Raw genomic sequence first — 72,089 nt, 5'->3', positions numbered from 1 at the left:
ATCAGTTCCAAGTAAATTTACATGTGACATCTCTAAATCTTCAAATAAACATTTGTTTTGTGTGCCCCAAAGCTCATGGTGCGGTTCCCTCACACAATTGATTGTTGGCAGGCATCCGTGGATTTGGCTAGCGATGGTTTGTGTTAGTATGGTGGAAGGGGGTAAAACTTTCTTCATGGGAACCGCCATTAATGTGTTTAGCAGGGAAGATATTGGAAGCTCTGTCGTAAACTACGAACTAAAAGGTACACCTCTCAATATGATTTATTCCCGTTTTAAAGAAATGAGCATGATGACCCACAAGTATAGGGCATCAATCATAGTCCTCTCGATAAGTAAGAGTGTCAAACCCAACGAGGAGGAGAAGGAAATGATAAGCGATTTTCAGCAAGGTATTTTCTGCAGGCACTGAAATTATCGGTAACAGATAGTTTGATAGCAAGGTAGTTCTTTTCCTCTCGGGCTCACTACTAGAAACCCTAGCCACCGCAGGAGAGTTCCTCCACCTCGTTCCTCCGGCGGCTCCCCTCCGTCGGCGACCTCGGTCGTCGGTGTTGAGGGGGGGGGGGGGGTCATCGGATCTACGCGTGTGGATCGTGTAGCTTTAGGTTAGGTCCTAGTAGCTTTAGTTTTTCGGCTGTTCATCGTCTTCACTTCGGAGGCGGCGATGGCAGCGCTGACTAAAGAAGGTTCAGATCTGTCCCCAACGAGACAACCGGTCCTATGGTTGGGTATGGATTTGGAAATCAGTCTGTTCAAGCAAGGGTGGTGTGGCGATGGCATCATCCTCGTCGAGTACTGGTGTCCTCGGGCTCCATCGTTGCGACGGCGTTTGCTCGAACGCCGGTGTGGAGCTTGGGAGGTATTCCAGGAGCGGATGTAAATTGTGGTCTGCATCGATGACATCTGGAAGACGGAACTGTGCTGGATTCGTGATTGATGGATGGCAGGTATGGTTTCCTCCTTTGACATCTTAGTCGTGGTGGGGTGTCAGATCTGGAGTTCGACGGCGTGTCCGAGGTGTTGCTCTGGTCTGATTCGTTCAACGGTAATGCCTTTACTTTTGGTGAGCCACCTTGGAGGTCGGCAAAGCTGCTTATCAGCAATGGAGCCGCGTCGAGCTTGGGTGAGGAGGTGATCCGTCATTTATTCCTTTGGTGGCTGTTGTGGTGGTGCCGGAGGCAGGTGATGGGAGTTGGTGTTAAGTTCAGCGACGATTTGCTATCTTTTCAGTTTTGTCATGTCGGTCTTTACGTGACTTGTACCTTGTTTTTCATGATTTGAATGAGACACGTATTACAATGCAAAAAAAAGTAACAGTAGTAACAAAAGTGCAACAAGGTAGCCCAATCCTTTTTGTAGCAAAGGACAGGCCGGAACAGTCTCTTATAATAAGCAAAGCGTTCTTGAGGGCACATGGGAATTTCATCTAGTCACTTTCATCATGTTTTTTTATTCGCGTTCGCTACTTCGATATGTGGGTGGACCGGTGCTTGGGTGCTGTTCTTACTTGAGGAAGCCTCCCACTTATGATTAACCCCTCTTGCAAGCATCCGCAACTACGAAAGAAGAATTAAGATAACCTAACCATAGCATGAAATGTATGGATCCAAATCAGCCCCTTACGGAATAGCGCATAAACTAGGGTTTAAGATTCTAGCAACCCATCATCTAATTACTACTCCACAATGCCTTCCCTTAGGTCCAAAGATGGTGAAGTGTCATGTAGTCGACGTTCACATGACACCACTAAAGGAAGCAACAACATGCATATCATCAAAATATCGAACGGATACCAAATTCACATGATTACTTATGACAAGACTTCTCCCATGTCCTCAAGAACAAAAGTAACTACTCACCATATTCATGTTCAAGATCAAAGGGGTATTGAATAGCATCAAGGATCTGAACATTTAATCTTCCACCAAATAAACCAACTAGCATCAACTACAAGATGTAATCAACACTACTAGCAACCCACAGGTACCAATCTGATGTTTTGAGACAAAGATTGAATACAAGAGATGAACTAGGGTTTGAAATGAGATGGTGCTGATGAACGTGTTGATGAAGATTGGTCCTCCCATAATGAGAGGGTTGTTGGTGATGCTGATGGCTTTGGTTTCCCCCTTCCGGAGGGAAGTTTCCCCGACGGAATCGCTCCACCGGAGAGCAAAAGTGCTTCTGCCCAGATTCCGCCTCGAGATGGTGGCGCTTCATCCCGAAAGTCCTCTCTTCATTTTTTCTAGGGAAAATGGGATTATATACCTGAAGATGGGCCACGGAGGATGGCCAGGGCCCCACAATCCACCAGGGCGCATCCAGGGGGCACCCTGGTGCCTTGTAGGCACCCGGTGGGCCCCCTCTGGTATTTATTTATTCCAGTATTTTTATATATTCGAAATAATTCTCCGTGAAATTTCAGCTCATTTGGAGTTTTGCATAATAGGTATCTCTGACATAGCTTTTTCAGGTCCGGAAATCCAGCTGCCTGCAATCTCCCTCTTCATATAAATCTTGTAAATTAAGAGAGAAAAGACATTAGAATTGCACCACAAAGTATTATATTGATCAAAAGCATCATAGATAACAGTAGGAAAACATAATGCAAATGGAGTATCAACTCCCAAAAGCTTAGACCTCGCTTGTCCTCAAGCGAAAGTTGATATCGATAATCATGACCACATGTTTAGAGACAGAGGTGTCGATAAAAACAAAATACAGACATAGAAGCATCATGATCATGATTATAGCAACAATAAACACTATCATAACACCTCTCATGAGCAACTAACAATTGATCACAACAACAAAGCATAAGGCATAAACTTTCTTGAAAACTAACAAACTATGTTCTCAGTCAACAAGGAAATTGCAATTCATCATATTTTCAGGAAGGTTCTAATGTCTACTACACAACTTGTTCTTGTAGACTCGTGTTGGGCTTCCAAGCATAGAGTTTTGTAGGACAGTCGCAAATTTCTCCCAAGTGGATGACCTAAGGTTTATCAATCCATGGGGGGCATAGGATGAAGATGGTGTCTCTCAAACAACCCTGCAACTAAATAACAAAGAGTCTCTTGTGTCAACAACACACCAAATACAGTTGCAAATTGTATAGGTGCACTAGTTCGGCGAAGAGATGGTGATACAAGTGTAGTAATGATAGTAGATATTGGTTTTTGTAATAGGAACAATAAAATACAGCAAGGTAGCAACTAACAAAAGTGTGCACAAACGGTATTGCAATGCTTGAAAATGTGGCATAGAGTTCATACTTTCACTAGTGCAATCTCCGAACAATGCTAATATAATTGGATCATATAACCATCCCTCAATGTGCGATGAAGAATCACTCCAAAGTTCTTATCTAACAGAGAACATAAGACAAAATTGTTTGTAGGGTACGAAACCACCTCAAGGTTATCCTTTTCGGTCGATCTATCGAGCTATTCCTATAAGTGTCACAAACAACCCAAGAGTTCGTACTGAAATAACACCATATGATACACACGAACCAACTCTAATGTCACCTAGATACTCCAATGTCACCACGAGTACCCGTGAGTTGGTTATATGATATGATCAAACAACTTCAGATTCATAATACTCAATCAAACACAAAGAACTTCAAAGAGTGCCCCAAGATTTCTACCGGAGAAACAATTACGAAAATGTGCATCAACCCCTATGCATAGATTACCCCAATGTCACTTCGGAAATCCATGAGTTGAGTGCCAAGACATACATCAAGTGCTCTCAAATCCATAAAAATATTCAATCCGATAATAATGAAATATCAAAGGTAAAACTCAATTCATCACAACAAGATAGAGAGGGGAAAACACCATATGATCCAACTATATTAACAAAGCTCGCAACACATCAAGATCATGCCAAATCAAGAACACGAGAGAGAGAGATCAAACACGTAGCTACTAGTACAAACCCTCAGCCCCGAGGGTGGACTACTCCCTCCTCAGCATGGAGACAGTCGGGATGATGAAGATGGCCTCCGGTGATGATTTCCCCTCTAGCAGAGTGCCGGAACAGGGTCCAGATTGGTTTTTGTGGCTAGAGAGGCTTGCGGTGGTGAAACTTTTGATTTAGGGTTATTTCTGGGGGTTTCATTATTTGTATGAATTCTGGCGTTTGAATCATTCGAAGATGGGCCACGAGGTGCCCACTGCCCACAAACCCACCACTTTGGCCCCTAGTGTGCCCTGATGGGTAGTGGCCACCTCGTAGCTCTTCTGGCCCTCCCACAAAGCTTCGGGGTCTCTTTTGTTCCAAAAAAATCCTCAAAAAGTTTCGCTGCATTTGGACTTCATTTGATATGGATTTTCTGGAAACCAAAAACAAGCAGAAAACAACAACTCGCATTGGGCACTAGGTCAATATGTTAGTCCATAAAAACCATATAAAAGCCATATAAAAGTGCACCAAAATCATACAAAACTATAATAAGGGATAATTAGATTTATGCCCCTAGTTGTGTCCCACTCATTTGTTTTACCCCTAATTCCCAAAAGTCACCGGTTCTGTCCAAATCACTTTGCTCCTCTTATGCTTTTGCCCTTTGACCGTTTGACCGTCAGTTTGAAAACTTCATAACTAATTCATACTAAATCAGAAAAATGCAAATAAGATACCAAAATGTTCAGAAAAACATCACCTATATGTCAGTGTCATTTGCATTCATGAAAAAAGTGTTGGAAAGTGCCCATCCGAGTTTTAGCTCTTATGCTACCACCATGAATAGTAAAATCTAAAAAAGTTCAAAAAAAAAATCAAAAATAATTTGGTGGCAAAGAATGACAAATGTTTTAAGTGCCTGCCAAGTTTCATCAGGGAATAACATTCGTGGGTGCCGTAGCAAAAAAAACAACCAGCACTCCAAAATAGATTATTTTTTTGCCACGACTTCCACGAATGTCGTTCCATAATGAAACTTGGCAAGCACTAAGAACACTTGTCGTTCTTTGCCACCATATTTTTTTTGAATTTCTTTTATTTTTTTAGAAGTTTACTATTCATGGTGGTATCAAAAGAGCTAAAACTCTGATGTGCACTTTCCAACACTTTTTTCATTAATGCAAATGACACTGACATATAGGTGATGTTTTTCTGAACATTTTGGTATCTTATTTGCATTTTTTTGATTTTGTATGAATTAGTTATGAAGTTTTCAAACTGACGGTCAAACAGTCAAAGGGCAAAAGCATAAGAGGATCAAAGTGACTTGGACAGAACCGGTGACTTTTGGGAATTAGGGGTAAAACAGATGAGTGGGACACAACTAGGGGCATAAATCTAATTATCCCCTATAATAAACATGGCATGAATACTTCATAAATTATAGATACGTTGGAGACATGTGAGCATCTCCAAGCTTAATTCCTACTCATCCTCGAGTAGATAAATGATAAAAGATATAATTTATGGAGTGTGAATGCTAGCATAGTGCATAAGTTTGATCAATAATAATTTCATTCACTTTTCCTAGCATCATAACAACAACTCTTTCTCATAAAACTCATCATGATAAAGTAGAAATCAATTCACATGTTATGGTTCAAACAATGCCTTCTCTTGAAACTTAACAACCTATGTTATTAGTCACTAAACAATTGCAATTCAACTTATTCTCAACAAAGTCTTAAGTAAGAGCTTCACATACTCAATCATCATATAGTGTTCTATGATTGCTAGTACTCAAAGCATATTTTTAGAAAAAATGGCATCCATCGAACACAGAGAAAGATAGGGACTTAATGTTTCGTCTCCCAACTCATTTATCATAGAGATAATTGTCAACAATAATAATTCATGATCAAATATATTTGACTGGTCATATGTGCCTAGATCTTTCTCCACTAGATGATGCTTGCCAACTAGAGAATAATTGAGTTTGAAATGAGAATGCATACTATTGACTCTTGCATAAAAGTAAATACTGAAAAGTAAAAGATGGGCCCTTCGCAGAGGGAAGCAGAGGTTGTCATGCGCTTCTTATTTATGGATGCACACGCTCTTAATGCAAAGGAACTTCACGTTATATTGCCCCTTATGATATCAACCTTTATTATGCAGTACATCACTTTTATTTCTTTGCCATCACTAGTTCGTACAACACTTATTTTCCCTTGCAATAAAAGATCACTTATATCTTAGGAGCAATTTTCATTGCTTTTGCACCGATGACAACTTACTTGAAGGATCTTATTCAATCCATAGGTAGATATGGTCGACACTCATGGCAAGAAACTGGGTTTAAGGGTTTTTGGATGCTCAAGTAGTATCTCTATTTAGTAAGAATTTTTGGGCTAGCAAAAGATCCTAAGCAAACACCACATGTTGGAGGATCCATAACAATATAACTTCTATGCAAATATACACAACCATAACTCATTACGTTCTCTTCCTTGTCCAACTTCAACTAATTTGCTCAAGTTTGAAAATAATTAATGGGTATTCACAATCATAAAAGATGTCCAAGATAATATATTTGTATGTGGAAGTTCTCTTTCTTATACTAATAATTCATGAATTGCTTATATGACCAATATTGTGATTTTCAAGCTTCGATAGATTTCAGTTTCTAAACACAATGTGAAGCTACTACTATGTATGATATGAACATATAATTTGAACTTCGTGATATTCAATTGATTCAACACTTTACTCATAGGAAATAAGTGAAGCACAAGAGTAAATGACAAACTACTCCAAAAATATATAAGTGAAGATCAAGTGAGTACACTGCTGCAGGATGCTGCTAATGCGACACTACAATCAGAGACCCTTCGAGGAAACTGTGTGTGAAGCATTAATCGCAAAGGGTGATGTAAAAAAGCGGTAAAAAATGATACGGAACATTTGCGACGGTGGAGACATCAAACACGACTCAGATTAGACTTGCGTGTGCGATACGGGCATACGGTTCAGGCCAATGAAGTGTTTGCGATGAGGCAGAACAACAGAAACGGGCAACCAGATGAAGGTGTGTGCGATATACGGCATACAATTCACTCGGATGAACTGTTTTCCATTAGGGAACGCAACAGAAACAGTCACCCAGTTTAAGGTGTGTGGGATGTACGTCATATATTTCACTCAGATGATCTGTTTTCGATTAGGCAATACAACATAAATGGTTCAACTTAACAAGATGTGTGTGACATGCGGCAAACAGGTTCCTAATCATAAATGTGTGCGAAGACCCATAATAACATAGATAATTTATGCTAATAAGCCGTGTGTGTTGTGGGCAAACACTTGCTGGTCTACAATTTTCATTGATTGATGAAATTCATCACCGACGGTTTCCCTAGTATGGTCTGTGTGCGATGTCATTGCATATAGAACAACAATATATGTACTTATAACTAACAAGGACTTGATTCCATAACCAAATTGAACATCCAATTGCATAGGTGGCTAGTACACACATGACGTTTGCACACACCAAAGTATGTACCAAAATGCCTAGAAAACTCAAATAATATATAAAAAAGCAAAATGAACGCTAAATAATTTCATATTTTTTAGGACGAAACTCCTATAGTTGCATGTTGCCTCTGTAAAATAAATCAAGGCGGGAAGAGACAACGTATGTTGTTGTGTGCAATGAGGGTAAGTCAACACCACCTTGGATAAGCTTTTTCCTCATGGGTCCCAAATGTCAGAATCCAAATCGTCACGGCCATGCAGCCTTTCTTTTGAAGAATTATAGCCTATTTGGTGTGCTAGCTCAAAATTAGTTTGTGGGTGCCGGCGGGTGCTAAGCACTTGGGTTCTATAATTCACAATGAGCTCAAGCAGCCGGCGAGAGTGATGTTATTTCTCTGGGATTTGTTATAATATTTCTCTCTTAATTAAGGAAATGGCAAGCCAGTTGCCTTGTTTCAAATAAAAAATGACAGTCACAGCCGAGTTGAAAAGGGCAACAACATCTAAGTCAAGCCTACAAACGGTACAAAAGCACAAGGATTAATTGTTCATCAGGTTTAGACAAAACCCAGACTTAAAAGGACAACAACATCTAACTCCAACACTGTTTTCGGCAGTCAAAATCAAATGGATTGGTCAGGTCCAAACAATGAATATCCTGGGTCGTAAAATTTACTAGATCATGACCACAAGATGTTGTAAATAGAAGCACGGCACATTCATAAGCCCTTTTGTCCACCTGAAACTCCTTTTTTGCTCTTAGACATACCCATCCGTCAAAGCCATGCTGCTGATAAACTTAAGCCTGATGGACAATAGTAACCTCGCATTCAGTAGGAAGAAATTGACAAATCTAGTGCTTCCATGGCTGGCTACATATCGTTCCAGCGTTATTGTTTTTAATCGAATGTCATGAGAACTAAGAAAATCCATGTGCTTACGAAACCACTGATTGGTTATAACTTTCTCACCCCGCCCTGTTGCCTAAATAGAGATGAAGATTGAAAACGGTTAAGGTCTAAAAAAATAGTGTCGAAAGAGCAACAACTGAATGGTCAATTCTAATACACTATCTTTATATACAACTTCTCCAGACATGGAAAGCATTGCAGCAAGCTAATAATCTTGTTCAGATCAAAAGTATTCATACTGATATATAAGATCTTGACAGAATCCAGCACCATTGATACATGAAAAAACTCTTCATTGAGCAGAGAACATAATATTAGTACAAAAAGTGTACTCCAAGATGATATAGAACTTATGCGCACAAATGAAAAATGCAGCTTATGATTACAAGTGTAGATGATAATATCCAGTACCTAAAGAACTATGGAGCTGAACACCATCTTGAAATGAGCACAGAGATCATGTATTTCACCCAAGGTCTCCAGTTTGGGTCCAGAGATGAAAGTTATTTACGAAGGTGAATAATGAGAATCAAGTATCAACATTTGAAGTGAAGGGGCATCTTCGATGATGAGCTCCCTTCCATTAAAAGAAATTCCAAGTCTTACATGGTTAGGCGACTTTATTTGGAGATAACCGATTGTAACTGTCAAAACAAGCACCAAGCAATCCAGGGCAGGGCAACTGGAGTTGATGATGCTGTGCAATGAGGCCTCCGATATACGAACCAGCACAAGTGAAAGTTTTTTGACAAGTGGGAGTCGAGGCTTTTGTACCAGATTGTCTGGTAGTCTGCACAATGCAAAGGTGGCAGTGTGGAGAGAGGAGGAAAACCGCGAGATGGACATTGGTGCCGAGGGCACAAGTACAAGGGTGTTTATATACATTAATATGCTATTATATTATCCATCTTGAATGTTTTATATACATTAATATGCTATTTTATATCATTTTTAGGACTAACCCATTAACCTAGTGCCCATTGCCAGTTGCTATTTTTTTCCTTGTTTTTGTCTTTTACAGAAAATCAATACCAAACCGAGTCCAAACGAAACGAAACTTTTTGAGGATTTTTCTTGGACCAGAAGACAACCACGAAGCTTCGGGAAGAGGCCAGAAGACCCATGAGGGGGGCCACAAGCCCTAGGGGCGCCCCTAGGTTTGTGGCCCCCCCGTGGCTCTCCTAACACTAAGTCCGGCTCTATAAATTCCCAAATATTCCACTTATGTCAGAGGGCACACCAAAATACTTTTCCACTGCCGCAAGCTTCTGTTCTCGTGAGATCCCATCTTGGGGCCTTTTTCGGCACACCGCCAAAGGGGGATTCGATCGTGGAGGGCCTATACACCAACCTTGTTGCCCTTCCGATGATGTGTAGTAGTTTACCACAGACCTACGGGTCCATAGCTAGTAGCTAGATGACTTCTTCTGTCTCTCTCTCTCTCTTTGATCTTCAATACAATGTTCTCATCGATGTTCTTGGAGATCTATTTGTAAGTGCATCTAGTGCCCCTTAGTGATTTTGGTGTATTGAAGATTTATAGGTTAAGGGACTAATGCGTTTGTGAGTGTACATAGGTCTATAAGTCTATGAGGAGTTTGATATTTACAGGGAAAGTCGACCCCTAAAAATGAATGTCTTCAACTGAAGACTTTGGCTTTCTGAAGACTTTGAAAGTGAAGAAATTGGTGTGACCGTCAAGACTTAATATTCATGCGAGGAATATGAAGCGTGAAGACTTTTGTTTTCGTAGTTTCGTTTTCTCTTTCTTGAGTCATAGGAAACACCGTACTGTTAAAGGGGGTCAAGGTAAAACTAAGGAAAAGTTTCCAAGTGATGCTCATCTCAAAATCCTACACCTACCCAATCCTTTCGAGTGAAGCCGTTGGAAATCTCATACAGTTCAGTCAATTTCTTAAGTGACAGAGACGAGGATCTTCTGGTCTCTAAGGAATTTGTCCTGACTGAGGAGTTAGGAATTCGCCAGTGCGGATTGCCTACAAGTGAGGAACATGATAGCCCTGAGGAATTTGATACTCAAATTCCGACCGTTGCTTGTGCTATGCGCCAGCTGTCCCAAAATATCTACCCACCAAAGGTCAAATCATTGAAGGGCATTTATGTCTTATCATGTCGGGCTGCTCCCTAGGCTATAAATAGCCGCCCCCTACAATCACTAGCTGGTTGGCTGCTCCGAGAGAAACTGACACATGTCAATTGAGAGCATCCCATCCTCCGAGAAATTTGAGCAAAAATCATCAAGTGAGGAAAACCCAAACCCAAACACCTACAAACCCAAAGTGATTGAGCATCACTGAAGAGATTGTTCCTGTGTGGAACCGACGCTTGTTACCTTTGAGGACTGTGCATCCTCCCAACAGTTAGGTGTCATGGTCTAGAGCATCCAAGAGGAAATTGTGGATCGCTGAGTGACCGAGTCTATGAAGGTTTGGAAGTCACCTGAAGACTTACCACGAGTGATTGGGCGAGGTCTGTGTGACCTTAGCTCAAGGAGAATACAGTGAGGACTGTATGTCCTCAGGTTTAAATACCTAGCCGCTCCAACCAGACATACGACTGTCATATCAGTTGGAACTGGTCTACCAAATCATTGTCTTCACCGAGCTACTGGTTCTATTTCCTCAACCCTTCCATTTCCTCATTCGTATACTGTTGTACTTGATTGTTACTGTTTAAAGACTTTGACTGAAGACCTTCTCAATTTCCTCAATCCTATTTCTTCAGTCAGTTTGTCTTCAGCCTGCTTATCTTGTGTTTACGCTACTTGTACTATGTGCTTGTTTTCATTTCATCATGATGACTGTGTTGCTGCTTCTTGATGCTTGCATCTGAGTACTTATTCCACTGCTAAGTAGTTCTTTGCTTAGGAATTTCCTCACCTTGAAATTCCTAAGTGAAGAATTTGTAAAAATCGCCTATTCACCCCCCTCTAGTCGATATAACGCACTTTCAATTGGTATCAGAGCAAGGTACTCCCTTGTTCTGTGTGATTTTGGTTTAACCGCCTGGAGTTTTAGTTTTGTTGACCGCAGGAATGAAGACAGTGACATGCCCCATCTTTGACGGTCATGATTATCCCAAGTGGAAGGCCATGATGAAGAAGCGCCTCATGGCGATGAACAGCGAACTGTGGACCGTCACTAAGATTGGTCTTACCAATCTATGCAAGATGGCGGAGGCTTATGATATTCACAAGTACACTCTACTTAACCTCACGGCGAAGGACATCATCTGCTCTTGTTTGTCCCAAAATCATTTTAGAAACATTATGCATCTCCGCCATGCGAAGCTTATCTGGGACCGACTCTCTGAGGTCTATGAAGGTCATCGAACTCGTCATGATCCCTGGTTTGAGGATTTCAAGGAATCTCACAAGGCGATGACTTTCGATCCGGAATCATCATCCTCTGCACCATGCCTTATGGCAAAAGGTGCCAAGGTAACTGAATGCTACCTATCTGAGTCTAGTGATGATGAATCTGGTGATGAATTTGAACCCAGCTATACCAAACTTGCTTCCCTTTCCACTAAACAACAAAGAGCTTTGGAAAAAGTTCAAAACATGCTTAATGAAAGCGATGATATGTTGGGTGAAGAAATGGATCGAACTCAAACTCTGACTGATAATCTTCAGAGACTTCAGTCTAAGTTTGACAACCTTCAAAGTCATCATAACACTCTCTTATCTGATCATGAGAAGCTTTCTTATGAATTTCTTCAAAGAAAGCAAGATCTTGAAAAGCTAAGGGAGAGTTATGAAGATCTTCAGAAGGAAAGTGATTCATTGCTTGCTCAATAGATCAGTGCCGCTCAGGAAGAATTCATTCCACCATGTGTGAAATGCATTGAACGTGAACCTGCTAATTCTTCACCTAAAAGTTCAAATGCTTCTATTGCTGCAAATTCTTCAACTGTCTCTGCTATCAAAAAATCCCTCATCTGAGGATGCTACTAGTATCACTGACAATGCAGGGCTGAAGGAATTGTATGTGACAGGCATGTACAAAAGCCTCAAAGGGCATCAGGCTCTTTGTGATGTGCTTAAAAAGTAGGTCCTCAACAGGAACCCTAGGAAGGAGGGTATTGCCTTTGAGATGAAACTCAATGCTGATGGGACTTACTGGAAACCTAGGCAGTATCTCAAAACCTCATGGGTTGCTACAAAGGGACCTCCAGTAGATCCATCCACTTTATCTGGCTTTACATGTGAATCTTCATATTCTTCTGATGAGTCATTTGACTCCAACTATAAACTTTTCAAAAATCAGAATGGTGAAGTATTTGCTAGATATGTTGGCACTAACTACGGGAATGGTCCCCCCTATGAAGAAAATCAGGGTTCCCAAAAGGTGCCTTGAAAGTCTTCAGGTGAATGTCATCATGACACCACCTGTGAAGAATAGGAACCCCAGATCAAATTCTTCATATGGACCAAAGTCTTCATATGGATCCAAGTCCTCATACGAACCAAATTCCTCACATGAATCAAAATCCTCATATGAACATCATCGTGCTAACACTTCTGTTTCGCAGGGAAAGACTAAGGGCTATGAATATATGCATTATTCTTCAAATCATTATGTTCATAAGTCCTCGAAGAATTTATCTGCTTATTCATATGCTTACTCTAACCCCTCTTCTGTGAAACAAAGTGGATTGGCTTCTATGTCACCTTTCTATTATGGAGCTCGCAGAATGATGAACTCTTTGCCACCCCTCTAGATGTGGGTGGTGAAGAAAAATAACTAATCTCTTATGCAGGGTCAGGTCTCCAGACGAACTTAATCGTCTGAAGAACTTGCTGGAGACCTGAATACGCTTGAAAGGACGCAAGCTAATCATGAAGAAATGAATTTTCATTTCTCACGTCCTCATACTGCTATATCTGTTCTATTGCTTGATGAAATTGATGTGATGAATTTGATGTCATATTCTTCACTGACGAAGTATATGAGTTCGTAAGATGCACTAATTCATCTTCAGGATGATCGACACAAAGCTACTAAATGGGTCCTCGACAGTGGATGTACAAATCACATGGCTGGTGAGAGGAACTTATTGATGGACACTGCTTTATCTCCATCGCATCTGAAGCATATCACCTACGCTGACAAAGGCAAAAGCAAGGTATTGGGTGTAGGTAGGGTTGCGGTCTCAAAGGATCGACACATGGACAAAGTCATGCTCGTCGAGTCCTTAGGATTCAACCTCATGTCTGTCTTAATGCTTTGTGATCTTGATATGGTTGTTGTCTTTGGCAAGTCTCGTTGTGTTGTGATCATGGAAGCTGACCATTCCAAAGTCTTCGAAGGCTTTAGGAGAGGAAACTTGTATATTGTTGATTTCTCTACAGGACCACAACCTGCTACATGTCTACTTGCAAAAGCTTCAGAAGGCTGGCTATGGCATCGACGACTTGGTCATGTTGGAATGAGGAACTTGCACACGCTCGCGAAGAAGAAGCATGTCATTGGCATCGAGGGCGTCAAATTCCTCAAGGATCACCTATGTGGAGCTTGTGAAGCTGGAAAGATGACCAAGGCCAAGCATCCCTCAAAGACTATCATGACTACCACTCGCCCATTTGAATTGCTTCACATGGATCTCTTTGGCCCTACTCATTATGCCACATTCACCAATGCTGCATCTTTATATGGCTTTGTTATTGTTGATGACTATTCTCGTTACACCTGGGTGCATATCATCACTTACAAAACTGAAGTGCAGGAAGTCTTCAAATATTTTCCTCAAGGGCTTCAACCAACTTTGGTGTGAAGATCAAGCACATCAAAAGTGACAATGGGACCGAGTTCAAGAATACTGGTCTTGATGACTATCTTGATGAACTTGGTATTACTCACGAGTTATCTGCTCCTTATACTCCTTAGAAGAATGGCGTCATGGATCACAAGAACATGACTCTTGTTGAGATGGATCGCACTATGCTTGATGAATACACGACACCTTGTCATTTCTGGCCCGAGGCAATTGATACTGCATGCCACATCATCAACAGGGTATATCTTCACAAATTCTTCAAAAAGACCTCATATGAACTCCTCACTGACAAGAAACCCAATGTGAGTTATTTCAAAGTCTTCGGTGCTAAATGTTGGATTAGAAATCCTCAACACAATTCTAAATTTGCACCGAAAGCACATGAAGGTTTTATGCTTGGCTACGGAAAGGACTCGCACACCTACAGAGTCTTCAACACCGTTCACCACAAGGTTGTTGAAACTGTAGATGTGCGGTTCGATGAAACTAATGGCTCACAAAGAGAGCACCTACCTCCTGTGCTAGATGAAATGTCACCTGAGGAATCCATCAAGTTCAAGGCTACTGAGGATGTCATTCCTACCGAACAATCTGCTGAAGAAGTCATTCCAGAATGTGAAGAACATCATGCTGGTACACCTAAGGAAAATGGCTCTGAAGAAAGTGCTGAGCCAAATGAACGTCGTCAACCCGCTCACCTTCGCGTTGCAAATGAAGTGCAGATCGAGAAAATCATCAGCGACATCAACGCACCAGGTCCTCTCACACGCTCAAAGACTTCACATTTGTCTAACTTTTGTGGGAACTTTGCTTTTGTCTCTATCACAAAGCCCACCAAAGTAGATGATGCATTTCTGGAGCCTAAGTGGATTCAAGCAATGTAAGAGGAATTACATCAATTCGATCTCAACAATGTCTGGGAACTTGTCTAGCGACCAGACCCACGCAAGCACAATATCATCGGCACCAAATGGATCTACCGCAACAAGCAAGATAAAAATGGCCTCGTGGTGAGGACTAAGGCACGACTTGTAGCTCAAGGCTACACACAGGTTGAAGGAATTGATTTTGATGAAACTTTTGCACCTGTTGCTAGACTTGAGGCTATTCGCATATTGCTTGCTTATGCTAACCATCATAATATCATCTTATATCAAATGGATGTGAAAAGTGCATTCCTCAATGGTAAGCTTGAGGAAGAAGTATATGTTGCTCAACCCCCAGGTTTTGAAGATCCAAAGTATCCTGACAAAGTCATCAGACCCAATAAGGCCCTCTATGGCCTCAAGCAGGCCCCTCGGGCGTGGTATGATACTTTGAAGGAATTTCTCATGAAGAAAGGCTTCAAACCCGGTTCACTTGACCCAACTCTTTTCACCAAAACCTATGATGATAAATTATTCGTGTGCCAAATATATGTTGATGATATTATCTTTGGCTGTACTGACCAACGTTACAGTGACGAATTGGCCTATATGATGAGTGAGGAATATCAAATGTCTATGATGGGAGAATTGTAATTCTTCTTAGGTCTTCAAATTCGTCAACAGCGCAACGGCATCTTCATATCTTAGGAGAAATACCTCAAGGATGTGTTGAGGAAATTCTGCATGCAAGATTGCAAAGGTGTCAAAATCCCTATGCCCACAAATGGCCATCTATGCACTGATGAAAATGGTATTGACTTCGATCAAAAGGTATACCGCTCCATGATTGGCTCTTCATTGTATCTATGTGCATCTAGGCCAGATATTATGCTTAGTGTTTGCATGTGTGCCCGTTTTCAAGCTACACCGAAGGAATCACACCATAAGGCTGTGAAGCATATTCTTCGATATCTAGCTCGCACTCCAACACTTGGATATGATATCCCAAGGGCTCGACTTTTGATCTCTTTGGATATTCTAACTCTGACTATGCTGGTGATCATGTGGACCGCAAGTCAACATCAGGCACGTGCCATTTCCTCGGGCGTTCCTTGGTATGTTGGTCCTCGAAGAAGCGGAACTGGGTATCACTTTCTACTGCTGAAGCTGAGTACATTGCTGCTGGTTCGTGATGTGCTCAATTGCTATGGATGAAGCAAACCCTCAAGGACTACGACATCAATGTGAACAATGTGCCACTCTTCTGTGACAATGAGAGTGCCATCAAGATTGCTCATAACCCAGTTCAGCACTCGAAGACAAAGCACATCCAGATTCGTCATCATTTTCTTCGTGATTATGTGTTGAAGGGCGACATCTCTATTGAGCACGTGAAGACTGAAGAACAGCTAGCCAATATCTTCACAAAGCCCTTGGATGAGAAGAGATTTAGCAAGTTGCGATGTGAGCTAAATATCTTAGAATCTTTGAATGTTCTTTGAAAAGGACACACATCCTAACACTTCTGCAAAAATTGATGACTTAGATGTGCAACACACGAAGTAACGTTTTTCTTCAATCAATGAAGACTAACTCTCTAAGTGTGAAGAAATTAACGAAGAATTTGATTCTCAGAGCCCTACGACAATTGTACGCGGTGTTTGAAATCATCATTCTTATTCGGTGGGTCACGCCACCAACAAAAGTTGAAAATCTTCAATTTGAGTTTTTCTTCAGTTTTGAAATTCCTCAGTTGTTCAAATTCTTCAACTTTGCAAGTCTTCACTCTTTCCATCGTTGTTTTTCATTGACTATATATATATATATTTGAGTTTTCAGTCCTCTACAGCATTCACTTATTGCTATTTCTTCAAGTTGACTTTTCGGACCCGTCCCCCTCTATACTAAACTCAACCCAGTCTGTTCACAAATTCTTCATGTGCGTTGTATTTGAAACCTGTTCAAAATCTTCACTGTGTCCTTGTCAGCTGAGGAATTTGCGAACGCAACTTTAAAATATTCTTATCTGAATTTTCGGCTTTTTGCCGCTCAAACCGTTCCACATCCCACGATGAGACTATTATATTCACCCACACACGATCCCCACTTCACAGTACGTGGGTGACACATGTCGCTAGGATGAGAAGGGTCAGGGGCACGTTCATCCATTTTCCTCGGACGAGCGGTTTTTCACCTCGGTTATAAATAACCCTCACCCTCCTCAGACCGCATTTACCCCGCTCGACCTCACTCCCCTTGCTCGAGCTCTCTGACCTAGCGCCGCCGCTACTTCCATCATCACCGGTGAGGAAGAGCTTCACTACCTCGACCTCGTCGCCGTCGTACACGCGCCGGCAAAAGAAATCTTCACTCCGCCGTCGCCGTAGCTATCTTCCGCCGCCAAGTTAGGGCGTGGAAGATCTGAACGGACGAACTTCTCAACTTCTCCCAGTTCGTCGTGTTCTTCGTCAAGGGTAAATAAAAGCTATTTTTACTACCCTTATTGATTCTGATGATTTCCACAAAATCTTCAAAAGGTGTTTATTCTTCAACTTCCACACTCATAAACTCCACACATACATCTGCTCTTGATTTGTTTCTCTAAGCAACGTTTTTCTTCAAGATTCCTCAATTGTGTGGATTTTCAATCTATGCAACTCTGGAACCTAAGTCAAAGACCTCTTAGTGAAATTCCTCAAGTCACTCCTGGTCAAATTCCCCAAACTTGTTCTTTTTACAAAAACTTCTGAGAACCCATATGACCTCTCCAAATTCTTCGCACCTATACTCTGTTCACAGGTACACATGTCTGCTGTTGAATCACTAGGTTCTCATCAACTTAACTCCTTTGCAGCATTCCTCGAAGACAGATCGCATACCTCGTCAAAGTATTCCATTGTTCAAAATCCTCTGCTGAAGAAAATGGCTGATGGCAAGCGCCCTCAGAAGGGAGGCAAGAGCCTAGAAGTGAATACAGATTTTGAGATCCCTGATGACATTTATGAGGAATATTGCACTCCTGATGAAGCCAAACATGGCAAGGAAAACAAAAATCAGCGCAAGGTGCGCATTCGAGGATAGAGAGGAGATGGGCACGGGAATGGAGGGAGTACAAATATGTAACTCCAAAGTACATGAAGAAATTCGCGTTACACCCTCCTTGACCAAGACCTCCGTTGGCACCTGGCCAAGAAGCTGATCCCACTAGCCTCAAGCGCGGTGAGGACTATCCAGATGATTGGGCCAAGCGGCAAGCCAAGTTGGCCAAAATGGCCAAGGAAGCAGTGAGGAAATTTAATGAAGACTCTGCTACTGCCGCCGCTGAGGCCTCTGCAAGCAAGCCCAAGAAGGCTATGCCGAAGAAGCCTGCGCACAAGCCCAGTTCCTCAGCAATGCCCTCACAGCCAAGCTCATCAAAGCCCTCACGACATATTCCTCAAGAAGCTCCAGTCTCCTCTGTTCCAAGACCTTCAGCTGCTGCTACAAAGTCCTTGGCACATGCACATCTCGCCTCTTGCCAAAGGACCACAGGCATCTCAATTGCTTCAGGAGCATCTGCAAGTTCTTTAACTCCTCCACAGTCCTCAACTGGCCCAAGTTTGCTGAGGACAAAGGCCATTGCTGGACGAGGCACAAGGCCAAGTCCTCACAATAAGCAGGTTGCCTTCCAAGTACCGTCGAGTGAAGACGAAGCTGATGATGAGGAATTAGCAGAAATCATTAGAGACAGACAGCAAAGGGCCGCTAGAGCCAAAGGCGGTAATGTGCCATTGATGCTGGATCCCAAGTTGATCCTAGACTTCATCGACCTATGGCATAAGGACCCCAACACTCCTTTGCCTGAGATGAACCTCACTCCTGCTAAAGTCATGTGTTGACGGCGTTCATTGATGAGGAAAAATGGAAATTTGAACAGGGAGGAAGGTGAAGAAAGCTCCAAAGTCAGATTCGTCAAGCTGACCAAGGGATTCTCCTCAAATGTTGCAGCCCCAACGCAACATGAAATTCCTCAGACTGAAGCATCTGCTCAGCCTATTGAAGGACATGCCAGCACCGCTGATGAAGGTCAGGCTACTGCAGAAAATGAGAGCACCAGGGCTGATGAAGATATTCCAGCCGCTGAAGAAACTGCCAGGACAACCACTAGCGTTGCGCCTGAAGACCAAGCCAGGCCAGTTGAAGCATCTGCTACTGCGCCTGAAGAAACTGAACATGCCAGGGCAACTACATCAGTTGTGCCTAAAGAAACTGCACCAATTTCCTCTGGTCGTCCTGCACAAACGGCAAGTCCTACCCTTCCTTCTGCATCAGAAGTGAAGAAAACCAAAGCTACTGAGCGAGCAACTGTGAAGAAAAGGAAAGCATCTGCATCATCAGAGTCTTCATCTCCAAAGAAAGTGAAGACTTTGACAAGCTCCTATGAAAATCCCATAGATGTTGTTCCTGTATCAAGCATGCCATCAAAGGAGATTGTTCCCTTTGGTGAGGAATATGTGATTCCAAGTGAATCTGATGAAGAAGATCCTTCTGCTGCTACGTCAGAGCAGATTGATGAAGAAATTGAAGTGGACAACATCACTTCGACTCCACTGGTATCATCGCCCATGCCTCAGTTCACTGCTGAAGAGGCCGACGTTGAAAAAATTGATGAAGAAGATGAAGATGTGGATATTGGGTCTACAACTCCGATTCTGAATGATGACTACAGGGAAAGTCATCACCCCAATTCACCATTCTACACCCCTCTGCAATAGATTCCTCAGTCCCCGGTTCAAACTGAAGAAATTCATGCAGGCTCTGAAGAACATCAAGCTTCTCTTCTCACTATTCCTGAAGAAGTTCCAGCCACTAGTGCTGATGTAAATGTTGTTGATGAAATGGAGACCTAGGCTGATGCTAATGACATTGCACCTAAAATTCCTCAGGCTGTGGCTCCAGTGGCTATACCTCAAGAGGCTGCGAAGACAACAACTGCGAATCTTCAGCCCAAGCCACAGAATCCTCCCTCCAAGAAACAGAAGTTCAAGGCTGAAGACTTCTTCAATGAGCACATTTTCTTCACTGACTACAATCCTTATGATGCTGCTTGACTTCGTCGCAAGCGCTTCTGGACTGCAAGCCAAATGAACTTCTATTCCTTGCTGCTGTTTGATAAGGACAAGATCTTTGACCATGAGCAAATTCCTCATGTGGACATGGAGTTTCTACCGTGCTTCACCCCAGTCCTCAGTGTTCTTCATGACGCTGGGCTGCTCAACTTCTGCACCGACGTCTGCGACTGGAATGAAGAACACATTCTTCAGTTCTATGCCACGTTGCACATCACTGGCAACGTTGAAGATGTCAATTCATGGGCATTGGACTGGATGACAGAAAATACTCACTACAAAGCACCGGCCTCAGAATTGCTTCATGCCGTCCCATTCAGTCCTCCCGTTGAAGGTTCAAGGCTTATCTATGTTGAACCTGAACTATCGGATCATCTGATGCAAGTGCTGATGAAGCATTTGAAGCCAGGCTAAGCTCCAAGGACCAAATTCCTCATCAAGGAATTGCTCTATGTACCAAGGACTGTGTACAGTATATTGACCAAAACCCTCAGTCCAATCAAGGGCCACAACTCTAATGAAGAAGAGCTTATTGGCATCATGAATAATCTGCTTTTCAACATCATACATGGTATTCCTATCAACACCACGATTTCTTCATGAGGACTTTCGCCAATGTCGCTCTGTCACCGTTTGAATTGAAGCCTTACGCTCCTTGGATTATGAGACTCATCAGATCAAGGTCTTCAATTCATTACAAGGCTGATTTTCAAAATCGCCTCAGCTACTTGCCGCTGATTCAAGTCCTCAAACATACTGTTTCCTCAGCTGACGAGAAGGGCAAGGCTGCTGTAATTGATGAAGGCACTCGTCCATTGGATGGACAGTTTCGCAAAGTTGCATCTTATTCCACCAATGATGACTCTGCCACCCATGATACTGCCGCAAATGCTTCAAAGCAATTTCCTCAAGCCACTGCTCCAAGGGTGATGGCTGATCATGAGCTTCTCCTCAGTCTTTAGCACAAGGTCGATCGCAACCACAAATGGGTCAAGTGCCAGTTTGGTTCAATTCTTTAGAATATGACAATCACGCAAAACACTATGAAGAAGAACCATTACTATCTGCATGCAGTTTTTGATCGCACCTGGGCTGTCTTGTCACACCTCTACGGTGAAGAAGATCTCAAGCAGATGGGATTCAAGCAAGACTTTGACTGGTCTCAGCCACCCTCGAAGAAATTCAAGAAGGTCAAGGTGCCTCACTTGGTGGCCAGCTCATACTCTTCATCGCGCAAGATTAATGAACATGAAGACTTGAACGACATCGCGGCATGCCCTACTCCAACGGACGACCCCAACAACGTTGGCGCTCCTCCATCAACTTCTTTATGATATTCTTCAGGGGCATTAGTCCTCATTTTTCGTCCCTTTTGGTCATTTGATGACAAAGGGGGAGAAATTTGAGTTAGTCTTCAAGTGGGTCTCTATATATGGGCGTTTTTTTGCTAAGTTACAACTCTCGTTCTTTTGATGTTTTTGTTGATCGAGTTGTAAACTTAAGTCTGATGGTGGTTTGATACTTTTGCTCTGTTCTTCTGCATGCTTTTTCCTCGTATATGTTAATGCACACATGCTGAATTACATCAGTCACCATATTTCATCATGCATTTCAAATTCATCATATCATATGTTAAATGCGTGTATGAATTACAAGATATAGGGGGAGATCTCCATGATTCTACACTACAATGTGCGTTTGCTATTCAAAGCAAGTTCCTCACATATGCACATCTTCAGGGGAGTTCTTCTATATCTTGCAATCATATTCCTCAATATCTGTATTAACACTTCATATGTTTATCCCCGTTGAAAACTTAACATATATTGTCATCAATCACCGAAAAGGGGGAGATTGTTAAGTGCATCTAGTGCCCCTTAGTGATTTTGGTGTATTGAAGATTTATAGGTTAAGGGACTAATGTGTTTGCGAGTGTACACAGGTCTATAAGTCTATGAGGAGTTTGATATTTACAGGGAAAGTCGACCCCTAAAAATGAATGTCTTCAACTGAAGACTTTGGCTTTCTGAAGACTTTGAAAGTGAAGAAATTGGTGTGACCGTCAAGACTTAATATTCATGCGAGGAATATGAAGCGTGAAGACTTTTGTTTTCGTAGTTTCGTTTTCTCTTTCTTGAGTCATAGGAAACACCGTACTGTTAAAGGGGGTCAAGGTAAAACTAAGGAAAAGTTTCCAAGTGATGCTCATCTCAAAATCCTACACCTACCCAATCCTTTCGAGTGAAGCCATTGGAAATCTCATACAGTTCAATCAATTTCTTCACTGACAGAGACGAAGATCTTCTGGTCTCTGAGGAATTTGTCCTGACTGTGGAGTTAGGAATTCGCCAGTGCGGATTGCCTACAAGTGAGGAACATGATAGCCCTGAGGAATTTGATCTTCAAAGTTCCGACCGTTGCTGTGCTATGCGCCAGCTGTCCCAAAATATCTACCCACCTAACGGTCATATCATTGAAGGACATTTATGTCTTATCATGTCGGGTTGCTCCCTAGGCTATAAATAGCCGCCCCCTACAATTGCTCCGAGAGAAACTGACACTTGTCAATTGAGAGCATCCCATGCTCCGAGGACTTTGAGCGAAAATCATCAAGTGAGGAAAACCCAAACCCAAACACCTACAAACCCAATGCGATTGAGCATCACTGAAGAGATTGTTCATGTGTGGAACCGATGCTTGTTACCTTTGAGGACTGTGCATCCTCCAGACGGTTAGGCGTCATGGTCTAGAGCATCCAAGAGGAAATTGTCGATCGCCGAGTGACCTAGTCTGTGAAGGTTTGGAAGTCACCTGAAGACTTACCATGAGTGTTTGGGCAAGGTCTTTGTGACCTTAGTTCAAGGAGAATACGGTGAGAACTGTGTGTCCTCAGGTTTAAATACCTAGCCGCTCCAACCAGACGTACGACTGTCACAATAGTTGGAAGTGGTCTAAAAAATCATTGTCTTCACTGAGCTACTGGTTCTATTTCCTCAACCCTTCTATTTCCTCATTCGTATACTATTGTACTTCATTGTTACTGTTTGAAGACTTTGACTGAAGACTTTCTCAGTTTCCTCAATCCTATTTCTTCAGTCTGTTTGTCTTCAGCCTGCCTATCGTGTGTTTAAGCTACTTGTACTCTGTGCTTGTTTTCATTTCATCATGATGACTGTGCTGCTGCTCTGTTATGCTTGCATTTGAGTACTTATTCCGCTGCTAAGTAGTTAGTTGCTTAGGAATTTCCTCACCTTGAAATTCCTCAGTGAGGAATTTGTAAAAACCGCCTATTCACCCCCTAGTCGATATAACGCACTTTCACTATTAGATGTAATGTTCTTTTGCGGTGCATTTGTTGAGATCCGATGAATTGTGGATTTATCATCAGATATCTATGAATATTATTTGAGTCTTCTCTCAACTATTTTATGCATGATTAAGATAGCTTTGTATTTCTCTCCGATCTATCGATTTGGTTTGGCCAACTAGATTGGTTTTTCTTGCAATGGGAGAGGTGCTTTGTGATGGGTTCAATCTTGCGTTGTCCTCACCCAATGATTGTAGGGGTAGCGAGGCACGTATTTGTATTATTGCCAATAAGGATAAAACTATGGGTTTTTTACCATATTGATTGGATCTATCCCTCTACATCATGTCATCTTGCTTAAGGCGTTACTCCGTTCTTGTTAACTTAATACACTTGATTCATGCTGGATAGCGGTCAATGTCTGGAGTAATAGTAGTAGATGCAGGCAGGAGTCGGTCTACTTGTCATGAACGTGATGCCTATATTCATGATCATTGCCTTAGATATTGTCATAACTATGCGCTTTTCTATCAATTGCTCAACAATAATTTGTTTACCCACCGTATGCTTTCTCAAGAGAGAAGACTCTAGTGAAACCTATGTCCCATGGGTCTATTTCCTATAATATTATTTTCAGATCCATAAAATCAAATACCCAAAAATACCTTGCTAGAATTTATTTATATTTACTTTATTTTACACTTTTACTTATCTTTTATACCTATCTCTACAAGATCTCACTCTTGCTAGTGACCGTGAAGGGATTGACAACCCCTTTCTCCCGTTGTGTGCAAGTATTTGTTAGTTTGTGCAGGTGCATCTATTGGGGACTTGCTTGTGCCTCCTACTAGATTGATACCTTGGTTCTTAACTGAGGGAAGTACTTATCTCTACTTTTCTGCGTTAGCCTTTCCTCTTAAGGGAAAAATCAACGCAAGCTCAAGAAGTAGTAGTGTGCGGCAGCCATCCTTGGTGGGGAGAAGGGAGATGATCTCCCCAAGGATGGCGTCCGGTAGATCGTTGATGCGGTCTGCACGAGATTCTATGGGTTCCTCGGATCTAGGGGGCGTGGCCACTTCTGGCCGCACTGCCGGGTGCAGGATCTACAACCGGCGGCGCCACTGACTGGAGCCGCATCTATATACATACCAATTTGAAAAATGGCAGAAATATACATCTAGGACATTCAAAATCAATTCTCAAGATCTGGAAGAATAAAAAGGCACAAACATATATGTAGGGCATTGAAAATCAATTCTCATGATCCAGCCACGAATTATTAGCACGCACGCTAACGCTAGTCGGATTATTAGCAAAAATCATTTGTACAGAACAAACAATTAATCACTAACCCTACATGGCGACCATTCAAACAATCAATACACTACATGCATCTAACGGATCTTAATTACTCTGATTTCGTGGACTTAGTTCCAAAAAAATTAGAGGGGGTGGGGGGAGTAACCAGAGAAAACACATGATATGTTTGCCGCACAAATGGATATAGATGACTAACCGGTTTTCCATCGGAGTCGTAGTCGTTGCCGGAGTTGTTGTGGACCTCCGGCTTCGGCTGGTGGGGGGGGGCACGATGGCGCCGACGAAGTCAATGTCGTGCTGCTGCCCGCGCGAGACCTCGTCGGCGGCGACAACAACCTCTATGCCCAGCTTCATGCGTTGCGCGGGTGCTTCACCAGTCCCGGCGTTGCCACTCCCTTCGATGGTGCGCTTCGGCAGCATCCTCATACACTCCAGACGACTGTGACCACTTCGGACCGGGGGTGCGGCCGCCTATTATGGCCAACGGCTCGGGCGCGCCATTAATATGGAGTAGTGGGAGCGAGGCGGGCGGCGGTCAAAGGCTGTCTCGCCTCCCGGCCTGCTTGCGCGGCGGACTGCTCGCATGCGTCCCATCAACTCACGCCTGCTCGCACGGCACATGGGGCGCGTGGCGGCACGTACATTGTTTTTCTTTTTTGATAATTAATTTCTCCGCTTTATTGCTTAACCGGAGCATGGCACATACACATTGTTGGTCTAACGCACATGGTCTGAATAAATAATCTATATGCGATATTGGTTGCCAATTATTAACAATCTCCCGTTTGTAAGAAGATTATATCAAAACTTGTCTCAAATTTGACTAAAAAATACAATATCATAGTCTTCTAGTCTCCATATGACACCACGATAAGTTTCATGAATTTCAACTAAATTTCGGATTTACTGAATTTTAAAAATCAATATTCTCAATGTTTTGAAATTTCTTGCATGGGGAAACATGCACCCAGGGACACACATATGATTTTACAATCCATTTTGGTGCACACGTAGCTCAAATTTGATTTTTGCACATTAAATCCCTAGGAAATCAATCGATGTATAAAAATGGTTGAACGATCTCTATTTTTTAATTTTCAAACGACAATCCTTTGGTCACATGTTCACTGCAGAAAAAGTTTGACATGCCTCAGAGTGGCGGTGGTGGTGCGGGAAGTGTGTGTCTCTGTGTGTGTGGGGGGGGGGGTCCGGTAGTGCACTACGGGTCGTGAGCCTCCTTGTGTGATTGATCATCTTGTGAGTCATATGTTCCACATCAAAGTCGTAAATTTTTATTTAAAACATTACACAACCCTTTCATACATGCATGTTCGGGCCACATGCATGCATTGGTGGTCCTCTCGGACACTCCCTCGTGCAGTTATCAGCGACATGTCCATTCATTAGCCCGCAAAGGGTTTCAGTTTCCACCGACAACGAGAGGCATTTGACCAAAGGTGGATTCATCTTGGCATGTGTGTTACTGTGTGGATCATGGTGAGATTCCATATCAAAGTTCGGGCACGTGCATACACATGAGTCCCTCCCACCGGTCGAAGTGAGGGGGCTACGCGTCGTGAACCTCTGTGTAGTGCGTTTCCGGTTTGCGAAGCATGTGCCACATCAAAGTTGTGCATTAGGTATTCAAACATCACACAACACACCTCTTTTGGGCACATGCACGCGGTGGTTTTCCTATGACGCTCACTCGCGTGTGACTCTCTCTGTGGGCCCGCGAGGTCATCGTCGATCAGTTGAACCTACAGCGAGAGGGAGGTTAACTTGATCGACAAGGATGGTTAGTTTTTGGTTTGTGTTACGTATATGCACGGTAGGAGTATGTAGTCCATGTCAAAGAGGGGGAAACATGTATACTATATATGCACCATAACCTCACTCCATGTGGGGACTTTCCGGTTCCCGAGGCAGGTGCCACATCAAAGTTGTGCATTGGTATTCAAACATCACGCAATACCATGCAGGCGGTGGTTGCCCTATAGGAACTCACTCGCGTGCAGCGCTTCCATCTCTGGGCCTGCGAGGTTGTCCTCCATCACTTTGACCCAACAAGAGAGAGAGAGGTTAATTTGACCATCAAGGAATGATTCTTTTTGGTTTGTGCTATAGTAGGCCTATATATATATACCACACATCGAATGGGGGGGGGGGTAGAACGTACCACGCATCATGAACCTCGCTCTCTGTGGGGACTTTTCGGTTTCCGAGGTATATATAGGTGCCACATCAAAGTTGTGCATTGTTTATTCAAACATCACACAAACACCTCTTTGGGCCACATGCAGAGTTGTCCTATATAGGACGCTCACTCACGTGCGATGTACGCTTTGCTCCTGTGGGCCCGCGAGGTCGTCGTCCATCACTTTCACCCAACGAGAGAGAGGTATAGTTTGATGAACAAGGAGGATTAATTATTTTAGGGCCGTGTTACGGTAGGCGTATATAGTGCATGTCGAAGGGGGGATGGGACCAGCATATACTAGGTGTCATGAACCTCACTCCGTGTGGGGACTTTTCGGATTTTGAGGTAGATGCCACATCAAAGTTGTGCATTAGGTATTCAAAACATCACAACCACACACCTCTCCATATATATGTTTGGCACACATGAAAGAGATGGTGGTTGTCCTCTGGCACTCACTCACACGATTATCGGCGATGCTTCCATCTGTGGGCCCGCTTGGTCCATCACTTTCACCGACAGCGAGAGAGGTTAATTAATTTGACTTAGGAGGGAATTATTTTTTTGTTTATCTCATGGTATAGGTCACAATAGGGCATGTGTACACATTAATCTATCCCGCTGCATCAAAGTGGGGGGGGGGGGGGCGAGCACACGACACATCATGAACCTCTTGCTTTATCTGGGACCTGTGCGATTTTCAATGCATGCGCCACATCAATGTTGTGCATTGGGTATTCAACACATATGCATGCATCACACACCTCCATAAATATGTTTGGGACACATGCATGCAATGGTTGTCTTTGGACACTCTCACTCGCTTGGTTATCGGCGGCAAGCCTATATATTCATGGGACAGCGTAGACGTCCATCATTTCGACCGATGACGAGAAAGGTTACCAGGGTGGATTCTTCTTCTTTGGTTCGTGTTACCGTATAGTAGGTCGATCATTCCAGGCCTAATTAAGTTTGAGCGCATGCTACGCGTCATGAACCCTTGCTTAGTGTGGGGATTTTACGGTTCCAAAGCATGGTGCCACATCAAATTTGTGCATTGGGTATTCAAACACCACACACCACTTCCATATACATATGTTTGGACACATGCACAGAGTGGGTTTTGTCTTCAAGCACTCCCTCGCGAGGCTATCAGCGACATGCTAGTCCATTTTGCGGGGCCGTGTGGACGTCCATCACTTTGACCAACAACGAGCGAGAGAGGTTATACGACCAAGTTGGATTCTGCTTGGTCCGGGTTACAGTACATCTTGGTGAGATGCCCTCTCCCCCCCGACATGTGTGTGTGGGTGGGTGGGTAGGGGGCTACTTTGCACTACCTGCAACCTCCGTGGGGTCGGGGAAGTTCGGGTAATTTGTGAGGCACATGTGCCACATCAAAGTTGTGAATGGTAGTTAAACATCGCACCACATCCTATTCATACATATAGTAGGGCCACCTGCAGGTGGTTCGTGTGGTCTCACCCATCTCCCGCCACAAGCACACATTTGTGGGCCGGCACACGGTCCACCTTTGTCCAGAAGCAAAAGTGGGTTTGACCATGATGGACTCCTATAGGTTTTGTGTTACGGTAGGTTTAGATTTTAGACCTAGCTATTTGGGGGCATGCATTCATAGCTAGGATTCCCTTACCGCCGACACGATGTGGGGTTTGTAGGGGGTGGCTGACTAGCAATACCGTGCGCTTTGTGCGACAGGTCCCACATCAAACTTGTGCATTTGGTATTTGAACATCAAACCACCCTTTTCATACATATATTTGGTCCACATGCAAGTGTGTTCATGTTCTAACCCTTTCCCGCGTTATTCCTTTTGCCAAATTTATAAATAGCAGACGAGTTGGATGCGACAACCGTGTGATTGGGGACGCAACAGACATCGTTCGCTCAGACTACCCGTGTGCCACACCCGTGCCCCTGGCACTCACATTAGCACAGTACATTGGGCTCCACGAGGCTAGCCTCCCGCTCTCGAAAATATCTACTACCTTGCAATCTCGAAAATATCTACCGCCTGGAAGGTTTTTATGTTGGATAGCACACGATTAGTATGTGTGGACCATGTGCGATGTCTGTTACCCCCGCTCTGCTGGACCGCATGCGATGTCTATTACTCCCGCTCTGCTAGACCGTGTGCGATGTCTGTTACTCCCGCTCTGCTTCAATCCCTTGATTCAAATTTTCAGTAGCCCCGGCATTTTACTGTGACCTGCATCCCTCGCAATCTCAAAAATATCTTCTTGCCTGGAGGTTTTTCTATTTGATAGCACACGATTAGTATGTTTTGACCGTGTGCGATGTCTATAACTCCCGCTCTGCTTCTATCCCTTGATCCAAATTTTCAGTAGCCCCGACATTTTACTCCCGCCTCTGCATCCCTCGCAATCTCAAAAATATCTGCTCGCCGTTGATCCAAATTTTCTTTAGCCCCGACATTTTACTCCCGCCTAGTAAAATATTCAATTGCCATGGTATTTCCTCAAACACCACCTTGGCCCTCCTCCACACCCACCCATCCCAAAACCTCCGCTCACACAGACACACACCACCCCTCCCTCACTCGAAACCATTGGTAGGTTGTCACCATCACTGACGCCTCCGCGTCCATCGTCAACCTCTGCCTGTGTGCAGGAAAGGTGAGGAGCCAATGGCCCAAAAGAGGTTTATCGTGGCCTCTTCGCCCGACGTCATCGAGGTGGCTGCCGAGGTGTCCCCATCATCCTTCGTGGGCTCTTTATCGAGCCGCCGTCACCGGTCGGCTGATCCGCCCGCCGCCGCGCCCCTAAGCCAGCTTGAGGACTTCTCCGTCCTCCCTCATACCCAGCCGCCGACGAGGTCCTACCTCGGGGTCCAACAGTGGCGGTGGGGGACGTGGGTCACCGAGATTATAGATCGGGAGAGATCAACCCGCTGGTGGCTCCGTAGCTTCCACACGGCCGAGCTCATGGCCATGGAGTACGACCGTTGGCAGGACCGCTACCACGGCGTGACGGCTAGGCTCAGTTTCCCCTTTGGCACACGTCCGGTCGACCTCATCCCGCCGGAGCCAGGGGTGGTGAGCTCGGCTATTGCGCAGAGGCCTACATGCAAGAGCTCTGCCGGCAGCACCCAGAGCTCTTGGAGGCGGAGCGGATGATCTTTGCCGGTGTGGAGCGCGGCGAGGTTATCATGCTCTCCTCCGATGACGAGGTCGAAGGCGGAGGACGGCAGCGCGGAGGGCATCGAGGTGGGCGGAGAGGATGAGGAGATCGACGTCGACGAGTGGAGGAGTGTCTTCCCCAACGACCCCGATGACGGCACCAGCCCGAACCCGGCTCGAGGCAGACCGTACCTGAAAAGGAAGGATTAGCTCGACCTCCACTTCGACTGAATGTAGTTTAGTTTAGTTTAGTTTAGTTTACATTTATGTTTTATGTTCGGTTATGCAATACTATCTATGTTTCTTTTTTGAATGCATGCTACTTTCGGTTGAACCTGCTTTGAACTTGATCAAATTGAAGTTTACAATGTTAAGTTTAGGGGATCGACTAGAAACGACCAAAAATTGTTGGAGTATATATATACTCACTAAGGGTTTTACTCTGTTAAGTTTTAGGGGATCGGCTAGAGATGGTCGTATTTCAGTTATTCAAAATGTGATGCTGTATATGTGCAACTATTTGCCGTGCAGTTCAATTTCATCAATAACAGTTTCAACAATACCACTATGAATTACGATATTTGGTTGTTGTTAAGGATGTTGCAGTGAACATGCCTTTCTGTTTTTTAACAATAACTAGTGTACTTTAGACCTGCACAATACCAGTTTGAATGACTATATTTGCTTGTTTTTAAATGTTATGCCTGGTGTAGTTAACACACCTTTCCACTTCTTGTTTTGCTTAACTAGCATGCTTAAACCTGCACACTGAAGCTATCATTTGGAGATTATGTTATCTACCATGGATATATTTGGTTGATGTTTAGCATGTTGTGCTTAATATGCCTTTAGATGTACTCACACAAGACAATATTGGGAATAGCTGTTGTTTCCATCGAGGTTAGTTTCATCGCATTGCTTATATATACTCACTGTTTAGGATATTGGTAGGTGGTACCATATAGCCCGGGGGCTGATAAGGGACTAATCGTCAAATCAGACATATCACTGAATATATCTGTAACGCATTTATCGATAGGTTAACTAGGGCTGCATTTAATATATCTGAGGCTACATAGCAACATGCATTGTACTGAATGACTAAATATGCAATCCCAGGCTACATAGTAACAAGAAAGAGTGTTACCTTAATGTTCTGATGATGTCTATATATACATGTAATAAGATCTTATATAACGGGACGGAGGGAGTGTTGTACTACATCATTGTGCAATTGTTGTTTAGCTTCTAATATTTAACTTGATGCTTTTAGGTACATATGTCATTGGTAAAGATCCACGCTTCGACCCTTTCGGCGCATGGGGCAATGAGATATTCATGAACCAGCATCCAATGAGGAAAGTGATAAAGATTGTTATTAAAATGTGTCAAAAGATGTCAATCGAACTATTTGTTTACACTTTATGCAAGACAAGAACTGCAGGATGGTGAGTAAGAACTCTGTAGCCTTCTTTTTACTACACATAATGAGTTGTGTTAGATGACAATGTTTCAATCTTTTTCCTTTGCAGTTGTTTCCGAAGCAGTTTACTCAAGATTACCTCTCAAACTACATGATCACCGGCTGGCCATCACAAGGGGTTGGACTAGAGTTATGCATGCCTTCTGCATGGAGGAGAGCACAATAGGGGCATTCCGCTTCACCTTGTTCAGCAACTAGAATATCTCTCTGTCGGGCCCGTGGGACTGGGGGTACCCAGGCCCGTCTGCCATCCGCCTAAGGCCCGACGCTCGATGTGACTCCAGTACGGCCCATTGATGTCTCCGTCGTATCTACTTTCCTAACGCCTTTCCTCTTGTTTTGGACTCTAATTTGCATGATTTGAATGAAACTAACCCGTACTGACGCTGTTTTCAATAGAATTACCATGGTGTTGTTTTTTTGTAGAAATAAAAGTTCTCAGAATGGAAAGAAACTTTTTGGAGAATTTTTAAACAATAAAAGAAATATACTAGAGCCAAGAACCACCGGAGGGGGGCCCCAGGGCGAGCACAACCCACAAGGGTGCGCCCCCTCCAGGCCTGCCCAGGTGGGCTGTGCCCACCAGGTGGCCCCGCAGACACTGATTCCAACTCTATAAAATCCAATATTTGGAGAAACAATTAGGCAGAAAGAATTATCGAGTTTCATGAGACAAAGCTGCCGCCACCTCCTGTTCTTCATTGGGAGGCCAGATCTGGAGTCTGTTTGGGGATCTGGAGAGGGGGGTCTTTATTCTTCGTCATCACCAACCCTTCTCCATCGCCAATTCCATGATGCTCCCATCGGGAGTGAGTAATTCCTTGATAGGCTCGCTGGTCGTGAGGAGTTGGATGAGATTCATCATGTAATCGAGTTAGTTTTGCTAGGGCTTGATCCCAAGTATCCATTATGTTTTGAGATTGATGTTGCTATGACTTTGCCATGCTTAATGCTTGTCACTTTGGGTCCGGGTGCCATGATTTCAGATCTGAACCATTTATGTTATCACCAGTATATCTATGTTCTAGATCCGATGTTGCAAGTTATAGTCACCTATTACGTGTTATGATCCGTAAACCCTGGAGTGACAGTATTTGGGATACTTTCCGGTGATGACTGTAGTTTGAGGAGTTCATGTATTCATTATGTGCTAATGCTTTGTTCCGGTTCTCTATTAAAAGGAGGCCTTAATATCCCTTAGTTTCCATATGGACCCCGCTGCCACGGGAGGGTAGGACAAAAGATGTCATGCAAGTTCTTTCCATAAGCACGTATGACAATTGACGGAATACAAGCCTACATTATATTTATGAACTGGAGCTGGTCTTGTATCGCCCTAGGTTATGACTGCTATATGATGAATATCATCCAACGAATTCACCGATCCAATTCCTATGACTTTCCTACATATTGATCTTGCTAAGTTACTATCTCTATTGCTATTGTTACTATTACACTTGCTACAAAATCATCGCTATCACTGTTACCGTTACTATTACTGTTACCACTGCTATCAAAATTATCATATTATTGTGCTACTGATCATATTGTTGCAGATAATTAATCTCCAGGTGTGGTTGAATTGACAACTCAGCTGTTAATACTTGCAAATATTCTTTGCCTCCCCTAGTGTCGAATCAATAAATTTGGGTTGAATACTCTACCCTCTAAAACTGTTGCGATCCCCTATACTTGTGGGTTATCAAGACCTTTTTCTAGCGCTGTTGCCGGGGAGCATAGCTATATTTGTTGAGTCACTTGGGATTATTATCTATTTATCACTATGAAGAATCTGAAGGATGCTAAGACTAAGATCATTCCCTGGGGAGGTAAGGAACTGCCATCACACTCTGCACTTGATTCACCTTCTGTTTTGAGTAGACTTGCAACACCACCACATGCTGTTAATCCTGATATGTCGCAAGTTATTGATGATGCTACCTCTATGAATGCTACTCATGATGATGCCAGTACCTTGATTGATGATGGTGTGCCACTAGGTGATTTTCTTGATGAACAAATTGCTAAAGGTAAAGAGAATGAAATTACTCAAACTGATGAGATACTTGAAACTGAAAATCTTGACACACCTATTAGACCTAGCCCTCCTAGATATGAAATGCCTAAGATACCTGAAGGTTATGTTATGGATGAGGAGACAACTAGAGATTTTATTGCTTGCGATGTAGAGATGATCTTAAGAAATTATTATGCAAACTGAAAGAAAATCTTTGAATGCTAGAATGAAATCTGATCCTAAGTTTGTTGCTTCACCTATCTTTGTTGATGATACGGATTATGAATTCTATGTTGACCCAGAGTTAATTACTTTGGTTGAATCTAATCCTTTCCATGGTTATGAAACTGAAACTGTTGTGGCACACCTTACTAAATTAAACGATATAGCCACCCTATTTGCTCATGATGAGAAGATTCGCTACTACTATATCCTCAAAATATTTCCATTCTCATTAAAGGGTGATTCTAATATATGGTACAATACTCTTGCTCTAGGTTGTGTGCGTAGTCCCCAGGATATGATCTATTACTTCTCTGAAAAATATTTTCCTGCTCATAAGAAACAAGCTGCCTTACAGGAAATATTTAACTTTGTGCAAATTGAAGAAGAGAGTCTGCCACAAGATTGGGGGAGGCTTCTCCAATTGCTTAATGCTTTGCCTGATCATCCCCTTAAGAAAAATGAAATACTTGATATCTTCTATAATGGGCTAACCGATGCTTCTAGGGACTTCCTAAATAGTTGTGCTGGTTGTGTTTTCAGGGAACAAACTGTTGAACAAGCTACAGAATTATTGAATAATATAGTGAAAAATCATGATGATTGGACCCTCCCTGAACCACCGCATAAGACCACTCCGAACAAGAGGGGTATCTTATATCTGAGTCCTGAAGATATGCAAGAGGCAAAGAAATGTATGAAGGAAAAAGGTATAAAAGCAGAGGATGTTAAAAATTTACCTCCTATTGAAGAAATACATGGACTTGATACACCACCACCCAAGGTGGTAGAGATCAACTCCTTAATGAAATTTGATGAAAGGGACAATGTTAACCCACAAGTATATGGGATCGCAACAGTTTTCGAGGGTAGAATATTCAATCAAAAATTTATAGATTCGACACAAGGGGACCCAAAGGATACTTGCAAGTATTAGCAGCTGAGTTGCCAATTCAACCACACCCGGAGATTAATTATCTGCAACAATGTGATCAGTAGCAAAGTAATATGATAGTTTTGATAATAGTAGCAGCAGCAATGGTAACGATAACAGTGATAGCAGTAGTTTTGTACCAAGTGCAACAGTAACAATAGCAGTAGTAACTTAGCAAGAACAATACAAGATAAATTCGTAGGCATTAGATCGGTAATTTGTTGGATGATATTCATCATGTGACAGTCATAACCTAGGGCGATACGGCACTAGCTCCAGTTCATAAATATATTGTAGGCATGTATGCCGTAAATAGTCATACGTGCTCATGGAAAGAACTTGCATGACATCTTTTGTCCTACCCTCCCGTGGCAGCGGGGTCCTATTGGAAACTAAGGGTTATTAAGGCCTCCTTTTAATAGAGAACCGGAACAAAGCATTAACACACGGTGAATACATGAACTCCTCAAACTACGGTCATCACCGGGAGTGGTCCTAGCTATTGTCACTCCGGGGTTGCCGGATCATAACACGTAGTAGGTGACTATAACTTGCAAGATCGGATCTAGAACATGGATATAATTGTGAATACATAAACGGTTCAGATCTGAAATCATGGCACCCGGGCCCAAAGTGACAAGCATTAAGCATGGCAAAGTCATAGCAACATCAATCTCAGAACATAGTGGATACTATTGATCAGGCCCTAACAAAACTAACTAGATTACATGATGAATCTCATCCAACTCCTCACCGACCAGCGAGCCTACGAAGGAATTACTCACTCCCGGTGGGGAGCATCATGGAATTGGCGATGGAGAAGGGTTGGTGATGACGAAGATCGAAGATCCCCCTCTCCGAAACCCCAAACAGACTCCAGATCTGGCCTCCCGATGAAGAACAGGAGGTGACGGCGGCTCCGTCTTGTGGAACGCGATAATTCTTTTTCCCTGATATTTTTCTGGAAAAATGTGATTTTATAGCGTCGATTTCAGGGTCTGGGGGGCCACCAGGTGGGGACAACCCACCTGGGCATGCCCGGAGGGGGGCGCCCTGGTGGGTTGTGGCACCCAGGCACTGGTACTCGTCGGTCCTAAACAAACGGTTTTTAACCCCTTTCCACAACGACATTTGGAACCGTCGCCAAGTGAGTGTGGGCGATAGGGGGGTCCTTCCCACTCGGCCCAGAAACCGTCGGGGATATGCCCTCCTGGCACACACGCTCGGCAAAATGAGGTCGTGTGCGACCGGCGAGCGCTCAAATACGGAAATACATACAATAGAGCTAAAAAAATAGAATTATACGGCAAAATTGTTTCCGGTCGCAAGTACATCCCACACAGTCAGTCCCCGCTAAACGTTTCCGTTCGTATATATATCCCACACAGTCGCTCCAAGGAAAACGTTTCCGTTCACAGGTACATCACACACAATTTTTCCCGTTAAATCGTTTGTGATAGCGTTGCCATTGCACACGATATTAATAATTTTATCATTTGCATTATTGAATGCATCACACACGGTGCATAGAAGAAACTGTGTGGCAACACTGTCCATCACACACAGTTTTTATGTGGTAAACGTTTGCGCAAGGTGGCCTAACACAAACAGTTTTCAAGAGAAAGTCGTGTGTGCAGTGGAGATTGATCGTACACGTGGTGGATCCTAGAAACGTTTCTGATCTCCACGGATATCGCAGACGTTTCGCTTTCGCAAACCGTGTGCCGTGTAATCCCTAATTTAAAAATCACATGTTTTGAATTTGAAAGTAGGCAATCACTTATTTCATATCCAACCATGTTTATTACAAATATAGGTTCAACTACGAATGCATAATTTGATGCACAGGTACATATACTGAAGAACTACCGAAGCACCAAGTAAAGAATGATGAACCACAGTTGTACTAAAGACTGTAAAGAGAGAGGCGAAAGACATTTTGGTTGCTAGAGAAGGTGAAGCGGAATGCCCGGATTGTGCCCTCCTCCATGCGTAATGCGCGCACGATTCTAGGCCAACCCCTTGTGATGGCTGCCCGTCCATCCTTCACTGTCTTCATTAGGACTTCTCGATGCTCATTGTAGTCTGGATGAAATACTTTAACCTTCATTGCGTGTCCACCAATCATGTACTTTGCGAGGTAATCTTGAGTGAACTGCTTCGGGAACCACTGGGAACGAAAAAGATTCAGACATTGTTGTCTAACAACTCATTATGGGCAGTAAAAAGAGAAGGATGCAGAGTTTGTAGTTACCATCCTACAGTTCACTGTTGTGTTGGATAGAGCATAAACAAATAATTTGCTTTCCACCATTCGTATCTTTTTGCTAATAATACTTATCAGTTTCCTCACTTGATGCTTGTTCATCAATATCTCATTGCCCCATACGCAAAAAGGGTCGATGCGTGGATCCTTGCCAAGGGCATAAGTACCTACAAGCAACAAGTCAATATTAGAAGCTAACTAGTGTCCAGGCCTGGATTTATATGCACTACATTATGGAACAACGGGGGGAGTACAAGCCGAGGGATGAAGCTAACCTCGGCGGAAAATGGTGGCCGCTCCAGTTGTTGTCCTGCGTAAGTAGTGGAAAGGCATGATAAGTACAACAACCTTAACATCAAACAAATATAGCAAAGGTAAAAAACATCATCTCCAAATGATAGCTTGAATGTGTTGGTTTCAGCATGCTGTTAAAGCAGATATAAAATGGAAGTTAATGTTACTGACAGCAGGCTTAACAGCCATCAAATATCAATTCAAACTCGTATTGTTGAAAATGAATAGAACGTAGGTAATGCTTCAACATCAAACTAGATAAATGTGTAAAACTGAATTAAAGGGCATGTGTTAACTACATCAGGAATAACTGGAACCAAATATAGCCGTTCAAACTGGTATTGATGTAGTCGAGGGGCACAGTTCCAACTTGCACATAATGAACAACACATTGTGGATGACTGAAATAAACAAGGCATAAAGGACCAGTATAACAACCAAATATAGCCATTGAAAACTGGAAAGAGTCTCACTGCAACCAACCTAAGAAGCAAATACAGATAAACATGGCATATGCTTGAAAATTGGACAAATGCTCACTGCAACCAACTCTAACAAGCAGATAAAGATAATGAAGGCATCTTCTTGATAACTGGATAAATGCTAAAAAAGCAACCTAACAACCAAATCCAGATAAACAAGGCATCTGCCTGATAGCTGGACAAATGCTAAAAACAACCAAACACAGATAAACAAGGCATCTGCTTGATAACTAGACAAAATGCTCACTACAACCAAATTAAGAACCAAATACAGATAAACAAGGCATCTGCTCGATAACTGGAAAAATGCTCACTCCAACCAACCTAACAATCAAATACAGACAAACAAGGCATCTGCTCACTATAAACAACCAAATATAGCCATTCGTGAAACTGAAGTGGACAATTCATACTTAAACATCACATAGACCTATTGAACAATACTTTTTTCATAACTGAAATAATTAAACACGGCACAGTTAAAGCACCGCACGACAAATGCTACTACAACAAAGGGCACGGGTTGACAAATGCTGATAGAATGTTGCCTCAAATTTCATGGACGGGATCCTTCCAGTTGGAAGAGCACAAACCCATGGTGCGCTCTCTGATGTCACAGATGGGCTGTTTTACCTTGGAAGAACCTTCGTGGGTGCCCTCCTCATGGTCGTGGTCGATGAGATCTGACTTGGCAATTGAGGATCCCAAGCCGCCGCCATAGAACGTGTCCTTCAGAAGTGAGAAAATGGGCTCGATGCCGTATAAATGTCGCAAATCCTTGACCTCTTGGAGGAGGATATCAGCGGCAGGGCCGTCGAAGAGATCGACGGCGGTTGAACCAGAGGGGTTGGGGATGGACCACTTAACATGTGACATGGCCCGCGTGAAGCCGTCGGTGTGGACGAGCTTGATGTCGTAGCCAGCTTTCCCGAGATACAGTAATACGGTAGCCCGCTGATATGAAGCCTTCGGCATGGCAACATAGTCAACGTCTTTGCCGGCTTCCACGGCGACGTGTTGCTCGGGGATCGACAGGTTGGGGCGAACGGCGGCCACCTCGCCAACGTCTGCCGGAGAGGCCATGATAAACCTCTTCTTGGCCGAACGCTCGTCGGGCTCCCTGGGATACGTGGTCAAGCTTAGGCTGCAACATTCTGGAGCAGGGGATGTGGATCTGCCGGGAAGGGACACCGCAGGCCTCATCTAAAAACTCAGAGGAGTGGGGTGACGGTATGGGAATCGCTGGGTAACCGGTACTTTATTATCTAAGCTAGGAGGAACGCGCAGACCGGCAGGGGTTGGCGACAGCGCTGGCGGCAACGGCGAGCTAGGGTTCGAGGGGGGGAGGGGGCGGGTGGGGATTGTGGAGGGGGGGTGTTTGAGGATACGCTGCGGTTACTGAAAATTTTAGTAATGGTGGGTGGAGATGCTGGTGGATGAGGGAGGGCGACGGTTCAAATGCCTCGGCTACTGCAATTTTACTATAAGGTCAGTGCTAGAGGAGTGTTGGCGACGGTTTAAGTACGACGGCTACTAAAATTTGGATAAAGGAATTGATGCGGGGAGGGAGTGCCCAAGATCGCGCACGGTCCAATAACAATATGCGTTTATGATAATAAGGAAAAGTGGCGCGGATCCGCCAATTTTTGCAACGCTCAAGGCGGGTAGTTTGTTTTTTATATTTCTAGCTAGCTGGTCTATCGCACACGGTTCGTCCTAATTTCGAAATAAACTTACATGCCTTTAGCTTGCACATGTGGTGGTTTTACAGCGCACTTGCATCGCACATGGTTAAGCCAGTACCTCCACCTTAATTTGCTCGCGCTTGCGCGGTCGTGGTGATTTTAGCGCACTTGCATCACACACGGTTGAGCCAGTACCTCCACCTTAATTTGCTCGCCCTTGTGCAGGCGTGGTTATTCACATCACACTTGTATCGCACACGGTTAAGATATTATACCCCGTGTCCGTTGAGCGTCATCAGAGTATTTGCAGCAAAAAATAACGTTAGAGGGGGTCAAAAGACAGCCACACCAGCATGTGGCCCAAATATATATGAGTGAAAAGGGTGGTCTGTGATGTTCAAAATTCCAATGCACAACTTTGACCGTGCAGGCCCACGGTTGGGCGCGTCGTTGAATATTGATGAGAGGGGCCAGAAGTCAAGAACCACCTGGAAGTGGCCAAATATATGTACGAATATTGGGTATGTTTAAAACTTTAAATACACAATGCATAACTTTGGTGGCACCTGCCTCGCAAACCCGAAAGCACCCTAACAACCACCTAGCTAGGATATATATAATGACATAATGTCATACCTAGCTAGGATGCTTGGCCCACCACCTCCCACTTCGTGTCAGCGGGGCGGATGCACATAATGATCGATACTTTGGTCATACATGCATGTCGCCATGACCTACCATAAGACGGACCAATGAATCTATCGTTTGGTAAAATGACAGTTGTTGTCGATAAACCGCTTGGGCCAATAGATTGAACCATCATAAAAATCGCACGAGAGGGACCACAAAACCAACACCTCTTGCATGTGGCCCAAAATGATGTACGTTGGGAAGGGGTGATGTGTGTTTTCAATATAGAATAATGTACAATTTAGATGTGGTGCCTACCTCTCGATACAGACAACAACCATGAAGCCAAGGTAGTTAAGGATGAGATACGCAGGGTTTGATGTAGGTCGAACCCAGCAATCCGAGCATGTGGGAGGGAATCCTGACAACGCATGAGCTCGAGCTTTGGTTGAGCGACATGTGACGGTGACCATCCCTAACACGAACTAGGAGGAATCCATTCATGGACAACACATAATACCCCTCATTATCGGTCAAAGGGATGATATATATACACTTGGGGAGCCCACATATATGCGTGTCATCACGAAAAACCACACAAGGGAGACGTGGTCGATCAGAAGACCCCGTATAGACTGCATGCGGCCCGAAAATATGTATGGGTACGGTGCTGTGTGATGTGTTTAAACCCCAAATGCACAACTTTGATGGGCCACCAACTACATTACAAACACTACAAAAAAGACACATCCGTGACATTTTGGGCCGAACGAATTTTTTTCCTGTCATACTTATGACACTTCTATGACGATAATTGTGACAAAACCCGGTATCATCATAGATGTGGTGGGCTCCTACTTCTATGACAAAAAATCATGACAGAAAATGGGCTTTTCGTCCTGGGCGGGCCGGAGACGCAGCTGCATGACATTCTTTGGGCCGTCCATGACGGAAAAAACCGTGGTAGAAGCGAGGGCGAGGAAAATATCGGGGTATTCCCGGTTACGGTGGGTGGTCGGGGCCGAGCGATGCGCGTTTCTCTCGTACACGCACGCATGTGGGTGCGAGGCGCTGGGCTCTAACTGAACCCGAGCGATTGCACTGCAAGCTACGTGTTACTGAACCCGAGCGATCGATCGATGGCTGTTAACTGAACCTGATCGAGCAATTCCTTCGCTACTGCTGCTAACTGAAGTCGATCGATGCTGCCTCTGGATGAACAGTGAGCGTTGCTGGGGGGTTTGGACGAACAGTTCCCGGTGGGGGTGGATGAACAGGACCCTGTGGTGTTGCCTCTGGATGAACAAGACCCCGATCGATCGGGCCGGTTGGGGCTGGATGAACAGGACCCTGTGGAGGGCTGGATGAACAGGACCACCCCGTGGAGGGCTGGATGAACAGTAGACGATGGAGGGCTGGATGAACAGTAGCCCGTGGAGGGGTGGTTGAACAGGAGCCCGTGGAGAGGGCTGGTTGAACAGTAGCTGGTGGAGTAGCGCGCGATGGAGGCTCGATGAAGAGGAGCTCGTGGATGAACAGTCGCAGGTGGAGGCTGGAGGAGGTCGACAGTGGATGAACAGTAGCCCGTGGAGGCTGGAGGGGGTCGACGCTGGAGATGAACAGTATCCCGTGGAGTCCCGTTTTGCGGTACGCCACACCCCTCCTGATGAACATGACCCCCGTTTCGACCGTAGCGCTCCAACACAAGTCTGTTTCCTCCGTTTTGTGGTACGCCACACCCCTCCCAATCAGCAGGACCCCCGTTTCGACCGTAGGACATCCGTTTCCTCCGTTTTGCGGTACGCCAGACCCCTCCCGATGAACATGATCTAGTTTCGAACGTGGTCGGTTGAACACAAGGCCGTTTCCTCCGTTCTGCGGTACGCCAGGCCTCGTTTCTATCGGCTGTTCCGTCCAAGCCCTCCCGATGAACACAACGACGCATTCCGTTCCGACCCAGCCGGTTGGCTCCCCATGAACACGACGACGACGGAGTTTCTCCGTTCCGACCCAGCCATGTACACGAGCCCTGGCCGTACGTATGCGCGAGTAGGCGTTCGAGACCCCGCCTGTATGTACGTACGTGGCCGTATTTTCTTTCTTGCACACTGGCCGCTATACGTACGTGTACATGCTACGTGCGTGCCTCTACGTCGACCAGTATGTACGTACACGTTCGCGACCAGAATGACAACGCTACGTACGGTTCAACCAGGTGGGTCCCGACTGTCAGGCACTTCCTTCTGTGCAAAGATGTAGCTAGTGGGTCCCAGCAGTCAGGGCGGCGAATCATTTTTTTCCCGGACACACTTCCTTGCGTGCGAAGATGTAGCTGGTGGGTCCCAGCAGTCAGTGGGGCGAATCGTTTTTTTTTGCCCGGACGCACTTCCTTGCGTTCGAACATCTAGCTGGTAGGTCCCAGCAGTCAGGGGAAACGTTTTTTTTGCGATATACGGTTGCCCGTCCGGTGGGTCCCTCCTGTCAGGTGGAGGAATAATTATTTTCCGCGTAATAAGGAGGCACTTCCTTGCTGCGGCCGTGGACCCAGCTGTCAGCCTCTCCACATACAGTCCACGTCCGATGGAGCCCGTTCCTTGACCATGTTGACAACGCCGCGCCGTGAGCACCAGGGCGGTTGACGACGGCGAGGCCTAGGAAGGGGACGACCCGGAGCCGGGGAAGACACGGCAGTGGATGCCCACGCGTAGAGGAGTATGAGGGTTCACTGGTTCGCCGCGGTGTGAGGCTGTCGTCGCTGCAGAATAACAGGGGGTGTGGGTGAGTAGAGGGATGGCCTGGCCAGCGGTGGGAGTAGTAGGGGGCTGTGAGGCCTCCGCCGCATAGCAGCCGGCCACGGGAGGCAGGAGCACGAGGCACGACCGGCGCTTGTTTGGGCGGCTGGAGCAAGAAGACCAGAGGTTGAAGAAGCACTACGGCCGTTGGATGGACATCGAACGGTCACTGGAGCTAGAATCGTGCATATTGACTAAGTTGACAAAGCTCTCCGTCCCCGTCAACTTAGTAGGCACACAAGTCAGCCTGCCACTATACTGGGTCCCAACTAGCAGGGGGAGTATTCATTTTTTTGTGCATAATAAGGAGGCACTTCCTTGCGTGCGAAGATATAGCTGGTGGGTCCGAGCTGTCAACGGCGGTAACATTTTTTCGCGAAATATAGAGGCCGTTTCGGTGGGTCCCAGATGTCAGGTGGAGGAATCATTATTTTGCGCGTAATAAGGAGGCATTTCCTTGCGTGCGGCCGTGGACCCAGCTGTCAACTTCTCCATGTACAGTCCACTTCAGATGCATGTCGGTCGTTGACCATGTTGACCAGGCCGCGCCGAGAGCACCAGGGCGGTGGACGACGGCGAGGCCTAGGAAGGGAACGACATGGAGGCAGGGAAGACTCGACAGTTGTTTCCCACGCGGAGGGGAGTACGACTGTACGACGGTTTACTGGTTCGTCTGCCGTCGCCGGAGAATAACAGCAGGTGTGGGTGAGTAGAGGGATGGCTAGGCCAGCGATGGGAGTACGGTGGGGCGGTGAGGCCTGCGCGGCAGCACAGCCGGCCGCAGGGAGGAGGGAGCAGGCAGTCCCGCCGGTGCTTGTTTGAGTGGCTGGAGCAGGAAGAGCAGAGATTGAAGAAGCACGACGGCCGTTGGATGGACATCCAACAGTCACTTCTTGTGCGCCAACCTTTTTTTAGGAAAGCATCAAATCTGTGGAAAACAACATACAACCCATCTGCCATTATTTCTAATAATTTACAGCCCATTTGCTAATTCTTAAGGTTTTTATTTGGAGCCCATATTCTTTTTGTTAGCATTACGGCCCATATTGTGGCTACGGTTAAAAACTTATATGAAATTTTGCATATTTCGGTGCGGTCCGAACTGTTTTTAATCCCGAAATTTTGAGTCACATTCAAACCGATTTTAAAAATAAATGTATATCAATATAAAATCCAACAAATTGTCCACGCATTAAAAATTAATGCAATTTAAAATCTCGAAATGAAAAAAAAGAAATTTGTAAGTAATTGCCGGTTTGATGTGTTTTAAAAATGTACAGCCCATTTCTCATTACTGATAGGCCATTTTCTCGGCCAGCCGAATGAAGCTCTCCTCGTCTTGAAAGATTTGCAGCCCAACAGGCCTGGCAAAGCGACTTAATTGGCAAATCACAGAAAAACTGGGCTAGCCATTTTCAGAAAGAAAAAAACTACTGGGCTGGTCTGTGGTAAACATAAAAGAGAAGGTTGTTTAGACAGGCCAGAGTGCCCCGCACAGCTCTGTTGACACCCTGCTTCCGTCTCAAAAACGAATTAGATAAATGCCACTCCAATTATGGCGATTCATAAAAATGCCACTGCAATTTCCAAACTTTGAAAAATGCTACTGCAATTTTTGCAAACTTTGGAAAACGCCACTGCAATTTTCAAACTTTGAAAAACGCCACTCCAGACTTCAAAAAATGCCACTGGAAATGGCATGAAATGGCATTTTTCAAAGTTTGGAAATTGCAGTGGCATTTCTCAAAAACACTAGATTTGGAGTGGCATTTATCAAATTAACCCAAAACAAAAATAACTGGGCGAGCTGCTGGGTCCCTTGTGCCAGCCGCTCGTTGTGCAATTCTCTCGTTTATTGACTATGTTGACAATGGCATGGGACCCAGATGTCAGAAATCCATTAGGAGGAGCCATTTTTTATTGGCTTGAAATAAGGAGGCACTTGCTTGCGTACTGCCATGACCTTGGCGGGTCCCTGCTGTCATCCTCTCCACGTACAATCATCTCCTGATTGTGTACGCGTCAACTTGGTAGGCCCACAAGTCAGCCTCTAAACCCGTGGAGGACAAATACAACCCATTAAAAAAATAACAGCCCATTCCATACGTTCAAACGGAAAGTTCAACATTCAGAGCAAAGTAACATGTCTGATCCACATATACAGTACTGAACTTCCACGTTGACAACCATCATAGCCAAGTTAACTATCTACTCCCACTAATACTCTAGTAGCGTACAAGTACTAACTTACTCTTAGCTAACTAGACGATGCCGGCCGTCATCTGCGGTACACGCTAAATGCTAGCACCGGCGTCCTCCGCCTCGCCTCGGACTTGCCAGAGGTGCGATAGGGCGCGTTGCTCGCGCGCGTTGGCCCTTTCCATGCCGGCGTGGTCCACCGAGGCTTCGGCTTCTAAGCGGGAAACCCACTTGACGAGCTGGTAGTAAAAATCGGCGTCGCGAACGCGTGCCTGCCCGACAGCCTCCAGGGCTATTTGCCGGGCGCCGGCCTCCACGTAGTCGGCCTAGTTGCAGGCGCTCTGCTCGCGACTCAGAGCGTCGGTGCGCTGCTGCTCCATGTCCTGCTGGCGGCGCAAATCGGCGATACGCTGCTCCTCCGCCAAGCGGTCGCGCTCCAACAACTCCTGCTCCTCCGCCAGGCGGTCGCGCTCCAACAAGTCGTCGATCTCCGCATTGCCATCTAAAGACCGATAGAATGCCTCCTCCCTCCGTCTGCCTTCCGGTGAAAAACCAAACAGTAGTTCCGGCGGTGACCGCCTCCGGCCTCGCCTATCGCGGACAGGCGGGGGCATGGCGGACGTGGCGAGAGCGAGGATAAGTGGCGAGCGACGTCGGGCCGGTGGGGGCTTATGAGGATTGGGCGAGTTGGGTCACGGTGGCACCGGAGAAGGCCGGGAAACAGTACTTGTAGGCGGAAGGTAGCGCGACGGTCATCGGAATTCAATGCATAATTAAGCATGCATGGCTTAGCGCGCCAGCTTGCCGTGGAAAACTAGAGAAACTGAAATTATGACGGTGCCGTCCCGTCCCATTCATGCTGGGTCGCACGCCGACATGACGGTCAAACGAGTGCACTCGAATCATCTCCCTCCTTGTCAATAATGATTCCACGGATTTAAAAGGCCCGCAACAATTAAAGCGCATCTTTTTTCACATCAGTTAGCTGCCTTAATTATGGCTGGCTGCATGCAGGCACTCAAAATCGCTCGCAGCCAGTACATGGAGCAGCATGCAACAAGTCGCAGCCGAGGGCATTAGTTGATGAACTTTAGCTGGGAGATAAGCCATTTGCGAACATTTTCGCTGGCAGTTTCTTCAGATTTGCATGGCATTTTCTTCAGAGCAGCTTGTCATTTTCTTCAGAGGTAGGCTTTTTTATTCAAAAAACTACCACTTCGGATCTTGCGTCGCAACTAAAACTGCCAGGAGCGCATTAGTAGGCTAGCTAGTGAGCGATCAGTAACTTGTAAACACTGAGCGAACAGAAATAAGGAACTGTTAATGCATCTCAATGATTCACAGATCATATACAAATATGTAGCTCCAAAAGCAAAGATCAGCCACTTCGGATCTTGCGTCGCAACTAAAACCAACTAGTACGATTCCCATACATAACATCAACATGTTAATGCATCTCAATGATTCACAGATCATATACAAATACATGGCTCCAAAAGCAAAGATCTAGAAAAAACATCTGTTCTGCCTACTAACATGGATGCTTCTCTTGGCACATTCAGTACAGACTGAAAGACAAATTTGTTTGTGAAGTCTACAATTCCTCTTGCAAACGTAAGTGGTTTCACCAACAGCTGGAACCATGAGAATGAACCACACATGATGGAGGAACATCCACCGCAATATGATTTGGTCTTCTCTCGATCACACGGCGAGACTATTTTCGGAATACAAACTTTAACTTAGGCAAAATGATGCCCATTGTATAATCAGACCAAAGCAATGAAGCACCTAGTGTTGGCCAATAAATAGTACAGTACTACTTTTCTGCAGTCCATGAAGTGACTATCCAATCTTTCTATGTCTATTTTCAAATGGCAATGCATGCAGTGACTATACTATTCTCTTGTGCAGTTCAACCAAAATTGCGGTCACTTTGTGTGTTTGCCAAATAGCAACGGGCAGACATCTCTGTCTGCACAAATATCAAGCAGCTAGTAAACATATACCCCACCTTGTATTTTCAGTTTAAATATGTATCTTCCGCTTAGCATCTGTTATGTTTTGCACTGGACAATTTGATACAGTCATGTTTTGCCCTGGACAATTTCATACTGAATTGATTTTCTAGTTCAGAGCAGAAATATAGCGCCTATTCTTCATCAGACCAAGGATATCCATGTTCGCAGTGATGGAAGAGGTGAAATCGATACAACCGAAATTGAGCATCCAATCATTGAATCTTGTCCTGCACCTCCAATGTAGGTCCACCCTGCCAATAAATTCACATGCAAACCACTAGTATTACTATCTAATGACAGTACAAAACGAGTAGCAAGATAGTAGCAAACCATGTACCTTCGTAATGAATAGCTCATAGTGCCACCAATTGGATATAAAGGTTTGGAAGAAAACATGCTCCTAATGTTGAACCAGTTGGACTTTTTGTGCAGTTCCACTAAAATCAACATCCCTGTTTGCATAGATATGGAAAGTGTGATTACTATAAAAGTGGCACTAGTTGAAGCATAGACTCACAAATATAAGCATTCCAATTTCTTAATGGGAAAAGGTAGCAAGACTGTTTCTAACCACCTGTTTGAAGGAATAAATAAGGCAACAACGGCTGATGTCAGAAAGGCATATATAGTTCTTTCTGAAAGAATGATCGATTCCTGACCTTTCCTATTCTTTTAAGCATATTTTGTGCAATTCAACTAAAATAAAATGCCATCACCGCCTTGACAATTCAGTGACACTGTACAAAAGGAAATGACTTAACATTACATCATGATGTCAGGTATGTAGTCGACAGGCATTAGAGACAAACTTACAGACCTCCTCCGATAACATAATGAACATTAATTTTAACAAAGGTGTGACTAGCTTTACCGGGATAATTTGAGTGAACTCTACACCCTCTGTTCCTTAATATAAGACGTTTTCGCGGTTCAATTAAAGTACCCAAACGTCTAGTATTTAGAAAAACAGGTAGTAGTTTTCTTGAGCACATATCTGGGAAAGCTTGCCACACTTTATTTATGTCCATACGCTAATGCAACACCATTCAAAATTTCGAATACTACAAATATACACTAATCCAGTGGCTAGTGCAACAGTAGAGTAGTTATTTTATTACAGGGTACAGTACAATGGTTTTACTGAACAGATTTCAATAAACTCTAGCATTGGAAGATTTCTATAAGAATTAACAATACAAAATGTAAAGGTAACACGTTTCAGCATTGGTATACTAGCTGTGCATGAGCATTAAACCAAAAACAAAAGTCTGAAGGTAACTAGCATTATTAACTAATGACAGTATAATAAAATTGCAAACCATGTACCTCCAAGGTAAATATCATTTCGAACTCGGGGGGACCTTAAAAATTGCTATCCCAATCTTGATAATCGATCAAACATAAAAACTTGATCGAACGAATCAAGAGAACAGCCGGAGGAGGAGGTGCCCACTCTTGACCTCTCCTCTTGTGTTCATAATTTTTTGTGCAGTTTAACCAAAATAAAATGACATCAGCGCCTTGGCATTTTGGTGACACTGTACAAAAAAATTAACTTATCTCATGAAAGTGAGGTATGTAATCTATAAGCATTAACAGTGCAAAAATCTGAAGGTAGTAAAAAGTTTCATCGTTGGTATACTGGCTATGCAACAGCATTAGAATGCCTTAGCTGAAAAATCTTTAATACATCCACAATCAACAGCTAACCCTGAAATAATCCAGTGACATTAAATGGCATTGCTTAGATTTATCGGTGGCATTAGACTGAGTGTGGCATTAGTTAAATGTGGCATCACTTTAGCAGTCGCATTGCTTGACTTGACTACTGGCGTTATACTAACAACAAAAAAGTGACAATAAGAGCATGGGAGGCCCATTCGGACAGTGGGCGCACCAGTACGATGTACCTCCACGGACGCATAGAGTGGTGAGGGAGGTATGGTTGCCCAGAGCAACAAATATCCAGGCAGCATATGTGGATTACGTCCCATTTTTGTTCTGTTTAGCCACCTTTTTCCTATGTGAGGACAACAAACCGATCACCTGGTCATTCTCTATTGCGTTGTCATGCCTTTCTACCCTTCTTCAACCAAGAGACACGAGACTCATTCATTAGCTACTGATTTTCCCCTTTTCAACCTAGATGCGGGTTCGATGCCTACTCTCTTGGACAGTACAATCTCCCTTCCTTTCCTTATTCAACCCAGACATGGATTAGTCTGCATGAAGTAGGGTTTCCTTTAATAGTGCAAATTAAGGTTTTTGTCTGCGTGACCAGCAGAGCAGAGGATAGCAAATTGGGAAGATGGTGGAGTGGAAAAAGATCCACATGCAGCGACGTGGCAGATGGGGCAATAGAACAAGGGTATGGTTTGGAAACAGGTAGCATACCTGAGGGTCGGTGGGAAGTGGCTTCGCTCATGGTCGTCATCCTCCGCACGCACTATGACAACGAGCTTGGGGATGGAGGCCATCCCGCGTGGGCGCTAGGTCTGAGAGGACGGCCTTGTCGTCAGTGCGTGACCTCGCTCGCCGACGACGAGTGCGTCAACGCTGCACGTCCTTTTCTTCCCTGATGGATCTGTGACCACCGGTGAGGAGGGAGAGAGATGCCGTCTTTTTTAGATCTGGAGAGAGGGTGATAGTGTGATTAGCAAGTGGGCAGCCCTTAGCAAGAAAGCTCTGAAGCTCCAGCCTATATATCTTTTTTATACTACTAGTACTAGAGGTGGAGTAGTGGTAGAGTAGTTTATATTTTCTCTGCAAACAGTACCAGTTAGTCGTGCTTCAAAACTGAACGGCACGCCATTAAAAAAATAAAGGTCGATAACTAAAGCAGCACCTCGGGCCAACGCGGCCAGATCGCATTTTGCACGAGAAATTACACACCATCTTTCATTGACATGTGGTCCCGTTCCAACATGTCAATGAGACGACGGCGAGTCCTTTTGTACAATTTCCGAAAGGACGTGTAGGCCGGGGCGCCCCTTCATGTACCATGGCAAACTGGCAACCGTCCACCGACTCTTCGCCTTTCCCTCTCGATTTGGAACTGTTGTCGCACGCTCTTCCTCCCTCCTCCATTTGTCTTCACCCTTCCTTCTTCCATTGTTCGATCGTCTTCTCCATGGAGGGAACAAGCTGGAAACGACCCCGTTATTCTTGCCCCGATCTGAAAGATGACGTGGTGGGGGAACTCATTGATCAGTGCGACATCATCACCTCGGCTAGCATGGCAGGTTAGTTCAAGACCATTCTCGACTCCACTAATAACATCATTACAAGGAACCCAAGGGTCTAGGAGCGGTTTGATCTCCCTTATCTTCTTTGCTATAAGCCTGTTCGTATGGGCGCGGACGACGGAGGCCTCGCCTTGTGCAAGTTGATGCCGCTTGATAACGATATGTGTGACGTCAAGATGCCATCGCTTCAGGGCAAGGCCTGGGCTAGCGCAAATGGAGATTGGGTTGTTTATATTGGGTACAATTGCGAGTGGGAACTTGTGAATGTGTACACTCGTCAGCGGATTCCACTTCCAAAAATCTCTGAGTGCCCTGAGGTTGAGCACACAGATGATCTACGTACGTTCAAATATGATCATGGTGACTGTTGTCTACGGAAGATAGCAATTTCTCGAGTTCCCAACCGCTCTTGGAATTACAAGACTATCAAGTTGTTGCTATCTTCGACAAGCTTGTTGCCGTCGTTACTGATTCCACGGTTCGTCCATGGATATTGCTCAAAAATCAGTTTCCGTACACGGATGAGTACTGTGATGCAATTGAATACGAGGATCTTGTATTTGCTGCCACCACTCGTGGCACCATTTTTGCATGGGATCCTCGTAGTTTCGGTACATTTGTCTTCCACCATAATTATAATTGTTTTAGCCACATGGATGCGGGTTAGCAAGTTTCCCTTTACTAATTAACCTTCTTCTTGTGTTTCCAAGGTCCCGTGAACATTCCACCACCTATACATGAAAATTTTTGTAACCAAGGGGGAGATGACGATGGTGATGATCACGAGCATGAGGACGAGCAGAACTTATATACTCAGTGGCGCCTGACAACTAATTCCGATGGATCGCCTCTTCTTGTCTGTATACATTGCACTGTGATTGTTACTACTGAGGTAGCAGGTGTTGTTTTGATACGACCCGGCCTCAAACGGTCAGGTCTCTGTGCTTCAATGTCATCCCTAGATCGGTAATGCTGACACACACAGTACTTGAAGGATTTATAACAGAGTAGCAATCACACACTTATTACATCGAATGTCTCAAAAGAGAACTTATTACAATAAATATGGCTTAAGGCCATCTAAAATCGATAACAGCGGAAGGCTTGGAAGATAAAGTGAGTCCATCAACTCCAACGGCATCGCTGAGTGAAAGACCATGACCTAAGGCACCTTACTCGTCGTCTGAAAAGTCTGGAACATGAACGTTGCAGCCCGAAATGGGTCAGCACATGGAATATGCTGGCAATGTAACACAAGAGAGTAATGAACAGAATAAATGCTATCACTACATGCATATTTGGCTGGTGGAGGCTGTATGGTTAATATGTTTTGCGAAAAGCCAAATTTTCCCTACAACAATGGAATAAATTTTATTTAGCTACCATGGTGGTTGTTAAACATTGAGAAGGTTCCTCCAACTCAATCCCAATTAAGCATCATCATTAAACCCAATCAAATTCTATTAAGAGTGATGAGATCGACATGATAATCCAAGAACTAGATACTCAAGATGTCCATAACTGGGGACATGGCTAACCATGATTAGTTTATACACTCTGTAGAGGTTTGCACAGTTTTCCCCACAAGACTCGAATACATCCATGGTCGGATATTCGAGACACAGTCTTTCTGAAGCATTAAGTCTCTACTCTGGGTAGACAGTACCACCTACAACCCACTACATCTGCTAGTCTACCTCTTCAAGAGCTTCACGCAACTTACTCAACTATGCTAGAGCCCATAATAGCTTGTGGCTGCACACGGAAGTTTCTAGCATGAATAATCTTATGATCCCCTTGAGCCTGGGTGGCGGGCCGTAGGATGATCACACGGGTCCTCCGGGATATCCTAGGACAACACTGGATTCTCCAGGTGCCCACAAGAAATCCACCCAGATGTGTATTTAAGTTGCCACCTTAAGTTGAACCATTAGTTAACAAACTCACATCTGTCATGAAATACACTCAAACCCAATCCACGTCTACGAGCATAGCATAACAATATAAGCAACGTAGAAGTAACTCCCAAGGTTTGAAAATAAACAGGTGAATAGGTACTACCTCATCTACTTCCCAAAACCCACAAGTTAATCAGATCCTAACCATGAAATTGTTTGAGGATTGATCTAATGCAATAAAACTGGGTAGTAAAGAGGTATGATCAAAGTGTTACTTGCCTTGTTGATGATCCGTGAAACCTAGAGACTCGTAGTAGCACGCTTCGCACTCCGGGTACTCTATCGCAAACAAACAAGCATACAATAAACACTCAACTAGAAGCACGGGTAAAACTCAAATAAGAAATCTAACCAGAAAGTCCAACTTAAGAACTCTGGTTTGCAAAAAGAATCAAATCAAACGAAGCAACAAAACTCAAACTACGAAAGAAACAAGATCCGTTTACTAATCTGGACTTAGGTCAAATTTTACAGTAGCATAATCTTGTTCAAGTTGGTTAAACAGAAAGAGGGCTTCGAGACGAAGATATAGGCACTTGAATCGCCTAATTCCGATAAACGAGCGAAAAGTTATACTAGAATGAAGATCGGGCCAGAAATCGCGATCGAAAATAATCGCGGAAAAACCCTGAAAAAAGAAAAACTGACGAACATGCTAACGAATGAGCGTTCGCCGTCTGCGGTTAACGGATGAAAACCATTCGTTAAAACGAACGTACGAACGGGCGTTCGCTAAATTACTAAACTGAAAAAACTGATCTACATAAAAAAACTAGGGTTTTAAAAAACCGATCGGTTTTCCGACGAAAACCGGCGGCGGCGGCGGCTACCTCGTCGGCGGCGGGGTTGGCGGCGGCGGCGGCGAGCGGCTCTGGCGGCGGCGGTGGCTGGCGGCGACGAGACGAGGCGAGGCGGCGGCTGCGGATCGATGCGGGCCGGGGTTGGCGCTAGAGTTTCGGGCGAGGCTCTGGCGGCTCGGGCCCCCGCGGCTTTAAAGGGCCGGCCGGGCTAGTGTCCCAGGCGGACACGACCCGGTTAGGTCGCTTGATTTTTTTTAAATAATTCAGCGCAGAAAAACGAAGAAAAGAAATACTAAATGGACTCCAAAAATCCTGAAATAAATTTTCCCCGTCCTCTAAAAATCTAGCTGACAAGGTGAACATTTATTTGGGCCTCTAGTGCAAATTTGAAAAACGCATATTTTTTCTAATTCAAATAAAATAGCGATAAAAACTCCGAATAATATCTTATTTGATTTTAATATTAAATCTCCAATATTTCTTTATTTTGGGGAAGTCATTTTATCCCCTCTCTTTTATTTTCATATAAGAAATATTCGAAGATTAATATAATTAAAATCAAACGATCCTCTTTTCAAAATTTGAGAGAACTCAAATATGGAAATAACGAAATTCCCAACTCTCTCCGTGGGTCCTTGAGTTGCGTAGAATTTCTAGGATCAAGCCAAAATGCAATAAAATATGATATGCAATGATGATCTAATGTATAACATTCCAAATTGAAAATTTGGGATGTTACAAACCTACCCCCCTTAAGATGAATCTCGCCCTCGAGATTCAGGTTGTGTCGTGGTTTTGTCACGGCAGATGTCCTAGAGAAAGGACTTAGTCGTGGAGCCATCACTACGGGTTAGCTTAAAGGGGTTAAAGCGGACAAGGGACGCAAAAGAGTTTTATACTAGTTCGGCCCCTTACGATGAAGGTAAAAGCCTACGTCTAGTTGTGATGGAATTGATGGGGGTTCGATGACCAGGGAGCGAATACGCTTTGCCTGAGTCTCGAGTTGTTGTCTGTTTTTTCCTGAACCACCGCCGGGTCGTCGCCTTATATACATGGGTTGACGCCCGTCGGTGTATAGACTCCAAGGCCGGCTCATAATCGTGTCCGGCTCGGTCTCTGCTACTTCTATCTTACAACACAAGTTTACATATCAATGCCGGTTTGTGTCTACAGGCCTTAAACCGGCTTTGGGCCCTGGGCCTTCATGAAGCGTCACCGTCTGTCTTCATGGGCTTCAGATACAGATGAACTGCTTATGAAGGTAACCCGGCCTCTCCTGGCTGGTTTACGCCCAGTGGTAATATCCCCAACATTAGGCCCCAGATTGATTTGAACTGGTTCATGTCCATCCTCAATACTTAAGAAAATTTCTTCTTCAACATCTTAACACAATCTTGTAAACCGCCATGACATCATCTTCTAGGATCATGGTAAAGCGCCGTGACGTCACCTGTCATTAACGAGCCTCCGACAATCGAGGCGACAGCATCGCCTCATATCCAAAAATTCGGCTCCTCGATTTTCGCGTCTGTCGTTTATCTCCCTTATAAATAGGGCCGGGGGTCTTTCCATTTTTCCCTCGTGCCTCTTCGCTTCATCGTCATCCTCGTGACGCCCGACCCTTCGACCTCGGCCGCCGCCATCAACCTTCGACTGCTGCACCAACCTTGGCCGCTGCATCAACCTGAACGTACGAGAGCTCCTCCGCGCGCCGCCGCCGCTCAACAGCCTCTGTAAGTCTCCCCTTTCTCTTACCATAGATCTGCACTTAGGGTTTCTGTCGTTCATCAGTGTTCGTCGCCGCCCTTCTTTTTCCTTATTTATATCCATTGATTAGATCCAAAAACCACATAGATCTCGCGCGGTAGTAGTTTCAGCACCTGTTTGATATCCAACTCATCTCAACTTGGGGAACTTTTAGGACGCTGGAATTTAGGTTAGAATATATTTTGTTTTTCCTACGCGCGGTAGATCTGAAATTACCATAACAAGATGTGAAACTTGTTTCTTCCTTCACTTACACACTCTGAATACCAGATTGGCCGGTTTAACTTCATAGAAAAAATGATGACCCGGTAGATACCATTAGTCCCCTGTTGAACCGTCAATGCATTACACCGTTTCATTGTCAGACTTCGGTTTATGAATAACCAAATCCGGTTTACCAATATGCTTGTATCCTCATACCGTTGTATAGTTGTCCACTGTAAATCTTAAACCGGTAATAATCATGTTTCAGATTTTCCTTGTCATGGCTAAGCAAGTCTATGAGTGCAATTGGGCTCCCTCTCGAGTAACCGAGGAGCAGTTAAACAACCTTGTTAAAACGGGCGCTTTAGCAAAGAAAGATGTCATCCACTGGAGAGTCCCTGGCCTGGAAAATCCTCCTACACCCAAAGATGGAGAGGTAGTCGTGTTCGCTGATCATCTCGGACGAGGTTTTAGCCCTCCCGGTTCAAAAAATTTCCGGGATGTACTGGCTAATTTTCAACTGCGCCCTCAAGACATTGGGCCTAACTCTGTAACCAACATCTGCCACTTCCAAGTCTTTTGTGAGGTTTATCTGCAAGAGGAACCTTCAGTCGAACTGTTTCGGGATTTCTTTCACTTAAACCGTCGCACAGAGTTCTCAGATGGACCCAATACGGAACTGGGCGGAATGGCGGTTCAGAAAAGGAAGGAAGTCAGGTTCCCTCATCCCAAACTCCATAGTCACCCCAAAGAGTGGAACCGGACATGGTTTTACTGCATGGATACATCTCCATCTGATGGAAATCCTTTGCCGGGTTACCGCCCTGAACGCCTTAGCAACACACATCCTTTTCCTCAGAGGTTGACAGCAAGAGAACGGGCCAACTATGCTCCCCAATTATCAAAGCTTAGAGCCTTCATGGCGAACGGTTTGACAGGAGTTGATCTTGCTCGTTGCTGGATAAGCTGGAGCATTCTTCCCTTAAGCCGGCGCCCCGGTTTGATGTGTGAGTACACGGGGAGTTTGAAGGATGCTCAGCGGCACATTGTTATTCAGCTTACAGACGAAGAAGTCACTGAGGCTGTAAAGAAAATACTGAACGAACCGGAGGCCGTCTATGCCCGGACTACTCCCTTTCTGCACCTTCAACAAACCACCAGCTGTAAGAATCATATAATCCTTTGTATCTGAATTTGCTTCTGTCCAAATATTCTCTGAAAGTGTGATTATTTTCTGACAGGGTGATGATCCGTTCTGGAACAAGAAACCATCACAAGACAAACCAGTGAAGCCGCAAGACAAACCGGTCAAGCCAGTTCGTCCAAAGACCAAGGTTGTTAAGAAACCTGCCAAAAGAAGGACCACGACATCCTCCGATCTACCAGCTGATGACGATGTGCGTAATCCGGAACCAGAGGTAGAACTTGACTCTCTTGGTTCATTTTTCGTACATCTCATTGACAATGATTATTATCAGGACGACGCTGAAGGCAGTCACGCTGAGGACGTAGAGGTAACCATTCTTTCCTCCGACTTAGATCCTCTGCCAACATAAAAAATCCGTCAAGCAAACTGGAAAGTAAAATTTTCTCACCCTCTTGCTTACTTGGACCCAAACTTTCTTTTGAAGACGCAGCAGCACGAAGCTCGCCGTACAACCCGGCACAGCGGCTAGGTAGCTACCTCCGCCGGTTTACCAAACAGTCCGGTTCGGAAACGCCGATCAGAGGTCTCTTATCCCATTGATACTTCATGCCCAAAAGCAGGTTGTTTTTGCCAGCTTCTTAACCCGTCTGCTTCAAATTATCAGGGTACTTCTCACTCATCCTTTGGCGAGTCATCGGCCACACAGCTTCCACCCCTCAAAACAGTTCCTGGGTGAGCTATGCACATGTCTTTATTCTTGATGTGTTATCTTTACATACTGTACTTGATCCTTATGTCTATCTTTTCTCAGCGCCAAGCCAAGACCCAGCAAGAAAGCTCGGTTAAACAACCGACTGATGATAATGTAGCTGCTGAACCGGAGACAACTCCAGATCTGGAAGGAACCGACGCTGACACCATGCTTCACAATCCTCCACTTCAAGACCATGATTTCCTTGCTGAACAAGTGCAAGTTGACACTACAAGTCATGCAGACCAGTCAGTCCAGCTAAGGACACTGATAAACCGCCAACTCCGGTGAAGGCTGCTGATGAACAAGATGATGGCGTTATGATTACTGGTACTGGCCACACCACTCCTGGCAATCCTGTAGCTTCGTCAAAGCATACTGCCAAGGATAATCTCTCTTCTATCGGCAAAGGCAAATGGAATGCCGATTTATCAAGCTACGCTCATCTCAATGCTCAAGATATTCACTCTGGCTTCTTGAACCGTCTGTATACCAGCCGTCACTATGAAGCTAGTTTGGTAAACTTGATGAAGGAGCGATATGAGGTAACTACTATTTTTCTCTTTTGTCCAATTGCAGTTTATCAACTCCTAGTAGCCCCCAAGTGACGGTTTGTGATACCAACCTAAACCGGGACTTTTGTCATAACTTAACTTTGCATATTTAGCCTCCAGGGACCGGATTACCTTTTTAAGATGAACCGGTTCCTTAAAATTTTGCCATACTGCTCTTTCGCCGGTATAGCCCCCAAGGGCCGGTTTAACTTTATAAAGATGAACCGGGACTATAGAAGAATTCCCATACCAACAGTTTTTGAGCAAACACACATTAGCCCCCAAGTATCAAGGGGATAACTTGTTATGTGCTTGGTACTTCAAATATGTACTGTCAACTCACTATGTATCTGTCTCTTTATAGGCTGAACTGAGCAAGAAGGAAAGCCAAACCGCTGATCTGCAAGAGAACATCAAGTCCCAACAGGCCGAAACTTCCAAAGCAAAAGATGAGCTGACGAGCGCCTTAGCCTCTATGGAAAAGCTAAAGGAGAGCTTTGCTAAGGAGCGGGCGGATTGGAACACAGAGAAATCCGCTTTTGCGGAAAAGAGCTGAAGACGCAGAAGTAGCTCTCAAACCGGTGGTAGACGAGCTGACTGGGGTAAAGCGGCAAGTACATGCGATGACCGCTGGTGTGTTTGGTAAGCATCTTTTCCTTAATACTGTTAACATATCTTCCCATGCGTTGCCGATTTACTGATGTTTGCAATGATGCAGGAACTCGCATTAGTCATCTGGGCTCTGATGTTCAGAAGAAGCTGAAGGCTGCCTACACGCTGATAGAACAACTGTATACCAGCGCTCAACGAATTATCTGCACCGCTTCTCACAATAAGCTGCCCCCGACGTTGATCAAGGATACCTTAGACAGGCTATCTATGCTGCCTGCCCGGATAAAAGAGCTGAAGAGGTCTGCTGCAAGGGCTGGCGCTCTGACCGCACTAACCCGGGCAAAAGCATGGGTGCCTGATCTTCATCCGACGGACGTGGCTAAAGGCTACCCAAGCTTAAAAGAAGACAAATCAGACTTTGGCACTGATGACCTCCGTGCCATAAACCGGGAAGTATGTCCACTGGCTTGTCAACTTGCTGAAGAGGCTGATCTTTCATTTTACCAGGCAAGCTATGATACCAATAACAAGCGGGTTGCTGCACCAACTCCTGAGGCTCAAAACCTGAACCCTCCAATCCGTAAGCACACTTATGCCCCTGATATTGAACCGTCCACCCTTATAAGCGACGAAGCTCTATTCCAAGCTTTAACTGGGATCGACTGGACAACTGTTGACTTCCAGCCGCTGGGTAGAGACGAAGAAGATGAACCGGTGCAAGATGATCCGCAGCCATCAGGTCAAGCTGCTCAGCGATCATAACCCGGGGGCCGGTTTAATCTTCAATACTGCAATGTTTATTGAGAAACAATTATCCCTTTGGGCACTGAAACGCCTTGTAATAGGCTAGTTAAAACACTTGGTCTGTTATGCCTTCGTGCATATTTATCTGCAACTGATGCGTGTTAATCCGCCATGCTTGAGATATGATGTTCATAATCCGTAGCTATTTATTCAAGCTATGACCTTTAGGCATAGTGTTGGCTGATCAACCTTGTAATGAGGTTAATAACCCTAATCCGGAGTAAAAGTATCTCCTGTTATATAATGCCGGTTTACAATAAAACCGTTCCAGTTTGTGATAAACACCGGTTTATTCCATACTGGTGACTATGAGTCAAAACCAGACCGGGCTGATAGTCTCCGGATTATAACTTGGTCATGTACTGATAACTTGTAGTTGACAGCCTAACCGGGTTGATAAACACCGGTTTGAAAACATCACAAATCTTAGCAAAAGAAAAAGAAACTTAGCAAAAGGCAAATAAAACCGTTGTAGTCGAGGCTTTTCACGGGCTGCCAGGCCCCAAATTTGATCAAGAGGTGTTGCTATGGTTCGGGTTCGACCAAGCCCCCAAGTGATGCTGTGGCATTACGCCGATTAAGAGGTGTTGCTATGGTTCGGGTTCGACCAAGCCCCCAAGTGATGCTGTGGCATTACGCCGATCAAGAGGCGTAGCTATGGTTCGGGTTCGACCAAGCCCCCAAGTGATGCTGTGGCATTACGCCGATCAAGAGGTGTAGCTATGGTTTGGATACGACCAAGCCCCCAAGTGATGCTGTGGCATTGCGCCGATCAAGAGGCGTAGCTATGGTTCGGATACGACCAAGCCCCCAAGTGATCTAATATCAAGCTTTGAGAAGCTAAATCAAGGGGTAAACCGGACGCCGCTTTGTAAGCTCCATGTAACCACACATGATGTAAGAAAACAACAGATACCCCGCTTTAGCTGAGGTTCTGGTTTATTATATTGATCATAATATACACAATGTCATAATATGTACATATGTAAAGCCTGTAGCTCAAGTATAATAGGGCCGAAGATGAGCAATATTCCACGGCTGGTTGGTCTCCTCCTCCGATTTACGTGATTCTTTGCGCTCTCGAACATCGATTAGGTAGTATGACCCGTTGTGCAGATCCTTGCTGACCACAAAAGGTCCTTCCCAAGGGGGGATAGCTTGTGCATATCCGTCTGATCCTGGATGAGTCGAAGCACCAAATCTCCTTCTTGAAAGGTTCTGGTTCTAACCCGGCGGCTATGATAACGACGCAGATCTTGCTGATAAATCGCCGAACGGGCTGCCGCCATGTCACGCTCCTCATCTAACAGGTCAAGAGCTTCCTGCCGTGCCTTCTCGTTGTCCGCTTCAACATATGCCGCTACACGAGGCGAGTCATGATGGATGTCACTAGGAAGAACCGCTTCCGCTCCATAAACCATGAAGAACAGTGTGTAGCCTGTCGATCTGTTGGGTGTGGTATTGATGCTCCATAACACTGAAGGTAACTCCTCAACCCAACAACCCGGCGTCCATTGCAAAGGAACCATAAGCCGGGGTTTGATGCCTCTCAAGATCTCTTGATTGGCCCTCTCCGCTTGACCATTGGACTGGGGGTGAGCCACTGATGGCACGTCAAGCCGGATGTGCTCACGTTGACAGAACTCCTTCATGGCACCCTTTGACAGATTGGTACCATTGTCTGTTATAATGCTGTGTGGAAAGCCAAACCGGAAGATCACCTTTTTGATGAATTGAACTGCCGTGGCTGCGTCACACTTACTAACTGGCTCTTCCTCCACCAACTTCGTGAACTTATGAACCGCCACCAAAAGGTGGGTCTTCTTGTCCTTGGACCTCTTGAAAGGCCCAACCATATCCAGCCCCCAAGTTGCAAACGGCCAGGTGATTGGAATCATCCTCAATTCTTGAGCTGGTACATGAGCGCGCCGTGAGAATTTCTGACAGCCATCACATCTTTTGACCAAGTCCTCGGCATCAGCATGAGCTGTCAACCAATAGAAACCGTGACGAAACGCCTTGGCCACCAAAGATTTTCAATCGGCGTGGTGACCACAATCTCCTTCATGGATCTCACGCAAAATCTCACGGCCTTCCTCAGGAGACACACAACGTTGAAACGCCCCTGTCACACTGCAATGATGTAACTCTCCATTGATAATAGTCATGGACTTGGACCGCCGGGTTATCTGCCTGGCCAAAGTTTCATCCTCTGGTAATTCGTCCCTGTTTATATACGCCAGATATGGAACCGTCCAATCCAGGATGACATGAAGAGCCGCCACCAACTGAGCCTCCGGATCAGGAACAGCCAAATCCTCTTCACCAGGGAGTTTGACGGACGGATTATGCAAAACATCCAGGAAGACATTAGGTGGAACCAGTTTACGTTGGGAACCCAGGCAGCTTAAAGCGTCTGCCGCTTCATTCTTCCGCCGGTCCACATGATCCACCTGATAACCTTTGAAGTGACCAGCAACAATGTCCACCTCACGACGATATGCTGCCATTAGTGGGTCCTTGGAATCCCAAGTGTCGGACACTTGTTGAGCCACCAAATTCGAGTCATCGAAGCACTTACCTCGGCTGAGATTCATCTCCTTAGCTATCCGAAGACCATGGAGTAAGGCCTCATATTCAGCTGCATTGTTAGTGCAAGGGAACATTAAACGGAGAACATAACAAAACTTATCACCTCGTGGGGAAGTTAATACGACTCTACCCCCCGAGCCCTCCAATTGCCTGGACCCATCAAAATGAATAGTCCAATAAGTGTGATCCGGCTTCTCTTCTGGCGCTTGTAATTCTGTCCAATCATTGATGAAATCCACAAGTGCCTGAGATTTGATTGTCGTTCGGGGTATGTATTTCAACCCGTGAGGCCCGAGCTCGATAGCCCACTTAGCAATCCGACCAGTTGCTTCCCTATTCTGGATTATATCCCCCAAAGGAGCAGAGCTGACCACCGTGATGGGATGACCTTGGAAATATTGCTTAAGCTTCCGGCTTGCCTTGAAAACCCTATACACCAATTTTTGCCAATGCGGGTACCTCTGCTTGGACTCAATGAGTACCTCACTGATATAGTAAACCGGCCACTGAACCGGGTATTCCTTTCCTGCCTCCTTGCGCTCCACCACAATAGCCACACTGACAGCTCGAGCATTAGCTGCCACATATAGCAACAATGGTTCTTTATCCACTGGAGCAGCGAGAACCGGCGGATTAGCTAGCTGCCGCTTTAAGTCCTCAAATGCTTCATTAGCGGCGTCACTCGAGACGAAGTTATCCGTTTTCTTCAGCATCTGATACAAAGGGATGGCCTTCTCGCAAAGGCGACTGACAAACCAGCTCAACGCGGCAATCCGGCCTGCCAGGCATTGAACATCATTTGTACACTTCGGTTTAGCCAAGGAGGTGATGGCCTTGATCTTTTCCGGATTAGCTTCAATGCCCCTGTTAGACACCAAAAAGCCCAAGAGCTTGCCTGCTGGTACACCAAAGACACACTTGGCCAGATTAAGCATCATTTTATAAACCCGCAGGTTATCAAAGGTTTCCTTCAAGTCATCAATCAATGTCTCCTTCTTCCTTGATTTTACCACAATATCATCCACATAGGCGTGAACATTGCGGCCGATCTGTTTATGCAGACAATTCTGCACACACCGTTGATAAGTCGCCTGGGCACTCTTGAGCCCAAAGGGCATGGATACATAGCAGAAGGCTCCAAAGGGAGTTATGGAAGTTGTCTTCTCCTGGTCCTTAACTGCCATTTTGATCTGATGATAACCAGAATATGCATCCAAAAAGCTTAAACGCTCACAACCCGCCGTAGCATCAATAATTTGATCAATACGGGGAAGGGCAAAAGGATCCGCTGGACAAGCTTTGTTGAGATCTGTATAGTCCACACACATACGCCAAGTGCCATTCTTCTTAAGGACCAGCACCGGATTAGCCAACCACTCAGGATGGAATACTTCAACGATAAATCCAGCCGCCAAGAGCCTAGCTACTTCTTCTCCAATAGCTTTGCGTCTTTCCTCATTGAACCGGCGGAGAAACTGCTTGACCGGTTTATACTTAGGATCAACATTGAGGGTGTGCTCAGCGAGTTCTCTCGGTACACCTGGCATGTCAGAAGGCTTCCATGCAAAGATGTCCCGATTCTCACGGATGAACTCGATGAGCGCGCTTTCCAATTTCGGATCCAAGTTAGCGCTGATGCTAAACTGCTTGGACGAATCGCCAGGCATGAAGTCGACAAGCTTAGTCTCATCAGCCGATTTAAACTTCAGGGCTGGCTCATGCTTGGTAGTTGGTTTCTTCAACGAAGTCATATCCGCCGGATCAACATTGTCCTTATAGAACTTCAACTCTTCTGTTGCACAAACCGACTCAGCATAAGCCGCATCACCTTCTTCACACTCCAGAGCAATCTTGCGGCTCCCATGCACGGTTATAGTTCCCTTGTGACCCGGCATCTTGAGCTGCAGATAGACATAACAAGGCCGTGCCATAAACCTAGCATAAGCTGGCCGTCCGAATAGGGCATGATACGGGCTGCTGATTTTCACCACTTCAAAGGTCAAGGTTTCTGATCTTGAGTCATGCTCATCTCCAAAAGCCACCTCCAGAGCTATCTTACCAATAGGATATGCCGACTTACCAGGCACCACACCATGGAACACCGTATTGGACGGTTTAAGATTTTTATCTGTCAACCCCATGCGACGGAAAGTTTCATAATAAAGGATATTGATACTACTCCCTCCATCCATGAGTACCTTAGTGAACTTATAACCTCCCACCCGAGGGGCCACCACCAGAGCCAGATGACCCGGATTGTCAACCTGGGGTGGATGATCTTCTCTACTCCACACAATCGGCTGCTCAGACCAGCGCAAATAACGGGGCACCACCGGTTCAACTGCATTCACCACCCTTTTATGAAGCTTCTGATCGCGCTTGTCCAAGATAGTGGTGAAGACATGATACTGTCCGCTATTCAACTGCTTTGGGTTGCTCTGGTAACCCGACTGCTGCTGCTGCTGCTGATTGCCCTGATGATTATAGCCACCTTGATTACCCTGATTACTTTGATTGTTATGTCCACCCTGATTACGATGGAATCCTGAACCGGAATTTCCTCCGCCATAACCCGACCCATGAGAGCCAGAGCCCGAACCGCCTCCTGATCGATGATCATACCAGAAAGAATCAGAATTTTTGAACTCTTGCATGATGTAACAATCTTTCCATAGGTGTGTGGACAGTTCCTCCTTCGTCCCATGCTTTGGACAGGGCTGGTTCAACAGATAAGACAAACAGTCCGGATTAGGATTTGGCATTCCACTGCGCTGGGGCGGCTTACCCTTATGCCGCTGGCCCTTGTCACGTGTATTAGTGTTAGCCACAAAGTCTAAACTGTGGTCCGCTTTACGCTTACCGCTGTTTCCATGACCCGTCGGGTTGTGGTGCTGCCCCTTGGCGTTGCCGCTCTTCTTTCCCTTCCCTGTCTTATCATCATCAGACTCGGGATCCTTGGTACTATCAGAGTCGGCATACTTCACCAGTGTAGCCATGAGGGTTCCCATGTCATTACAATGACGTTTGAGCCGTCCCAACTTCAACTTCAGGGGTTCAAACCGGCAATTGCCTTCCAATGTTAAAACTGCGGTGTCAGCGTTGATGTTGTCCGATGAATGCAAAATCCCCGAAACCCGGTGCACCCAATGAGTTGTTGACTCTCCTTCCTCCTGGACACAGGCAGCTAAGTCCACAATTGACATCGGCTGCTTGCATGTATCCTTGAAATTCTGAATAAACCGGGCTCTCAACTCGGCCCATGACCTGATAGAATTAGCCGGTAAGCTTTTTAGCCAAGTGTGGGCCGTCCCTTCTAGCATCATGGTGAAATACTTCGCACATGCCGCATCATCCATGTCCAGCATCTGCATGGCCATCTCATAGCTTTCGACCCATGTTTCAGGGGATAAATCGGCGGTGTAATTCGGCACCTTGCGCGGCCCTTGAAATCCTTGGGCAGGCGCACATTACGCAATGCTGGGACAAGACATGGCACTCCCAAGGAACTAGAGGTAACTCCTTGTTCCACCGATGTGGTTGGACGAATCGGAGTAAGCTGACGGGCTTTGTGCTGCGCCGCTAACTCGGCCTCTCTGCGTGCCCGAGCCCGGTCCACCAACTCCTGAGCATCACCAGCACCACCCGCCGGGTTATTGCCACGGGGCGGATCACGGTTCCGTGCATTGCTTGACACTACCGGTTCATCCATACGCCTGCTGTAACTCCGGCTTGGACGGGGAGTGGAATGAATCCGATCGCGACTATGTGAATAAGCCTCCTGTTGAACCAAGTCTGTCTGAAGAAGCTCCTTAACCCGACGCGTCTCGACCGCCGCTGGAGAATCGCCTTCGATCGGGATGGCCGCCAGTCGTGAAGCGGCCGCGACAATGTTGTCCATCGGGTTAGAATAGTGACCCGGTGGCGTGGGGACACGCGGTGCCACAATGTTGTTCTGACGAGGCGGATCCATCAAGCGTGACTGAACTGGTGCCCCTGCCCCCGGTGCCTCCGCCCGGTTTACCACCGGCGAATTACTGGTTCCTGCTCCTGGGGTGTTAAAGAGATTCCTAGCGTCATAAACCGGTGGCAAGCGAGATCGGTGCCTCCTCTTCAGGACTTTGTTCGACGCACTCTAATCCAGCATAATCCGGTAAGCTTGTGCATCCAAAGCGGCCCGCTCCGCGTCTATCCTGGTATCCTCAGCTGCTAAGTCGGTTTTGGCCTGAGTGATCTGATCTTTCACTTTCGCAATTTTCGCATTGTGTGCATCCTGATCCGCCGGGTTAACCTCCGCCATCAGCGTTGCCAACGCGTCAAAGAAATCAGATAGAACCTGAGCTGCCAGTCGCACGGGGCCTCCTGCCTCGGCTGCTGCCGCCGCTGTCGATCCGGAAATCATCGCCGCTGCGGTCGAGGAGTGGAGCGCTGGTTGCGTGCCGGCCATGAAGATCGCAACCCGGTTTGGCAGATCAAAGGGGTCCGGAATATTGTCGCCATCGGAACAACCCCCAATCCGGCCATCTTGTAACTGATATAACGACTCGGTCTCTCCGGTTGATGACTCGTTGCCGGAATAAACGACGGTCTCACCACCAGATTCCGATCTATCCTCAGATTCCCCTCCGTGGATAACTCCCACGAATGCACGCTTCATGGCAGGCTTGACCCGGGCAGATCTCGCACGCTGAGCCGTTTCGACGAGGTCGGTGCAGATATCCGGCTCAGGGCCCAGTTCGCCGATCTTGCCAATGAAAACGTGTATGCCACCAAAGGGGACCCGGTACCCGTACTCAATTGAGCCGGCCTCGGGGCCCTAGCCTGCATCATCGATGTAGAGCTTGCCGCGACGACTCTTGGTCATCCGGCCCACAGCGTAACCCTTGAGTCCTTCGAAGTTGTCGTCCAAGAACTTGAAACCATCGTGCGATAGCCCCACGGTGGGCGCCAACTGTCATGGTTTTGTCACGGCAGATGTCCCAGAGAATGGACTTAGTCATGGAGCCATCTCTACGGGTTAGCTTAAAGGGGTTAAAGCGGACAAGGGACGCAAAAGAGTTTTATACTAGTTCAGCCCCTTACGATGAAGGTAAAAGCCTACGTCTAGTTGTGATGGAATTGATGGGGGTTCGATGACAAGGGAGCGAATACGCTTTGCCTGAGTCTCGAGTTGTTGTCTGTTTTTTCCTGAACCGCCACCGGGTCGTCCCCTTATATACATGGGTTGACGCCCGTCGGTTTACGAACTCCGAGGCCGGCTCATAATCATGTCCGGCTCGGTCTCTGCTACTTCTATCTTACAACACAGGTTTACATATCAATGCCGGTTTGCGTCTACAGGCCTTAAACCGGCTTTGGGCCCTGGGCCTTCATGAAGCGTCACCGTCTGTCTTCATGGGCTTCAGATACAGATGAACTACTTATGAAGTTAACCCGGCCTCTCCTGGCCGGTTTACGCCCAGTGGTAATATCCCCAACAGGTTGGCTAGAAAATAGGTGAGGGTGATCCTTCCGGAGGTCTTCCTCTCGTTCCCAGGTGGCTTCATCCTCGGTATGGTGGCTCCACTGAACTTTGCAGAACTTGATAACCTTACTGCGCGTGACTCGGCTGGCAAACTCAAGAATCTTGACTGGTTTCTCCTCGTAGGTCAAATCGGTATTCTGAATCGCTTCCAGTGGCACTGTAACTCTCAGAGGTATATCAGCCATCTCTGCATGGCACTTCTTCAACTGGGAAACGTGGAACACATCGTGAACTCCTGACAATCCTTCGGGCAATTCCAATTTGTAAGCAACTTCTCCCATGCGTTCCAAAACACGGTAAGGTCCTAAAAATCTCGGGGCTAACTTTCCCATAACTCCAAAGCGCTTCACTCCTCGGACTGGTGATACACGAATATACACTCTGTCTCCGACTTCATAAACTGTCTCCTTGCGTTTAGAATCCGCATAGCTCTTCTGCTTGGACTAGGCTACCTTGAGTCTATCGCGAATTAGCTTAACCTTCTCTTCAGACTCTTTAATCAAATCTGGTCCAAACAACTGACGGTCTCCAACTTCATCCCACAACAATGGTGTCCTTTACCTCCTTCCGTACAATGCTTCGAAAGGGGCCATCTTCAAACTGGCTTGATAGCTGTTGTTGTAAGAGAACTCTGCATATGGCAAATTGTCGTCCTAACTAGATCCATAGTCTAGCGCACAAGCTCTCAACATGTCCTCCAGAATCTGATTGACTCTCTCAGTTTGTCCATCTGTCTACGGGTGAAAGGCTGTACTGAACTCTAGCCTGGTTCCCAAAGTCTCATGCAACTGATTCCAAAACTTTGAGGTAAACTGGGTTCCTCTATCTGTTACAATGGTCCTCGGAACTCCATGTAGACATACGATCCTGGTCATATATATCTTTGCCAACTTAGCACTTGTGTAAGTGGTCTTAACTGGGATGAAATGAGCTACCTTCGTCAAGCGATCGACTACAACCCATATCGAGTCATAGCCTGAACGAGTCCTAGGCAATCCCGTGATAAAGTCCATGCCTAGTTTATCCCACTTCCATTCGAGTATCGGCAATGGTTGTAACAACCCCGCTGGCTTCTGATGTTCTGCCTTCACTCTGTGACATACATCACAAACTGCTACATACTCTCCAATATCCTTCTTCATTCCGGTCCACCAGAAACTATCCTTCAAATCCAGATACATCTTGGTATTTCCTGGGTGAATCAAATACGGCGAATCATGGGCCTCTTGCAGAATTAACTTCCTGATCTCCGGATCATTAGGCACGTATACGCGGTCCTCAAACCATAAGGTATCGTGTTCATCCTCACGAAATCCCTTAGCTTTTCCTTTGCTCATCCTCTCTTTTATCTCGGCAATCTCCTTGTCCGTCTTTTGAGCTTCTCGGATCTTATCCATCAAAGTTGACTGAATCTCCAGTGCGGCTACAAAACCTCTCGGAACTATTTCCAAACATAGCTCACGAAGATCCTCTGCTAACTCCTTGGGTAATCCTCCGGTCATGAGTGTATTGACATGACTCTTGCGGCTCAACGCATCGGCTACTACATTAGCCTTTCCGGGATGATAATGCAACTTCATATCATAATCCTTATTAAGCTCCAACCATCTCCTTTGCCCGAGATTCAACTCTTTCTACGTGAAGATATAATTCAAACTCTTGTGATCCGTGTACACCTCACAATGGTTTCCGATGAGAAAATGTCTCCATGTCTTCAACGCATGCACTACGGCTGCTAACTCCAAATCATGGGTAGCATAATTCAACTCATGGGGTTTAAGCTGTCGTGAGGCATATGAAACAACTCTTCCCTCTTGCATAAGCACTGCTCCAAGTCCTTGACGAGAAGCGTCGCAATACACCTGGTAATCCTTGCGTTGATCTGGGAGAATCAACACTGGAGCTGTAACCAAGCATTTCTTCAACTCCTGAAAACTGGCCTCACATTCCTCAGTCCATTTGAACTTGGTGTCCTTCTTCAACAACTCCGTCATGGGCTTTGCAATCTTCGATAAATTCTCAATGAACCTCCGGTAGTATCCTGCGAGTCCAAGAAAACTCCGGATCTCCCCAACTGACGTGGGCGCTTCCCAATTTGTCACAGTGACAACCTTGGTAGGGTCTACTGCTATTCCTTCTCCGGATATCACATGTCCGAGGAATCTAACTTCCTTCAACCAAAATTCACACTTGCTGAACTTGGCATATAACTGGTGTTCTCTGAGCTTCCCAAGTACCAGACGCAAATGCTCCTTATGCTCCTCCTCATTCTTCGAGTAGACTAGAATATCATCAATGAACACCACGACGAACTTATCCAAAAACTCCATAAACAGCTTGTTCATCATGTTCATAAAATAGGCAGGTGCGTTAGTCAGACCAAATGACATAACGGTATACTCATATAGCCTGTACCTTGTGGTAAAAGCTTTCTTAGGTATATCTTGCTCTCGAATCTTCAGCTGGTGGTACCCTGATCGCAGATCGATCTTGGAAAACACCTTAGCTCCTTGCAGCTGGTCAAACAAATCATTAATCATCGGCAGTGGGTACTTGTTCTTGATCGTCACCTCATTCAATCCTCGATAATCAACAACCATCCTCAACGATCCATCCTTCTTCTCCACTAGAAGCACTGGGGATCCCCAAGGTGACGAGCTTGGGCGAATATAGCCTTTATCCAGTAATTCCTTAATCTGCTTCTTAATTTCCTCTAAATCCTTAGTGGGCATCCTGTACGGTCTCTTAGATATTGGCCCTGTGCCTGGCAAAAGCTCGATCAAAAACTCAGTGTCTCTATCCGGTGGCATGCCTGGCGACTCTTCTCGAAATACATCCGAGAAATCCTTCACCACTGGTACTTCCTCCTGTACAACTCCTGATAAGGAATTCACTTGAGTCCTATTTGGCACATGCCGGGATACATACTTGATCCTTCTTCCTTCTGGGGTGGTAAGCAAAACCGACTTACTGGCGCATTCAATGTTCCCTCCATACTTCGATAACCAATCCATGCCTAATATCACATCCAGTCCTTGTGACTCCAAAACTATTAGGTCTGGGGGAAATAGGTAGTTACCAATCCTTAATGGTAACCGCTCACACCATAGGCTAGCCATGTACTCTGCTCCTGGTGAGGTTACTAACATGGGTGACCTAAGGGCTTGGGTTGGCAGTTTAAACTTATCAACAAATCCCCTTGATATGTATGAATGCGATGCACCAGTATAAAAAAGAACGATTGCAGTAAATGATTTAACCATAAACTTACCTATTACTACATCGGGTTGCGCTTCAACCTCCTCCACGCTAACGTGGTTCACTTTTCCCCCGTTGAAAGGGTTGGGCTTCTTCCCAGAGCTTCCATTGCCATTCCCACTCTTTGCTTCGGAACACGCCGTGGCATAATGTCCATTCTTCCCGCACTTGAAACAAGTAATGTGACTTAGATCCTTCTTGGCGGGCGTTGTTGCGTTGGAATGGTTCTGTCCGGTGCTTCCTCCATTACCATTTCCGTTCTTGGGGCCACTATGGTTGTGCGACATCCCTCCATTGTGATTGTGACCTCCATGGTTATGCTGAAGGGTTCCTCCCGAGTTCGGGGTAAAACGGGGTCTCTGCTGAGCTCCAGAATTGTACTTCCCTTGTCCATACTTCCTCTTGCGGTTGTCAATCTGCTGCTGCTTCCCTTCAATCATGAGAGTTCTATCTACGAACTCCTGGTAGTTATTAAAATTTGCCACCATCAACTGCATGCTCAGCTCATCGTTCAGTCCTTCCAGAAATTTCTCCTGTTTTGCTGCATCCGTAGCGACGTCATCTGGGCCATAACATGCTAGCTTACTAAAATCATCCACATACTTGCCAACAGTGCGTCCTCCTTGGCGTAAGTTGCGAAACTTGTGCTTCTTCATGGCCATAGCTCCTGTTGATACATGGGCAGTACGAAAAGCCAGTTGAAACTAGTCCCATGTAACAGTGTCGAAGGGGTAAGTGGCTGTGAAATTCTCCCACCATGATGCTCCGGGTCCATCAAGCTGATGTGCGGCAAAATGCACTCTCTCCGCATCTGTGCATCCTGCAGTGGTCAACTCCCTTCCAATCTTGCGGAGCCAATCATCTACAACTATCGTCTCGGTGCTACTGGAGAACACCGGTGGATTCAGCCTTAGAAAACGGGCTAAGTGATCAATAGGTGGTGGTGGTGGTGGTTTGTTGTTGTTGTTGTTCCCCTAATTCTGATTCTGGACTAGTATCTGCATCAATGCAATCTGCTGCTGGATCAACTGAGTGAGCTCCGGCGGGAAAGCAAATCCATTGTCGCGTCTCGGAGGCATCTGCTGGGTTTAGAAAAGGTGAGAAGACAGAATAGAATGAGGTCTAGGGGGAAAACACTACCCATATGCACATGAGACAAACACAATCATATAACTTCAATCAATTCAAACAAGGGCATACAATCGGTCTAACTATCGTTACAAAAGTGCTCGGACTATACTATATACATGGGGGAATACTACTACTGATATGGTGGTCGACTAGAAAATTTGATCGGTGGAAGACTCCATAATATCTGCTCCAGCTTCATCAACAAAGTCATCATCGCTATCGTCAGGGTCCGAGTCGGTGTCGTCGGTGATGATGTAGTTCTCCGGGCAAGTGGAATCGTCGTCTTCTCCTCCTGGCGCGGGGTCTCCCATGAATACCCCAGCTTCCTTGTCAGGTCATCATTCTTCTCCACTAGTACGACGATTTCCTCCTCATAACCATCGCGAGTAGCCTTGAGTTCTTCCTCTAGCTCTGTGATCCTGGTCATTGCCTTCTTCAGATCTATCATGCCTGCGCACATTTGGTTCCCCTGGCGACGAATGTGCTGGTTTAACTCCTAGATGAAAGCTGCAATTGATCTATCCTTCCTGGTGCTGATCATCTCCCATTGCTCATCTCGGCGCCCACAAATCTGGTAAATAGTATCCTTGAGAT

Source organism: Triticum aestivum, chromosome 1D (assembly GCF_018294505.1).
Source record: "Triticum aestivum cultivar Chinese Spring chromosome 1D, IWGSC CS RefSeq v2.1, whole genome shotgun sequence".
Lineage (NCBI taxonomy): Eukaryota > Viridiplantae > Streptophyta > Magnoliopsida > Poales > Poaceae > Triticum > Triticum aestivum.
The sequence above is the reverse complement of the archived record's forward strand: the minus strand, read 5'-3'. Positions refer to the sequence as shown.